Source organism: Bubalus kerabau, chromosome 2 (genome assembly GCF_029407905.1).
Source record: "Bubalus kerabau isolate K-KA32 ecotype Philippines breed swamp buffalo chromosome 2, PCC_UOA_SB_1v2, whole genome shotgun sequence".
Classification (NCBI taxonomy): Eukaryota; Metazoa; Chordata; class Mammalia; order Artiodactyla; family Bovidae; genus Bubalus; species Bubalus kerabau.
Window position 1 is genome coordinate 27,947,612 of NC_073625.1, and position 72,089 is coordinate 28,019,700.

General features: G+C 40.6%; 2 protein-coding genes and 1 long non-coding RNA gene across 5 annotated transcripts in view; 2 read left to right on the forward strand and 1 right to left on the reverse strand.

The window, feature by feature from the left end:
* TRIML1 (tripartite motif family like 1) overlaps positions 1–2,824 on the reverse strand; it is a 10,026-nt gene extending 7,202 nt beyond the window's left edge. Inside the window, exons 1-2 of one of the 2 annotated variants that reach the window (XM_055570164.1) lie at positions 2,489–2,824; positions 524–591 (exon numbers count right to left, since the gene is read on the reverse strand). In XM_055570164.1, the coding sequence (XP_055426139.1) occupies positions 524–587 (64 nt within the window). In that variant the 5' untranslated portion in view covers positions 588–591; positions 2,489–2,824. The remainder of the gene's footprint in view (positions 1–523; positions 592–2,488) is intronic. The other variant, XM_055570165.1, reaches the window with a different exon arrangement.
* A 16,786-nt stretch (positions 2,825–19,610) lies between these two features.
* Positions 19,611–31,049, forward strand: TRIML2 (tripartite motif family like 2). Of its 2 annotated transcripts, XM_055567322.1 has the most exons (9): positions 19,611–19,686; positions 20,201–20,440; positions 20,686–20,759; positions 21,311–21,406; positions 23,074–23,265; positions 24,887–25,027; positions 26,363–26,385; positions 26,546–26,646; positions 29,849–31,049. In XM_055567322.1, the coding sequence occupies exons 2-9, from the start codon at positions 20,278–20,280 to the stop codon at positions 30,418–30,420; spliced, it is 1,362 nt and encodes a 453-aa protein (XP_055423297.1). In that variant the 5' UTR covers positions 19,611–19,686; positions 20,201–20,277; the 3' UTR covers positions 30,421–31,049. The 2 variants fall into 2 exon arrangements, with proteins under 2 accessions (XP_055423297.1, XP_055423296.1); XM_055567321.1 differs by lacking the exon at positions 19,611–19,686 and having other exon boundaries at positions 20,366–20,440; positions 20,686–21,057; positions 24,803–25,027.
* Positions 31,050–35,561: 4,512 nt separating this feature from the next.
* LOC129643148 (uncharacterized) lies at positions 35,562–39,380 on the forward strand. Its single transcript, XR_008710110.1, has 2 exons — positions 35,562–36,642; positions 39,033–39,380. It is a non-coding gene; the product is annotated as an uncharacterized LOC129643148 (long non-coding RNA).
* Positions 39,381–72,089: the final 32,709 nt, after the last annotated feature.

The following is a 72,089-nucleotide window of genomic DNA, read 5'->3' on the forward strand; positions in this document are numbered from 1 at the left end:
TGACTTAATTTGGAACTCCTGTATGCTGGGTTCATCATCAACCCCAAACTTTTAAGGAATCTCATCAGGCAAGCCACATGCTGGAGTCTAAGGATACTTGCTGCTAAGAGTTGTCATTTCAAGAGTTGATTACTGTGTATAAATAGTACCACCAAACCACTGAGACACATTGGTTTTAGGCTAGAGGGTTGGGTAACTTGGTATAAACCAGTACAGAGATTTAAATTATAATGATCTCTGATAATATCGGAATTGGAGTCTCAGCCAAATCTTTCCACTAATGGAATCTAGTTGAGATACTGAAGGAAGAAAACTATAGTATACATTCCTTCTCTCATTAGGGCCTTTTCTTTCTTTGAGCAAGGCCTACAAGCTTTTCGCTCCTTTATCAGGTACTGTGTCCTTTAATTTTATTCATTCCCCCAAATGAGATTAATGCCACTGAAGCATTCCCTGACTTTTGATGTACAATGGATTACTAGAGTTACATGTATTGCTCTGCCCTACAGACCATGATACTCACCTCTCTGCCACCACAGAAAGCACCAAGAACATCTTTGTTGTTGGAAGTTGCCACGGGGAGCCATGACACTGTGGAATGGATAGAAAGAAATTGTATTTCAGGATAAACATAATTTTGCCCATTTCTTTTCACCCTTGGAAAAATTTTAAACTAGACCTTCTTAAACCTCATCACTTCTTACTGGACAGAAATTAAGTATGTAGATGTTATTTTTATACTGATGAAAAAACTAAATGTTCGATTTGCAGACTGTGTACAACCACCTCTGAAATTAGTGCTGAATCCTATACATTTATCATATGTTCAGGAGTCGGGTCTTGTCATGGCATGTCCTCCACTCCCTGGATACCAGGAAGTGGAATCTTAAAAGCTCTTCCTCAGAGTCTAACCAGCTCTATACCCCCATCATGTTCATCATACTTTATTTCTATTTTTCTCTTCTCACTCTCCAACTTGGCAACCTTTCATGGTTCTCCGTACTCATGTTATCCTAATAATTTCTTTCTGACATTCATGCTCCCAACTGATTCTTCTTTCCCAATCATCTCCAACAAGATGTTGAATGTTTCCTTATCCTGAACTTTTGTCAAAAGACATTTTCAAGCCTGAAATGATTCTGCTCGGCCTTTCATCCTCCTAGTCAAAACTCATTTTTCTAAAGTCATTAATGTTTTAATCATATGTCATATGGGAATGACTGGAGTGAGAATTTATACTAGAAAAAAGAAGCACCAGAGCAAAGAGTTATACCAAAGTTTGGGGGCATGAAATCTCTAGTGTTCAGATTTCTTATAGGCTAGAAATTAGGGGCACAGCTTCAAAATATTGTTAGAAATTAGTCTTGAGTAAGGGTCTTGCAAACACACACATACATGAAATAAAAACTACACTGTCATGAATTGCCATCTCTGGGAAAAGGATTTATGTTACCACGTACAGTCGATGTGTTAATTTCCCACACAAACTCAGGAGTCTTTCACACTGATCAGAATTATTAGAATAAGGCCTTCATCACAGAGCCCGTATTCCAGTTTGGAATGAGGGGACTCTCGTGTTCTGAGTCGACTCACACTGATCTGTTTCATCCCACTTCCCTCTTCCAAATAAACCCCTTCCGTAACTCAACACAATAACCATATCTTATTCATCACTGACTAAAAGAATCTTTTGCTCATAGCAAGGACTCAGTTTCCCTGTAAATAAGTTTCAGATGAATAGGTAGGGGAACATATTGTTGTAGAATCACAATCTTCTGTCTAACTGGAAGCCAAGAAGTCATACAGTCCAACCACCTTCTAAAGATGATGAAGAAACAGAGACTAATAAATTGTGTTAGTTCCCTGAATACTTAGTGTAGGAGTCAAGCCTGGGCTAGGAAGCTGGGTCTCCCTCCTGCCTGTCATTCTCTTCTGTCTACACTATGCTGCAACTTGCTATTGTCTTCTTTTAAAAAATAATTTCTATTTATTTTGGCCATGCCTTGTAGCACATAGAATCTTAGTTCCCAGTCCAGTGATTGAACCCAAGCTACCTGCATTGGCAATGCTGGGTCTTAACCACTGGACTGCTAGGGAAGTCCCACTTACTGTCTTGTGAGTGGGTAAAAATTTCCAGCTATGTCAGTGAAATGAGTATGGCTCAAGTGGCTTTCAGAAGGAAATTAGAGAGCTCTCATTATAGTGTGATCCTGTGATAAGCATCTGCAATCAATGGCTACATACTCACTATTGGGAAAGCAGACTTCTTTACCTTCTGTCTGAACACCTTGATTAGACTTAATTCAAGATGAAGTTTATAGAGTGGGCCAGCCTTCCCAATACCCATTATACCAACCCTCTGGGCCCTGTGCAGCCAGACAGGATTTCTGAGATTAACAACTCAAACAGCTGCTTCTCTGGCCTGTCTCCTCCTATAGAGGTAACCAAGAGGTGACTCAAGAGGTCCGCAGTCACAACTCTTACCGACCTGCAGCCATGTGTGAAACACACAGAGAAGAGGAACCTCAAAGACACAGGGAGGGCTAAGAGTTCCCAGGTGGTCCAGTGGTTAGGACTCCACGCTTTCAATGCCAACGTTGAAGATTCAGTCCCTGATCCCGAAGACCTTGTAAGGCATGTAGAAGAGCCTTAAAAAAAAAAAAGAGTGGTAGAATTTAAATTTCTTTACTGCTTTGGCATTTTTGTAGAAGAAATATTTCCTTCTTGATGGAAAACCAGGGAAAACTTCATTTGACCTGGACCTTTACACTAACGGCTTAGGCACATTTCAAATAAAGGAATAAGCTACTATTTAGAAGTGAGAAAGCTGTGGGGATATTTGAAGAATAAAATACAGGATCTGACAGTGGGTCAAGGTATTAGCATAGCAAAAAGTCTAGATTGTAACATTCTCTTTATCTAAGACATATTAAAAGACCCCGTTCGGCTTGTAAATATTCGCCTTTGTTATTCTTTCTAGGTAGCCTGTTGTTTCTACCCACTACACCTGGAGGGCAGATCAGAGGGGAGGGAGCTAGTGCTAAAAATTCATACTCCGTTCAAAGTTGTAACCCAGCAGCTCCTGCTGAGTTACCAAGGTCGGAGGCTGAGAGTTGCCTTCCAGAGCTCTGACAATTTATATGTCTTATGTGAGAATTTAGGCTGAGGTGTTTTGTTTGTTTTTCTGGAGAATAAACCCTTTATTTGTTCATCCCTTTACGTTAAGAAAAGTCAACTGTTGAAAATGTACTTGTTCCGGGCTTCGTGCTGAATGCTTTATGTACTTTATCTTCTAAAGAGATAAAAAGGGAAGCCAAGGAAAAGAAGAAAAACATCTGAGTTAGGAAGCCTGAGCAGGGAAATTTTAAAAACGCAGTTCGAACAAATAGTGAAAAATAAGGATAAAAAGACAGTCTAAATTTAGGATGGACTATTAAGAAAAAGGAGTTATAGTTTAACTTCTCTCTCCATTTTATTTTTTTTTTTCGGTTCCAATCTTTTTTTAAATTATTTTTTAAAATTCATTTTTCATTGGAGGATAATTGCTTTACAATGATATGTCTGTTTCTGCTGTATAACAACATGAATCAGCCATAAGTACACATATATATCCCCTCTCTTCCCCCTTTTTTAATGGGGAGGATGGGATTTGAGATTATTACAGATAAATAATTTTGAGTACCATGCAAACAGGATTTAATATTGGTAAAGGATAATGCTAGATTGAAAAAAAAGAATGCAAAAGTAACTAGTTTTTTTTAATTTATTTATTTTTAATTGAATGATAATTGCTTTACAGTATTGAGTTGGTTTCTGCCAAACAGCAACATGAATCAGCCATAGGTTATACATATGTCCGCTCCCTCCTGAACGTCCCTTCCACCTCCCTCCCCAAGGTCTCTAGTTTTGTGTCTTGCTTTTATCATGTGACACTCTTTAGGAGATGCCTATCACTTAATCCTCCAGGAATTATTAAACATCTTTATGTTCCAGGTGTACTATACCCAGTAAATTAGAAAAACAATTATCTCACATAGACATGTATTTTATAGGTAAGGAAACAGATGCTTTTGTGTGTATATGTTGCTTCCTCATCTTTTTGGCTTTTCTCAAGGAATTATTAACATTTATTCCTAAAATTCTCACACCAAAAAACAGTTATCTTTAGGGGAAAAAAGCATGAGAGTAGCTAGTATAAAATGAGAACTCTGGCTCTTTGCCAAACACCATTCTCTCTCTATCCATTTTTGTTGTTGTTGTTTGTGGCCACATGTACAGCTTGAAGGATTGTAGTTCCCAAACCAGGGATGAAACTCCACTCCTTCACAATGGGGCTTCCCTGGTGGCTTAGACAGTAAAAACATCTGCCTGTAATGCGGTAGATTGAGGTTAGCTTCCTGGGTCGGGAAGATTCCCTGGAGAAGGAAATGGCAACCCACTCCAGTATTCTTGCCTGGGAAATCCCATGGACAGAGGAGCCTGGTGGGCTACAGTCCATGGGGTTGCAAAGAGTCAGATACAGCTGAGCAACTGAGAACATACAGCACTCACAGATGAAACCGTTTACCTCAGTTTGGAACTCAAACCCAGCCAAAACCCAGTTTTGGACTTAACACCACATGGCTGGGACTCAAGCCCAGCCAAAACCCTGTTTGAGACTTGTACCCACGTGGCTGGGACTTGAACCCAGCCAAAACCCACAGTACCTGGTTTCAGGACCTAATGAAGCTCAGGTTGTTGATGTCTCATCACAGAAAGAATTCAGTGAGAGACAAAGAAATAGGTAAGAAGTGGATTTATTCAGATACAGAGAGAAACACATTCCACAGACAGAGTGTGGGCCATTGCAGAGGGTGAATGCACTGTGAAATTTGGTGTGATTGTTTTTATAGGGGGAGGATTATTCCAACTATTTTGGAGATTTCCAGGATTTGGGCCACCGCCCACTCCTTGGTCTTTTAACAGTACCTGGAACTGTCATGGGATCTCTGGGTGTGTCATTTCGCTTGTTGATTGAGGATTAAGGTCTAGTTTTGTCTGCCATCTTGGTCCCATTTGATTCTAATCAGTTTTATTGTGTCCTTGGGCTATGTCATTCTTTCAAAAGTTGTGGTGCTGGTGGTGATTTAGTTGCTAAGTTGTGTCTTGCGACCCCATGGGCTGTAGCCCGCCAGGCTCCTCTATCCATGGGATTTCCCAGGCGAGAATACTAGATTGTGTTGCCATTTCCTTCTCCAGGGGATCTTCCCAACCCAGGGATGGAACCCAGGTCTCTTGCATTGCAGGCAGATTCTCTACCAATTGAAGCCCTGTCCCTTTCCCTCCTGTTACACAATTGAGCAACTAATACTTCACAGTGGGAACAGAGAGTCTTAATCCCTGGACCACCAGGGATTCCTTCTCAACGCTTTTATATTTTTACTTAATGCTCCCAGCGGCCCTCAGTTCAGTTCAGTTCAGTTCAGTCACTCAGTCGTGTCCGATTCTTTGCGACCCCATGAATTGCAGCACGCCATGCCTCCCTGTCCATCACCAACTCCCGGAGTTCACTCAGACTCATGTCCATCGAGTCAGTGATGCCATTCAGCCATCTCATCCTCTGTCGTCCCCTTCTCCTCCTTGCCCCCAGTCCCTCCCAGCATCAGAGTCTTTTCCAATGAGTCAACTCTTCGCATGAGGTAGCCAAAGTACTGGAGTTTCAGCTTTAGCATCATTCCTTCCAAAGAAATCCCAGGGCTGATCTCCTTCAGAATGGACTGGTTGGATCTCCTTGCAGTCCAAGGGACTCTCAAGAGTCTTCTCCAACACCACAGTTCAAAGGCATCAATTCTTCGGCGCTCAGCCTTCTTCACAGTCCAACTCTCACATCCATACATGACCACAGGAAAAACCATAGCCTTGACTAGACGAACCTTTGTTGGCAAAGTAATGTCTCTGCTTTTGAACATGCTATCTAGGTTGGTCATAACTTTCCTTCCAAGGAGTAAGCGTCTTTTAATTTCATGGCTGCAGTCACCATCTGTAGTGATTTTGGAGCCCCCAAAAATAAAGTGTGACACTGTTTCCACTGTTTCCCCATCTATTTCCCATGAAGTGATGGGAGGAGGTATATATTAGTTCTAGTCCCACTTACAAATGAGAAAACAAACCTTGCTTGTGAACCTTGCCCTAGATACTCAAGGTGGCCTAACTCCAGTTGTTGCTGTTTAGTTGAGAAGTTGTGTCTGACTCCTTTGCAACCCCATGGACTATAGTCCACCAGGCTCCTCTGTCCATGGGATTTCCCAGGCAAGAATACTGGAGTGGGTTGCCATTTCCTTCTCCAGGGGATCTTCTCAACCCAGGGATCAAACCCAAGGTATATTCCTTACCACTGCACCACCAGGGCATCCCTGTTGCCTTACTCCAGAGTCTTCATGCTACTACCCACAGAGCTGTACTTGCATTTCCACAGGATTGAATGACCCACAAACTTTAAACTCAAGGAGTATACAACTGTGACCAAAAGCAGGTTTGTTGGTTGTGCAAAGATCCAGTCAAATCAAGCGCTGAAGGTCATTGGGGTGTCTCCCCCTCCAACTATCCAATGGTAATTGGCGCTAGATACTGCCAGGTGGCGCTCAGCCCATGTTTATTGTTCACAGCCACAGAGGTTAAGTTCCTAAGAGGTTAAGTTTGTGACATAGCTTAAGAGAGCAAGTGAAATCTCTTGAGAAAAACACTTGAGAAAAATGACACTTTTGCTTACCACCCTTGCCCTTTCTTGGATATTGAGGTGCAAAGATCTAAGAAAATACCTGTTGGGCTAGGGCATGAATTATAGTTGGGAGAATCCTAGAGTTGGAGGTCTTAGGCATAGCTGGAAATTCATGTTATGTTATGTTAAGTCGCTTCAGTCGTGTCCGACTCTGTGTGACCCCACAGATGGCAGCCCACCAGGCTCCACTGTCCCTGGGATTCTCCAGGAAAGAATACTGGAGTGGGTTGCCATTTCTTTCTCCAATGCATGAAAGAGAAAAGTGAAAGTGAAGTCGCTCAGTCGTGTCCTACTCTTAGCGACCCCATGGACTGCAGCCCACCATGCTCCTCTGTCCATGGATTTTCCAGGCAAGGGTACTGTAGTGGGGTGCCATTGCTTTCTCCATGGACATTCATGAATTGTAGCAATTAATGACAATAATCAGGTACTGTGTTTAAGTGTGCTTGACGAAAATTGCTGCAAGTATAAGAACTAAGTGCTAAGCACCCTTAAGGAGCTGTTAAAGGGAAGGTTAAAAAACAAACAAACAAAAAGAGACTTATAGAAATGCTTGGAGAGGAGCATCCCCAAAAGATTGAATCTTTCCTGGCAAAGCAGCTGGGGACACAAAGCATGGTTCATGGTCACAGGTTAGGCTAGGTCACTGAAGTTTCATATATGCCACCATATGGATGCTCCAAAATGTTTCTTTTTAAATCCTTTCAGTATCTTATTAGAGTTGTCATTCTCAAACTTAATTGTATATATTCACCTGGTGAGTTACACAAAACCTGTAGCCTATGGATTACCTCCAGAGGTTCTGATTGACTTGGTTTAGTCATAAAATTAAAAGATGTTTGCTCCTTGGAAGGAAAGTTATGACAAACCTAGACAGTGTATTAAAATCAGAGACATCACTTTACTGACAAAAGTCCGTTCAGTCAACCTATAGTTTTTCCTGCAGCCATGCACGGATGTGAGAGTTGAACCATAAAGAAGGCTGAGCAATGAAGAACTGGTGCTTTCCAATTATGGTGCTGGAGAAGACTCTTGAGAGTCCCTTGGACTGCAAAGAGATCCAACCAGTCAGTCCTAAAGGAAACCAACCCTGATTATTCATTGGAAGGACTGATACTTGACGTTGAAGCTCCAATACTTTGGCCACCTGATGCAAAGAGCCAACTCATTGAGAAAGACCCTGATGCTGGGAAAAATTGAAGGCAAAAAGAGAAGAGGGTCACAAAGAGTCAGACATGAGTTAGGACCTGAACAACAACGATACTGTCCTAACTGGTACAGTACTTCTCAACTTCATGTTGAACTTGTTGATAATATAAATTCTTGAGCACCACCCCGGACGTACTGAATCAAAACCTCTGGGGTGGAGCCCAGCAATCCCTGTTTTAACAAGATCTCCTCTTGACTTGGATGAACACTATGAAGTTTGGAAGCCGCAGCTTTAGGCATCACAATTGTTAGAGCTCTCCAGAAGATTCTAATAAACAGTGAAACTTGAGAAGCAGGACTTAGTGAAAAAACTACTCCCTAGGACTGGGTTCCACCTCAATGCAGACTGGTTCCTTGGTCATGTTTTCACCCTGCCTTTTACCAAAATCATACATCTACCTCCTTGTCTTAGAAACAAGAATTTCCAGCAGGAATGTGAATGGAGAACATTCTGAGAAGAACATTCTGGGTAGAGGAATTGAAGTCCCACACAACTTAATGGGGTAAGAATGGCAATTAAAGCCAATATTTTATAATAACTATAAATAGAGTATAACCTTTAAAAATCATGAATCCTTATATTGTACACCTGTAACTTATATTGTGGGGCTTCCCTAATAGCTCAGTTGGTAAAGAATCTGCCTACAAAGCAGGAGACCCAGATTCGACCCCTGGGTCAGAAAGACCCCTTGGAGAAGGAAATGGCAACCTACTCCAGTATTCTTGCCTGGAGAATTCCATGGACAGAGGAGCCTAGTGGGCTACAGTCCATGGGGTCGCAAAGAGTTGGACATGATTGGGTGACTAGCTTTCACTTTCACTTCAACTTATATTGTACGTCAGTATTCTTCAATTTTAAAATGTGAAAAAAAAAGTGGGGACAAAAGACAGCGTTAAGTGAGAAGATAAGAACGTGATTGTGAGCCGACTTAGAGACAAATCTCTGATCTTGCAAAATACCAGGTTAAAGTGAGATTTCTTTCTTCTTAACCCCTCTCTGGCTTCCTAAAAAGGACACTGGCTGCCTTGGCTCTACCAGGTCTCCTGGAAGAGGTGACTTGTTCTATCTGCTCACACAATTTGAAGAAACCACTTGCAGTTGAATGTGGACACAAGTCTTGTTGTGATCACCTCCTATGAAATTGGAAAGGAATCTAATTACAGCACCCGCTTTAAGTATAAAGAAATTTGCAAGGGAAGGGACTGCCCTGGAGGTCCAGTGGTTAAGACTCTGCTCTTCCATTGTAGAGACACGGATTTGATCCCTGGTCAGGGAACTAAGATCCTGCATACTGCATGGCATGTTCAAAAATTTTTTTGAATAAAAAATAAAATAAATGTACAAGATAAGTGATCCAAGGTGTAACCTGCAGCTGAGGATGATGGCTGAGACAGCAAAATCCTCACATGATGGATTTAAAGGCTAGCATATGTGAGATCTACCAAGAAAAACTGAAGAGGTTCTGTGTGAGAGATCAGATGCTCTTTTGTGAGATCTGTTTTATGTCTCAGGAACACAAGCCTCATGGTGCTTACCACTGAGAAGACGAAAGATTTCAAGGTAAAATTGTCTTTCAAAATTTCAGGGATTCATTCTTATCATTCTTTCCTCTTTAAATACCGTGGTTTTCAAAATCATACAGATTGAAATCATTTTGCTATCCCTGATCTGTCAAATATGGAGATTTAGGAGCCCCAAAGACCTCATTTTTGTTTTACAGTAAAACTTCTATTTCAAGCATGCATACTTACTTTTAAAAAATGCAAGTAACAACAGTTGTTATCATTGTGGGGAGGAATGAACAGTGACTAGGTGAGGCTGAGGGTGGCATCTGAGGAGCTGATGATGTTCTATAATAATATTGTTTGGGGGTATGGTCATATGGATATTCATTTTTTGATAGATCACTGAGCTATAATTCTTAAGTATAATTTTTTTTAATAATTCTTAAGTATATGTATAGCACTTCACAATAATAAAAGTTTTTTAAAGAAAAAAAAAAGACCCCATTTTGACAAGGAGTAATTAATTTTCACTTTAGAACTCATTCCTGAGTTTGTGCTATAACTTCTATTATATAGATCTAGCATAGCAACCTCCAAGAGGAGTTAAAAGCAAGCTCTCCTTTTCTGAATGAGATCCAGGAAATCCCAGATTTTCTGTATAAGACATTAGAGGCTCACAAGAGAGCCCCTTCCTCAGAAGAGATAACTCTATTGAGTCAAGGAAGAAAATCATGTAAAAACCTATAATTATGTGTATATGTTGCTGAGAGGGGAGGCAAACTGTATTCAGTTTTAGGAATAGGAAGCTATAGGGCTGCTAACACAGTCAATAAAGTTCAAAGCCCTACCAGGGTCTCTGAAAAGATCCGAATCATCATTCTGGCAGATGTATCTGGTCATTATGTCACTCTGTGAAGGGTGAAAAGGAACTGCAAAATAATCACTTGGGAAGGGATTGATTAGAATGAAGGTAAGATGTCAGTTTGCTTGATAAATACCCTGGATACCTGCAGCCCCAGAACTCAAACCCAGTGGAAGTTTCCAGCAAAATATAAACTCACTTAACTAAGAAGCAAATTATCTCCTAGTTGGTTAACCATTTAACCAATCATAACCACACTCTTAACGTTTACATCTACTAAACACGTAAACATGTGTTACTTATTAAACATGTGTTACTTATTAAACATGTAAACATCTACTTAGTGTCATTCCTAAGGAAGTGTCATTCCTTTAGGAATACATAGCTTATGGTAATAGCCACATAACTGTAATCTAAAATGTACAATTGAGACACTGATTTCAGATTTGTGAATTTAAGTAGAGGCCCAAATATACTGGGCTTCCCATGTGGTGCTAGTGGTAAAGAACCACCTGCCAAGGCAGGAGACTCAAGAGATGCAGGTTTGATCCTTGGGTTGGGAAGATCCCTTGCAGAAGGGCACAGCAACCCACTCCAGTATTCTTGCCTGGAAAATCCCTTGGACAAAAGAGCCCAGTGGGCTACAGTCCATAGGGTTGCAAAGAGTCAGACATGACTGAAGCAACATAGCAGGCACCAAATATATACAATGCACTGTAATATATAAAAATTCCAGGTTTACTGTATGGATTTATGTATACATATGGGTTTATGTATGGATGTGAGAGTTGGACTAGAAAAAAAACTGAGCGCTGAATTGATTCTTTTGAACTGGGGTGTTGGAGAAGACTCTTGAGAGTCCCCTGGACTGCAAGGAGATCAAACCAGTCAATCCCAAAGGAAATCAGTACTGAATATTCATTGGAAGGACTAATGCTGAAGCTGAAGCTCCAACACTTTGGCCACCTCATGCAAAGAGCTGACGCATTGGAAAAGACCCTGATACTAGGAAAGGTTGAAGGCAGGTGGAGAAGGGGACGACAGAGGATGAGATGTTTGGATGGCATCACCGACTCAATGGACATGAGTTTGAACAAGCTCTGGGAGTTGGGGACGGACAGGGAAGACTGGTGTGCGGCAGTTCACAGGGTCGCAAAGAGTCAGACATGACTGAGTGACTGAACTGAACCCAGGTTTACTATTTTTATAAGCTTAATTTATCATAAGAATTTAATGCTTAGGGGAGATTTTTATTAAAAAAAATAATTTTATTTATTTATTTTTGGCTGTGCTGGATCTTGGTTGCTGTACCGGCTCTTCTCTAGTTTTGGTGAGTGGGGGCTACTCTCCAATTGCAGTGCAAGGGCTTCTCGTTGTGGTGGCTTCTGCCATTGCTGAGCATGGGTTCTAGGTCACGTGGGTTTCAGTAGTTGTGGTTCCTGGGCTCCAGAGCACTGGCTCAGTAGTTGTGGCACATGGGCTTAGTTGCTCTGCAGCATGTGGCATCCTCCCAGACCAGGGGTCGGACCAGAGTGTCCTGCATTGGCAGGTGGATTCTTTACCACTCTTAGGAAGGTGGAGGGAGGGTGGGTTGGGGTTGGGGCCGTGGATTTTTAAGTGAAATGATTGAAATACTTAAAGATATTGACTATACTATCGGGGGCCTATGAAAGTACTTTGTGATAAATTTTAATTTAACTTTGAGGTACTTTCTTTTATAAGTTGGCAAAAATTTTTAGTTACAAGAAGTAAGGAAGTATTGTAAAGCTTGGTTGTGATTCAAATCCGATATCTGTAATTTTCTGTACCGAGTGCTCTGGGTCACTTACTCAACCTCAAAATCATTAGCTTTATCAACCATAAAATGTATTGATAAAATGTTTCTCACAAGATTGTGGGAAATGGTGGTGGTGGTGGTTTAGTCTCTAAGCTGTGTTTGACTCTTCGTGACCCCAGGCTCCTCTATCTATGTGATTTCCCAGGCAAGAATACTGGAGTGGAGTGCCATTTCCTTCTGCAGGGGATCTTCCTGACCCAGGGATTGAACCAGATCTCCTACACTCCAGGCCAGTTCTTTACTGATCAGCTTTATCAGCTATAAAACATATTGATAAAGTGTTTCTCACAGGATCATGGGAAATACATAGATATAAAAAGAGCTTAACATATTGTGTTGCATAACACTTTCTAGAATTATCTTAGTTTAAATATGTCGTCTTCCAGAATAATTTACTATTTACTTAGAGTCATAGACTTCTCTGGTGGCTCAGATGGTAAAGCATCTGCTTAAAACGCAGGAGACCCGGGTTCGATCCCTGGGTCGGGAAGATCCCCTGGAGAATGAAATGGCAACCCACTCCCAGTATTCTTGCCTGGAAAATCCCATGGACAGGGGTGCCTGGTAGCCAACACTCCATGGGGTCGCAAAGAGTTGGACACGACTGAGTGACTTCACTTTCTTTCTTAGAGTCTAAGATAGACCTTATATGTCTCCACGACATGAGAATTTTGCTTGATGTTTTACCTTTTAATTCAAAGGTTATGTTTTCCTGTCTCAGAATGAAATCATATAAATTATAAAAGCTCAGGACAATAAGAATAAATGACCAAATAATTGATAAAATCATCACATAATTTGGCTGCATCAAATGTTAAAAGAAAAATGAGGACTGAGTAGAAAAAGGAAAGAGATGGAGGCTGAGGAGGGAGGGATACATAGAAAAGAATGCGATTGATCTGAAGGAGAAGAGGGTTTGGGTGGGGACTGTCATTTGAGATAAAGAGAAAGGATGTATACTTAAGATTCCATAGGGTGGAACTAGGTTTTGGAAGATCAGATAGCAAGCAGAAGAATTTTTTCATTGTCCTGTCTGGTAGTTTTAAAACCACCACCACAAAAAAAAAAACAGGCACTGTGTATTTGATCAGTGGCACACTGATTGATGTAAAATGTTTAAATTAAATTTTAAAAACAAACTTTTCAGAGACAGAATTATAAAAATTGTGGAGTTGTGCAGATTGTCCTTCTGCTGAGGTCATGATAAGTCACTTCAAGTCTGTCTGGCTCTTTGAGAGCTTAGCAGGCAACTAGTACATGGGTCTCACAGTCTGACAAGATTGAGCGGCTTAGGATGCTCGAACAGACGCACGGACTGTAGACCGCCAGGCTCCTCTATCCAGGGTTATTCTCTAAGCAAGAATACTCTAGTGGGTTGCCATTTCCTTCTCCAGGGGATCTTCCCAACCTAGGGATTGAACCAGAGTCTCTTATGTTTCCTGCATTGGCAGGCGGGTTCTAGCTCCATCTGGGAAGCCCTCCAGTGAGGTCAACTAAGAGCTATCTGAGATTACCCCTGACCTCCCATTCTAGAGCACATTCCTTAGTCAGGCAGCTGTTTCTCTCTTTCCTCCCTACAAATAAAGCAATGATCACTTCTTTCAGCAAACAATGAACTCGGGCATTGTTCTCTAATAAAAACTATTCAATGGTTTAAGATAAAATGGGATGGCTAAGGAAAGAACCGAATGAGAGTCTCAGGTAATGCTTGTGAAGAATTTCTTCCCTGTGAAAATTGTCACTATATACATGACGTTCATGAAGAACAAAAATAAACCACCAACAAAAACATTTATGTAGTGCCTACCAGATAGTAACCCCTTAATTAGACCTTGATGGTGGTGTAGTCGCTAAGTGCTGTCTGACTCTTTCGATCCCATGGACTGTAGCCCACCAGGCTACATGGGATTCTCTAGGCTCGAGTGGGTTGCCATTTCCTTCTCCAGTGGATCTTCCCAACCCACGGATTGAATTCCGGTCTCCTGCATTGCAGGCAGATTCTTTACCAGCTGAGCCACAAGGGAAGACATTGGAGGTACAGGAAAGAATGAAATATTCACCCGGCCACAGAGACTGAAATGCCTGAAGAAGGTCCCTGACTACTGGGCATTTTCTAAGAACTCATTAAAATGCAAATTAGGGCTCCACCTCAGATCTACCCCAAGAAGACTGTTAGGGCGGGGCCCAGAAATCTGTTTGAATAAGCTGAGATGATCCTAGTGTTCACTGAACTTTGATAACCACTGGCCTAGATTTATTGTATGGATAGGATGTGAAATGTGACCAGTTCCATACCTGATGATGAGAGGGAGGGACTGAGGGAGTAGCTGAATAGATCAAAGCTCCTAGGTTTCCATTTTTCTCACTCTTTCCCCGAAAGGAAATACTCAGGATTACAAAGAAAGGGAAGCTTTTCTCTGAAGAAAATCATGTGTGTGCTCAGTCGCTCAGTTGTGTCAGACTCTCTTCGACCCCATGGACTGTAGCCTGCCAGGCTCCTTTGTCCATGGAATTCTCCAGGCAAGAATACTGGAGTGGGTTGCCAATCCCTTCTCCAGGGGATCTTCCCCACCCAGGGATTGAACCGAGGCTTCCCACATTGCAGACGGATTCCTCACCCTTTGAGTCACTAGGGAAGCTTCCTTAATCATGGTTTTCTTTAAATACCTAAGCTTGATTTTAGTATTCAGGGAAGCTTTAGAAACATATATACAATGCAATGGTATAAAAGGGTAGATGAAAAAAGCCAGGGCAAAAAATAAATAAAATTATAAAAAAACAAGAATAGGTATGAATTTGGTGCATAGATAACGTACTCATGATCTCCTACTTTGTTTTCACCTGGGTCCTGTAAAAATATTTAATCTCTATTCTCTGTCCTTCACTGATTTCTCTTTGTGCTGGTTTGATTTAAAATATTTACTCAGTGTTAGATAAAATAGATACAGAGGAAATGATTATAAATGGAGGGAAGGTATTTCAAGTTGGGTAGTTAGAGAAAGGAATCTCAGAGGAAGTGATATTTGAGCTGAGAACTGTAGGGAGGAAAGAGGGCTGAAAGAAAAAGCGAACGTGTTTTGCTCAGTGACCCCAGGACTGTAGCCCGACTCTTTGTGACCCCAACGACTGTAGCCCACCAGTCTTCTTTATCCATCAGATTCTCTGGGCAGGAGGCCAGATCATCTAGAACTGTGTTAGCCTTTGAATTTTATCCTAAGTGCCATGGGAAGTTATTAGAAATGATTAGAGGGAATTCCCTCCAATGGTAGGACCCTGAGATTTCACTGCTGAGGATGCCAGTTCAATCCCTGGTGGGGGAACTACAATCCTGCAAGCCACACAGCCAAATTAAAAAAAAAGAAAGAAAGAAACTCGATTAAGGTTTTAATATAGTATTCTGGTTGTTGAATTCACAGACTGAGGGAACAAACTTATGGTTGCCAGGGTGCAAGGATCGGGTGAGGGATAGTTGGGGAATTTGGGATGGACTTGTCTACGTTGATATATTAAAAATGGATAACCCACAGGGGCTTACTATACAGCATGTAGAACTCTGCTCATTGTTATGTGGCAACCTGGATGGGAGTCTGGGGGAGAATGGATACGTGTATATGTGTGGCTGAGTCCCTTGCTCTCCACCTGAAACTGTCACAACATTGTTAATCGGCTATATTTCAATATAAAATAAAAAGTTGTTTTTTTTTTTTTTTGAAAAAAAGCTCTTACCCCCCAAAAGATAGTATTCTGGCTGTTGTGCTGATGATTTAGAGATAGAAGTGGGGCAGGATTGAGTATGAACTAATAAAGGTGAGGAATTGATGGTGGCTTACATGGTGCTTCCAAATGAAATTTTAAAGTGAGTTTGGGGTCTGACTCAAGAATACTGGAATGGGTTGCCATTTCCTCCTCCAGGGGATCTTCCTGACCCAGGGATCAAACAGGCATCTGTGCATTTGCTGGCAAATTCTTTATCATCTGAGCCACCAGGGAGTTGGGGGAGGGAAGGCATTATTGATTAAAATCCAAAAGTGTTATAGGTATGTTAATGTGGGGTGCTTATTAGACATTGAATTGCAGATGAGTTGGGAGTGCCGGGTCTAGGTGGATGATTAAATAAACGTTTGGAAGTAAATGTGGATTACCTAGGGAGATATTAGAACTAGAAGGGAAGGAACCAACACTGACCCTTGAAGCCTGTGAAAATTTAGAGGTTCAATAGGATTCAAAGCCAAGAAAAAAAAAAAAAGAATTTTGAGAAACAGGCAAATTAAGTAGAAGGGATGTCATTTACAAGATCCTGATTGCAAAGAGAGGAAACTGTTCCTGGCCAACTATGTTGACTGCTGAGAGCTCAAGATAAAGCCAGGAGTTACCACTGACTTTCTAAAAGCCTTCATTTTTGTAATGGATCAGTGTTCTGCTTTGGTTTTTCAGTCTACATTATGTTCAGGGAGGCAAGACAAGCTACGAGGATTTGAAAGGACCCAGTAAAAAACAACTGGAGTAAATTCAAATCCAGATGATAAGTAGAGGGTAAATATCTGCAATTTGTATAATAAGGGGATGGTCTATTCAAAAACCTGTCAGGTAAAAAACAGCTGAAAGGCTTAAACATGGTTCACAGAAATGTTAAAAATAAACATTTTTATGAAGAACCTTTTCTAAACAGTTCCTCAAGACAAGAGGCATGATTTTAAAAATTTGCATATCTCTTTAATTTTTGATTTATATCTATTCTAGCATTCTATCCATTGCAATGTTATTTTAGTTGGAGTCCATGAAGAAGATCTGTCCTCACACTAGGACATAGTTGGGAAAGGGGAGATCATTCTATACCTTTTCAGATAATTGTTTGTTTTTAAATCATATTAATGAATGTTGTGTCCTCGGTAACACGAAAGTTCACTGATTTTATACTTTGAATCCACTTTACCCTTTCATAATCTTGTAACATCATGCATTGAGCTTTTAGAAAATAACTTGTTCAGTCACTCAGTTGTGTGACTCTTTGTGACCCCATGGACTGCACCATACCAGGTTTCTCTGTCCTTCACCATCTCTGGGAGCTTTCTCAAACTCATGTCCATTGAGTCGGTGATGGCATTCATCTATTTCATCCTCTGTTGTCCCCTTCTCCCACCTTCTAACTTTCCCAGCATCAGGGTCTTTTCCATCAGACATTTCTTCGTATCAGGTGGCCAAAGTATTGGAGATTCAGCTTCAGCATCAGTCCTTCCAATGAATATTCAAGTCTGATTTCCCTTAGGATGGACTGGTTGATCTCCTTGCAGTCCAAGGGACTCTCAGTCCTTTTCTCCAATACCACAGTTCAAAAGCATCAATTCTTTGGCACTCAACCATCTTTATACTCACCTCTCACATCCATACAAGACTGCTGGAAAAATCATTGCTTTGACCATATAGACCTTTGTTGGCAAAGTAATGTCTCTGTTTTTTAATACATTGTCTAGGTTTGTCATAGCTTTTCTTCCAAGGAGCAAGCATCTTTTAATTGGTTCACTGAATTTGCAGGTTTTCCAAATGTTGACAGATTTCATTTTACAATAGCAAAAACAATCAGTTGTTAATATCTCTACTAATTTCATCAGAAAAGACCAAGTATTGGGAAGCTGTCAAGCTTAGAATAGTAGATACAAGTTTTCTAAAACTCTCATTTTTGCTTAAAAGCTCAGATTTTATCATTAGGAACTAATGCACTTAGTTTCCTTGAGATGACAGTGTTTGAAAAAATGTCTTTCCAAATCACTACATGCGAATGACCACAGTCATTCTACTAAAAATGACCTATGAAAAAAATAGCACTAGTATTAAGCTTGCAACTTAATCAGAAAAAATGCATTTTTGTGAGACAACCATTGTTTTTCCATATGCAACATAAATGTTTTACACATTTCTATCTTGTCACCTGGTATGCTAAATCCTATACTTTTTTTGGGGGGGTGGGGGGGCAGCATGGCTTAGCATGTGAGATCATAGATCCCTGACCAGGGATTGAACTTGTATTCCCTGAATTTGAAGTGCAGAGTTTTAACCACAGGATTGTTAGGGAAGTCCCTAAATTCTGTCCTCAATGGTTGAGATTTAATATTTTACCACAGCATCAAGAAATATGAATGTTTTTAATTAAAACAGATTTAAAAAAAAAAAAAAAACTGGAAGTCTACAAATAGGTAGAGATTTTAAAAATACAGTAAATGACTGTGGTCCTGTTTGCTGCTACTTGCTTGACACCAGCAGTTTCATCTACTGTCAGTGCAAATGTCGACATAGTGAAAAGGCAAATCAAGTCTGCTGCTTTAGCATGTGCCCTAGCAAAAGAACAATGTCTTCATACATTGAATATATAAGAATAACAGCTTCAGAATTTTTATTGTTTCATGTATCTTAAAAATTAAAAAAGAGTGAAAGGCCTAGATGATGTCATGGTCCATGCATGGGCTGGAAAAGAATTTTCAGACATCAGGCAGAATGAGAAGAGAATAAAGTTTATTAGAGAGAGAGAGAGACAGAACAGTATTAGAATAGTGGGTTGGTTCAAGGGCGAGCCGAACACTTCGGCAGGCTTGCAGCCAATATTCACAGCCTCAAGAAAGAAAATTCCTACTGGAATGGTGTCATTAGGTGTCAGGAAACTGGCCGGTTTAGGTCTGGAGGCTCATGGCAACCGTTGCTATGGGGCTTGGTCAGTTCCAGAGATTTTTATCCTGGGATTTTGGTACAGGGCTTCACACCTGTGACCTTGGTATAGGGCTCCACAGTAGATGGTCAAGTTTGGGCGGAATTGCAAGTATGAGAGGCAAAAAGAAGCCAATGAATCCAGAAATAGAAGTTTCGGAGTTCTGCTTTCTTTCAAGTTAATTCTTTGCAAGAGATGTTGTTAAAAATAGCTGGCTAATGAGACCGAATGGGCAAATGTAAATTAGAGAATTTTGAGAAATTAATATCTGGTGTTACAGTGTCATCGACAATGGCTACAGATGGGGTTAGACAAGGAAACTAAGGCGATTCCTCATTGGGAAAGACTTCCAAATTCAGTAGGTAATACATTTTAAGAATATAATTAAAATATATCTAGTGAAAAGGTAGAATTGTTGCTCAAACGTTATCAGAATTGTCTGGAAATGGGGATGCACGGATTATAGATCACTTGTTCTGTTTTCTTAAAATATATTTGTATATATGCACATATGTACATATGTATATATGTATTACCTACATGTATTTATGCACATACTTTGTTGTTTAGTAGCTCAGTCCCGTCCCTCTGGCAAGTTCCTCTGTCCAGGGACTTTCCCAGACAAGAATACTGGAGCTGATTGCCATTTCCTTCTCCAGGGGCGGGCGTCGGGGGTGGGGTGGGGGTGGGGGTGGGGGTGGGGTGGGGGTGGGGGTGGGGGTGGGGGGCGGCGGTCTTCCTCACCTAGTGATGGAACCTGTGTCTCCTACATCGCAGGCAGATTGTTTACCGCTTAGCCACCCAGGAAGCGCATATATGTACATTTGTGCTGTGTTGCGCTAAGCCACTTCAGTCGTGTCTGACTCTGCGACCCCATGGACTGTAGCCCGCCAGGCTGCTCTGTCCACGGGATTCTCCAGGCAAGAATAACTGGAGTGGGTTGCCATGCCCTTCTCCAGGGAATCTTCCTGACCCCGGGATCTAACCGATGTCTCTTACATCTCCTGCATCGGCAGGCAGGTTCTTTACCACTAGCGCCACGGCCAGATCCCATATGTACATATAAATATGTGCAATTTCCCTTCAGTATTTTTGAAAAGGTTTATTTACTTGGGGTTTGTGGCTTCCCTCATGCCTGCAACGCAGGCGACCTGGGTTCGATCCCTGGGTTGGGAAGATCCCCAGGAAATGACAACCCACTCCAGTATTCTTGTTTGGAGAATCCCATGGACAGAGGAGTCTGGTAGGTTATAGTCCATGGGGTCGCAAAGAGTCAGAGACGACAGAGCGACTTAACTTTCTTTTTTTTCTTTCATTTATTTATTTTTTTAGCAAACATCCTTCAACGGCCAAGTCTGGTGTGACACGCCTTACCCTTCAGGCACAAAAATGGCGCCTCAGTCAGGCGCATGCGCACTTGTGGAGCCCCCGAGAGCGCCTCTCAGGCAGAGAAGCTTGCGCGCCTCGAAGCCAGACCTGAAAAGGAGCGCCTCCTTGGAACGCGGCGACACACCACTTCCCCTCCGTCTGGTTTAAGGAGCCCTCACTTTGTGGATCTCTGCAAGCAACTGGGTGAGTGAGGGATTCCTTCGGCTTGCGACTGGAGTGCCTGAGGCTAGGTTCCGTCTGCTTTTAGTTCCATTAGTTCCTTTCCTGCTCTTTGCCACAGTGTGCTTTCCTTTGAGCGTGATTTTTCTTTTCTTTAATGACTTACTGGGAAGCACTTTGCTATTTTGTCACTTGTTAATTATTTTCAATAACTTGAAATTCTCGGAGAACTTGACCATTGGTGAAATTCATCGTGTCTCATTCCTCAGGCTCGTGGCTGCAGAAGGTTTGCTGGAATCCAAAGAGTCCAGGACCCTTGACTGCGGAGGACGGAGGCTGCCGAGTGCGTCTGCCCTAGAACCCCGCACTCCTTTCCCGTTCGGCGTGTGGGGAGGTGTATACCGCCTTAGAAATAGCCTGATCATCTCCACCGAGGGCCACCTGCCGGGATGTCCAAAAGGCTCTGCTCCCAGTTAGAGCAAGACACCCCAGGAGGTGTCCATTGTGAGACACGCCCGCTGCCATCGCAGCTGTTCCGCAGTGGTGACCAGATGGCGGTTTGTGGCCGCAGCTTCCCGCCCCAGGAGCGTGGGAGTCCCGTGGTGGTGAATGAAGTGCCAGAGGCGGCCGAGAAGTACAGGGTAAGCTTCGTACAGATCCCAGACCACCCTGCCATTCTGGCTGCCTCCTCTTTTCATTAATTACCTTATTTGTTTGGGGAACAGGTATTCTGATCCTTCAAGGCCATTCCCTTAGTTGATGTTGATCAACGGAATACTAGATAAGTACCATATGCAGACCTTCCACGTGTAGTCAGGGCTATTGGCCTTTCAGTTGTCTAAGGTTAGGAATCTAGCTGTTGTAAAGCAATTACTGTGATATATTTCTCTGCAGAAATTATTCCAGGAGATGTTGGACACATTGAAGGAGAAACTTGAAGCAGCTAAAATCATACTGGCTGATGAACAAGAAAGAATGGTGATGATGCAGGTCAGTGCTTATCTTGATTCTTGGGCGGAAATTACCTATAATGTTGGCTAGCAAATAACATAAACAGCATCATAAGACCAATGGCACAGCAGGAAAAGCTACTTAAAAACCCATAGGTAGGAAAAGTATTAATTTCTTCATGTATAAAGAGCTCTTAATAAGCAGGGGACTTCCCTGGAGCTCCAGTGGTTAAGACTGGACACAGTTCCACTTCAAGGGACATGGGTTCAATTCCTGTTCAGGGAACTAAGATACTGCAACAAAAACAAAATGTCAGTAGCAGAAGACTAGACACTCAATAGAGAAATGATCAAAGACATGAGAGCTCGCAGAAAAGCAAATGCAGATAATCTTTTGAGTAGACTGAATTGGTTCATACGCTCGTGTTAAGAGAAATACAAATTAACTATATTAAATTTGTTAGAGAGATGGCATTTTTATACCTTATTTATAAATATAAAAAAGACTGATAGTGCAGTTAACAATGCCATAGGAGATTGAGCATCGTTTGTACTTTGGATGTGGCAGTGTAAATCCTGAAGGCATTTAAAGGTCAATGTAAGAATTTCTATTCGGGGCGTGTCAATTAGGAGTTTGGCATTGACATGCACTGCAGGAGGATTGCAGGCCGATTCTTTACTGCTGAGCCACCCAGGAAGCCCTAACATATTCACAATACTATATATAAAATAGAAAATTAACAAGGATGTACTCTAAAGCACAGGGAACTATAGTCAATATCTTGTGAAAGTCTGTTAAGGGAACAGAAGCTGAAAAATAATATATAGACTGTAAGAGTGTGAGATCACAGGCAGGGAGTACTTGAAGGGGACTGTTGGCAATAATCAGGGGCAGGTGATGGTGAACTGTGGCGGGAGGGGTAGTGGAAGTGGTGAGAATAGTCAGTGTCTTGATAAATGTTCACTCAGCAGTGTCATGAGGTTAAATATGGTCATTTTGTTGTGGTTGTTTTGGCTGCACTGTGCTGCATGTGGAATCGTAGTGCCCTGACCAGGGATCGAACCAGTGCCCCTTCAGTGGAAATGCAGAGTCCTAACCACTGGACCTCCAGGGAAGTCCCTGAATACAGTGGTTAAGCCAACTACTCCCAATATATGTCTGTAGCTCAGACTTTCCAAGGAGTGGGCTTTCATGTCCAACTTTCTTCCTGGTATCTCTCCTTGGATGGCTGACTTATCAAAATCAACATATCCTAAACGGAGTTGCTGATACACTCCCCATGTCTAGAATCTGTCCCATCCATAGTTTGCATTTTATGTTTTGGCAGCTCTGTTCCTAAAAACCTTGGGGTTACCCACTGATTGCTCTTCTCCTCTCATCCACTGTCCAAAGCATCAGCAAAAGCCATTGGTCCTACCTTCCAGTTTTCCTGATCTCCTGCTCTTTGGTCCTGAAGTTGTGTAGATTCCTCAGTTTCCTGTCAATGAACATTTCTCTATCTGCATTTCATGTTCTAAAATTGTGTTGATATCTTGGCTGATGTTGACCCAGAAATTCCCTTTGTCCTTTGTATCTATGCCTATTATTCCCTTCCCAGTACGTTATATTTCCTTGGATTTATATTAGAATTATAGATGGAAAGGGACCATAAATAATTGTCTGTAGTATTTAACCTGAAATCTGTCATTTCTGTGTCTTTGATGAAGAAAGAGGAACAGAATTTTAAAGAAATGATTGAGTCTGAATATAGCGTAAGGATCCGGCTGATGACTGAAGAAAATGAGATGAACTTGCGAAGCCTGCAAGGTGGATTCAACCTGAAATTGAGACAAACCAGTCAGAACCAGCTGATGGAGTTTGCCATGAACCTAAAGGAGAAGTTCCAGGAAACACTACAGGTGAGATATGCAACGTGGCATCCTTACAATATTTGGGAAATGAAAGCAAGAAGAGCTAAAACTATGCTTTTATTAAAATAATGTATATATATATATATATAGTCACCCCACAGTTCTATTCCTGATAATTTGTTTTGCAGATATATTTGCATGCATATGCTGTTAAGTCGCTTCAGTTGTGTCCAGTTCTGTGTGACCCCATAGACGGCAGCCCACCAGGCTCCCCCGTCCCTGGGATTCTCCAGGCAAGAACACTGGAGTGGGTTGCCATTTCCTTCTCCAATGCATGAAAGTGAAAAGTGAAAGTGAAGTCGCTCAGTCGTGTCCGACTCTTAGCGACCCCATGGACTGCAGCCTACCAGGCTCCTCCATCCATGGGATTTTCCAAGCGAGAGTACTGGAGTGGGGTGTCATTGCCTTCTCCGTGCATGCATATAAAAAGACACATTCATAAGGGATGTTGTAAAATGATGTCAGTATAGAGCCATGGCTTAGAGATAGTCTTTGAAGCCAAACTGATGGGATTCCTAACTGAGTTCTATAATTTAGAAGTCTAGTTGGCCACTTTCCCTGGTGGCTCAGTGGTAAAGAATTCGCCTTCAGTGCAGGAGACACAGGTTCGGTACCTGGTGTGGGAAGATCCCCTGGAGGAGCAAATGGCAATGCACTCCAGTATTCCTACCTAGGAAATCCCACGGACAGAGGAGTCTGGTGGGTTACAGCCCATGGGGGTCACAAAATGTTAGACACAAATGAGCAACCGAATGACAATAGGTGGCTTTAGACATTCTGCTTAAGCTTTGGCTTACTTTCCTTAGATGTAAAATGATAATGGCCCTGAGTTCATAATATTGTGTGATAATCTACATGAAGCTCTTTAAATAGTATTTGTACATGTGTTCATTATTGTGTAATGTAAATGTAAGTTTAAGTGTTGTTATTACTTTAACATTTGTTGATAGCAGGAGAGTGGATTCAACCTGTATCCATCAATATTGGACTCATGAAATGCATTGTATAGGACATACAATGGAATGCTCTTTAGCGTTTAGAAAAGATAACATGGCTTTAATATGTATGGATAAGGAATGCTCTCCAAGAGCATATTATCTATTAAAAAAAGCAAGTTGCCAGATCAGCAGTGGAATATGACATCACTTGTGTTAAGAAAAAAATAGCATGAACATTCTCATACGTGCCTAGATGGAGCATCTTTGCAAGAGTAGGAAGGAACCTGGTATCAGTGGTTTGATTATGTTTTTTATTATTGGTTGAATTTAATTTTTAATTAACTTATAGTAAGTCTTAGTTTTAATGAAGGAAATAAGAAACTTCCTGAACAAAACTGAACAGCCAAAAGAAAAAAAAAGTGACCTGTTTTAAGTCCAAGTTGTGAACTGATTAAGTAGATAGAAGGATACTGTCCACATCAGAATAGATACAGTATGTCAGAGAATCAAGGGTCTGTTGAGGTATCTTGCTTGACACAGAGGAATATCCTGGCCTTATCCAGTTACTTCTGTTTCTGGGTTGGCAGGCAATAGAGTGGGTTTTTAACGAGATGGTTGAATTAGCCAGTAAGAGAAACTGCCAGTTGTTGAATAAAGAGATGCTTCTGCAGAGACTGAACTTTCTGGGGAGAGAGAACATGAAGAAACTGAAGGAGAGTGAAGTCAGGCTTTCTGAACAGATCTGCAGCCTCCAGCAGATCACCGCGGAGCTCGAGAGGAAGTGTAGGCAGCCCGCCTCAGTGTTGCTCCAGGTAAGAGTCTGGAAATAACCTTCACTACAGTATTTGAGAAATGAGATGTGGATAGTCCTCATTAGGAGTCAGTGCTAGAATACAGTACCCAGTGATCTTCAGGCCTACTTGAAGACTGTCAGAAGCATTATGACTCATCCTAAAATCATAGTATGTACAGAGCTGCTTCACTGATCAATAGTTAAGTTTGAATTGACATGCCCTTTAGTAGGGTAAGTGGGCTTCCCCAATGACTCATCGGTAAAGAATCTGCCTGCAGTGCAGATTTCCAGCCCTGGGTTGGGAAGATCCCCTGGAGGAAGAAATGGCAACCCTCTTCAGTGTTCTTGCTTGGGAAATCCCATAGACAGGGGAGCCTAGTGGGTACACTCCATAGGGTCACAAAGAGTTTGTCACGACTCACTGCGTGCGTGCATGCGCATGCGCACACACAGACACACACATACACACACACTGGGAGTGAGAATGCAGAGTCCAGAGCATTCAGACTCAGCACACACATACACACACACACACACACACACACACACACACACACACGCAGAGTCCAGTGAGTGCCAGGGCATTCCCAGTATTGTATACTTTAAATTTTGTTCAGGAGCATGCTTTGGGACTTCCTTGGTGGTTTGGATGGTAAAGAATCTGCCTACAATGCAGGAGATCTGGGTTCGATCCCTGGGTTGGGAAGATCCCCTGGAGGAGGGCATGGCAACCCACTCTAGTATTCTTGCCTGGAGAATCCCATGGACAGAGGAGCCTGGCGGACTACAGTCTGTGGGGTTGCAAAGAGTCAGACACGATTGAGCAACTAAGCACAGCACAACATGGTTACCATTTTCAATAAGTACATTTTTATATTTTAAAGACTATCCAAAAAACAAAACAAAACAAAAAACTATCCAGATGCACCTGGACATAAACAGTTAGGTTCTGTCGTAGAGCCAAGCCTCATTCCAGACAGCACAGACAGGTGTGACCCAGTTACGTTCAGTTCCTGACCTGGTTCCAGCCACCGACCCCAGCGTAGCAGGCTAAGTTTCTGCCGCCCCCAGTATAGAAATCAGGTAGATGGGCAGAATTTGAATGAGGAGCATCCTCTATGTGAAGTAGAGAGGATTATTTCCCTTGGGAATATAACAGTGATTTCAAGCATTTTTTTGACTTCCTGTTCAGTGTTGAAATTTGATATCTGAGAATTAGCATCATGAGGCTGAAGAAATTACTTGGAAATCGAGTTTTGTTATTATGAGAGAAAATATTTTCATGAGCACAAGTCACAAAAGTCTTGGCTCAAATACCCCCTAGTAATTTTTTTCCTCTTTTTTCATCCTATAGAATGCAAAATATGCTTTGGAAAGGTAAGTTAATCATTTTGGAAACATTTGGGTCAGATTCACAGTCTGATATGTGAGCACACAAGGGTGGAGGTGTTGGGATGCGGGTAGCAATGAGAACCACCTACTGGATGGAGGAGCCTGAGGTCTGCATGGATAACTGAGATTATCATTTCTGTAACAGGAGTGAGTCACTACTATATCAGTTTCTACAGCCCGCCCAAATCACAGACCTGAGTTTGTGCCAAGTAACAGGAATGAGCAAAATGCTCAAAGTGCTGCAAAGTAAGTTGACACATGTCCATGATCACAGGACATTTTATATTTGTATAAATTCCAGACAGCTGAAAGATTTAAAGAGACTCTGTATTTGCAGATATTTCTCCCATGGTTTGTATTTTCATTTACCTAGTAGTATCTTTTGAAGAGCAGAAGTTTTAGATTTTGAAGTTCAGTTTATCATTTTCTTTCCTATGGTTTGTTCTTTCTGTGACCTAAGAAATTTACTGCAACAAAGATTTCCTTCTAGAAGTTTTACAGTTTTCGTTTTTGCTCTTAGGTCTTATTCATTTGAAGTTACTATTTACATACTATTCAAGATATGGTACAACTCTCCTCCTTTTTTGTATATATGTGTATTCAGTTGTTCTAACATCATTTGTTGAAAATCACTTGAAAATGAATAGACCTGTTTTGAGTCTAATAGATTCATTGATCGTTATTTATCCTTTTGGTAATATCATACTGGCTTGATCGATTATTCTATAGAAAGTCTTAAAATTGGGCACTGTGAGTTCTCCAGATTTTTTCTTTAAAAATAATTTTGGCCACTCTAGATCTTTCTCCACATAAATTTCAAAGTGAGCTTGTTGACTTCTACAAAAAGCCTGCTGGGGTTTTGCTTGGTGTTACACTGAGTCTGTAGAACAACATGGGGATAAGGTGATATATCTCCACTTATTTAGGTCATCTTTGATTTCTCTCAACTGTGTTCTATAGTTTTCAGCTAATATTGTACGTATTTAATTAGGCAGATACCTAAGTGTTTTTTAGTTCTATTAGTGAAATTAAATATCAGTTTATTTCTTCCTTTCTAGTCTGTAAGCCTTTTCTGTATTTTTCTTACCTATTGCACTTACTAGGACCTTCAATGTAATGGTGAATAGGAGTGGTAAGAATCTTTTTCTTGGTCTTAGGGAGAAAAGATTGTCTTTGACCATTATTAATGTTAGCTGTAGGTTTTTCCACAGCTGCCTTTTGTCGTGTTGAGGACGTTCCCCATCTATTCCTGATTCAGTAAGATTTCGTATCATGAACAGATGTTGAACTTAAGAGATGTTTTTGTCTGTATCTACCAAAATATCCATTTTTTCTTCGTTAATGTGAATTATGTTTGCTTCGTATGTTGAGCCAACTTTGCATTCCCAGGATAATGTTTTATCCATTTTATATATTGCCAAAGTGTATGTACTAATGTTTTTAAAAGAATTTTTGCATTTATGTTAATGCATATTTTCTGTAGCTTTCTTTCCTTGTAATCATCCATTGGCATTTTAATACTTTATTTTAATATTTTATTTCTAGATAATCTTATTTAGTTGTCAAACCCACTTAGTCTTGCTTTTTTTAGTTTCCTGTATTCTATAGGACTAGAAGTTTTTCTTTTTTCTTTAAACATAGAAGGAAAATTTATTGTAGAGTTTATGCCTGGCAATTCCAGTAAGTAAAGTTCTTCAGATTTTTTTCTGCTAGTCTCACTTTGAGTGTGTGGTTAATGATATTTTTTAAATAGTGAGCTTTCCTTTTTTCCTTAGATATTATTTTTAGAAGTTCTTTTCAGATAGGAATAAAAGGTGTACATTCTTCCAGAGACAATTTGCATTTATTTCCTCCAGTCTTCTGAAAATCCTAGGATCTTGGGACAAGCCGAAATTTAAAGTTCAAGGCTTGTGGTTTTTAAGACCGCTTTAATACTGATATGAATTAGGTCCAGAGATGCATCTTCACTTGCCCATAAAAGTTTCTAGTGGATTAGATGGTAAAGAAAGAAATCAATGACTGCTACAGTTTTATGGCTTGACCAACTATAAAGTGATATGTTCCACTAAAAAGTAGAAACTGGGAAGGGATAGGTTTGGAGTTCCATTTTGGATGGAGAATGTTTGAAATTGCTGTGTTTTGTCCAACTGGTATTTGTCATCTTTTAAAAGGAGTAAGTCATGAACATATCAGTTCAGTTTAGTCCCTCAGTCGTGTCTGACTCTTGGCGACCCCATGGACTGCAGCATGCCAGGCCTCCCTGTCCATCACCAACTCCTGGAGCTTGCTCAAACTCATGTCCATCGAGTCACTGATGCCATCCAACCATCTCATGAACATATAGAAGATATTTAAAACTGAGGCTAAATGAAGTCACTTAGGGTAAAAGAATATGCAGGGAGTAAAAAGGAAGATCCTGGGCCGATCTCTGAGAAGTCACAATATTTAGAGGCTGAACAGAAGGAGATGAGAAGGACCAGTTAGAGATATGAAGACATCTACCACTTTCAGTCAAGTATGAGAAATCACAGTGAGCCTTCTTGACTTCAGCTTGATTTTTCTGGAGGATTCTCACAGGTTTTCAGGCCTCTAATGTATTCACTTTTGATTTACTCAGTGTTAGGGTCCTGCAGGCAGCAGTTCCCAGATGTCTCTGCTGCACCCCGGTGATATTTAAGATAAGGAGGGAAGTTCAGTCACAGGTCAGAGTCATGAATCAACTGCTCTATAGGAGACTCCAGTGCTCCTGTTGGTTCCAGGCTTGGGGAAGATCTTTAGGGAGTTAGATTTGGGTCTCAGGTGATACTGGGCCAGGACTGGGTGTCAGGTCATTCTTATGGCCTGGCAGAATTCCTTTCTGGTTTGAGAGGTGCTTTTCAGCTCTCCGTAGTCCATTATTCATTGTTTTGTTCTTCTTCCTCAGATTGATTGCATCTCCTTCCATTATCTTACTGACTTTGTTTCTCTGTGATGTCCATTTGTTTAAAAATTTTATTTATTTGAGTATTTATTTTTGACCGCGCTGGCTCTTTGTTGCTGCACACAGACTTTCCCTAGTTGTGGGAAATGGACTTCTCCTTGTAGTGGCGTCTCTTGTGGCGGGACCCCGCTGTAGACACATGGGTTTCAGTAGTTGCAACACACGGGCTCAGTAGTTATGGCTCACAGGCTGAGTTGCTCTGCAGCATGGGGAATCTTCCCGGACCAGGGATCGCACCCATGTCTCCTGCATTGGCAGGTGGATTCTTAATCACTGGACCACCAGAGAAGTCCCACCATTACTTGAAACAGAGCTCAGAGGTCCCTTCATCTGGACTCTCCTAGATTGCCTCTCCAGTATTTGTGGCTGAGACTGGTGCCATCTCATTAGGAAGCCCCTGAAGTTTGAAGTCATCAGTCACTGGCATTGACGAACCCCTCGGGTAACTAAATTTCTTTCTCCCTGCAGGACCTATAACTTTGGACCCTAAAACAGCTCATCCCTATCTGGTCTTGTCCGAGGATCTAAGAAGTGTGAGACTTAGAAACGTGCAGCGGGGTGTACCCGGTCACCCTGAGAGATTTGATTTCAGCGCCACCGTGCTGGGTGCGCAGAGCTTCACCTCAGGGCAGCACTACTGGGAGGTGGACGTGGGCAAGGCGACGCAGTGGCAGCTGGGCGTGTACAGGAGCTCCGCCGTCAGAAACAGCTCCGGAAATAAGGTCTTGCTCACAGGATCTCTCATGGGAACTGATCACACCTTCTGGGCTTTTCCCCCTTTCAAAAGGGTCTGCTTGAGAGAGCAAGTGCACAGAGTTGGAGTTTTCCTGGACTATGAGTATGAGCAGATATCGTTCTATGATGCTGTAAAGAGCTCCCTCATCTATAATTTCTCTTATCTCGCCTTCCAGGGAGCTCTCAGGCCTATATTTTCTCTCAGTATCTCCAGTGGAGGCGTGAATTCAGACTCTTTGAGTATCTGCCTCCCTCACGTTTCTCCTTGTAATGATACTGTTAGCTCTCAGCCCTCTTCGGTGTGAAATCTAATAACCACGAGAGCCCAGAATGTTACAAGCATGACTTTGTATAAATAATTTTACAAAATAAGCCAGTAGAAGATTTTTAGCACTTGAGTTGGAGCCCAGTTGAGCACCCCAGAGCTTTTGCATTCATGCAGCCCATAGCCTCTCATAGAGTCGGACATGACTAAAGCAGCTTAGTGTGAGGGCACAGCAGGGCTTTCGATACCCTTTTCACGGAAGTGGTTGGATTTAAGCTGAATCGTGAATGATAATAACTAAAGGACCCCATGCTAATTAGAATAGCAAGTGCCTATGTAGTATAAGATTGGGAAATTAGAGAAGAAAATAGTCTGGGATCCTTAAGACTGGGTTAAGGACTCTTGAGATTTCAGAAAACAGAATTGGGTATAATCAAGACTTTAGATTTGAGAATGTCATCAAAGTGACATGTGGAATGGAGACATCCTATTCCTGATGTTGCCAAGAGTTCTATCATCATTCCATATGGAGGACAACTTAATTTCCCCGGATACCTTATCTTGGTGGGGAGGATGTGTTTCAGAAAATGTGAGTATTTCCAAGTTGTTTCAAGTATTCTATTTCTTTCTTATAAGAAAATTAAATTTCTTAGAAGAAATTAGACAGTTTGATGCTTTGTAACGGTGTCTTATGTTTGCCTTCATCTTTCTCTATTTGATCACCCACGGAAAATTTTTTTCTGCAGCCTTTCTTGGGGGTTCATACAATGCTAAGAAGACAATGAAATATTTATTAGAGGGACTTTTAATGAAAGGTTTATCATGCTGGATCTCCATGTTTTTAACAGCCTATAAGTGTGTATTAATCCTTATTATTTGAATGTAGAAACTGAGGCTCAAAGGTGATCTTGGCTGAAGTGTTGCTCTGCAAAGCAGCTATACTTGATATAATAAGGGCAAATCCTGGAACATCACTGCACCGGTTACAGCTTCTTATATACAAACAACAGTTGCAATTTTTAAAAATTCTGTTTACTTTTTCATTTTTAGTTTCTGGCTATGCTGGGTCTTTATTGTTGAGTGCAGGCTTTCTCTATTGCAGCGAGTGGAGGCTATTCTTTGCTGTCGCTGCAGCGAGTGGGGGCTGCTCTTTATTGTAGTTGCAGTCAGCAGGGGCTCCTCTAGTTGTGGTGCTCAGGCTTCTCATTGCATTGGCCTCTCTTGTTGCAGAGCGTGGGTTCTGGAGTGTGGACTCAGTAGTAGTGATGCACAGGCTTGGTTGCCCCTTGGCTTGTGGAATCTTCCTGGACCAAGGCTTGAACCCCCATTGCCTGCATTGGTTGGTGGATTCTTAACCACTGGACCATCAGGAAAGTTTTTTTTTTTTTTTTTAATGTTTTGGCCACATTGCAGTGTGTGAAACTTCTCTCGCCAGGGATCGAACCCATGTCCCCTGCTGCAGTAGAAACACGGAATCTTAACCACTGAACCCACCAGGGAAGTCTGCAACTTTAAATTTATTTGGACAGTTCTTTGATTGCCTTTCCATGAGATTTAAGTACCATGCCTATTTCTGTTCATTCTTTTGTTCTGTTCATTCTTTAACAGTCCTTAGACCATGAATTCTCAAATATGTATTGTAAGTGAGGAAGAAAGCATTAAGTAGTGCTGTATATTATGGCGCTGGGTGAGTGACACTTAGAAGTTAAAAGTCCTGGAAGAGAGCTGCACTCGTGTCAGAACCAAAAGGTCGATAAACAGATTCAGGCGAACTGGTGGTTGAGTTTGTTACAGCAGCCACCGTGAAGTACCACAGACTGAGTGGCTTACACCTCAAAAGTGCCTTTACTCGTAGTTCTGAAGGCTAGCAATGACAGGTTGGCAGGTTCGGTTCCTTCTGAAGATGGCCGCATGCCTCTCTCCTGGCTTCTCGTGGTTGGCTGGAAATCTTTGTTCCCTTACCGGTGTACCACTCCCTTTTCTGCCTCTGTCTTCAGTTGATGTTCTCCCTGTGTCTGGTCTTTGGCCTTTAAAAAAAATAAATAAGGGCATTAATCACATTGGATTAGGGGTTCACCCTACTGTATGGGCTCATTTTAACTTAATAGTGACCCTGTTTCCAAACAAAGTACAGGGAGTTAGGAATTTTTTCTTGGAGGTGGGTGGTATAGCAGTTGAAGCTTATGTGTGCTAAGTCACTTCAGTTGTGTCCAGCTCTGTGTGACCCTGTGGACTCCAGGCTGCCAAGCTCCTCTGTCCAAACAAGAATACTGGAGTGGGTTGCTGTGCCCTTTTTCAGGGGATCTTTCTGACCCACATCTCTTAATGTCTACCTGCATTGGCAGGTGGGTTCTTTACCACTAGTGCCACCTGGGAAGCCCATGGTGGGGGATGACAGTTCAACCCACAGCATAAGGGTTAATGTAAAAATAGTCTTTCATGTACAACAGCGAGTTTGTAAATTCTGTGTATCATATAAGCACCTGAGGTTTTTTTTTTAATCCCAGTATTCATCACCTCTTACGTCCCCCCACTACACATACATTAATTACATCAAGATCTCTGAGATTAGGGACTTCCCTGGCAGTTGCTGATGGCTCAGACGGTAAAGAATCCATCTGCAATGCAGGAGACCTGGGTTCTATCCCTGTGTCAGGAAGATCCCCTGGAGAAGGAAATGGCAACCCACTCCAGTATTCTTGCCTGGAGAGTCCCATGGACAGAGGAGCCTAGCAGGCTATAGTCCATGGGACTGTGAAAGAGTCAGACATGACTGAGTGACTAATATTTTTTCCGGCAGTCCAGTGGTTAAGACTTGGCATTCTAATGCGAGAATGCAGGGGTTGCAAGTTCAATCCCTGGTCAGGGAGCTAAGATCACACATCCCTTGTGGCCAAAAAACCAAAACGAAAAAAACAAAAAAGATTTCTGGAATTGGAATCTAGGCATCACTTTTCCAAAGCTCTGTGGGTGATTTGCAACATGCAGCCAAGATTAAGAAATAAGTTTAGTAAAGGCAAACAGAGAACAGCTGATTTGGTCAGTGACTATACCGCCTTTCGTGTGGCTTGTAATTTTAATCTGTCAGAGGTGCTGGATGTGTGGTGCTAGTGCTGGGGGGTCAGGCTGTTAGATCAGAGATCAAGGTGAGCCTGGACGCCTTCCTTAGTAACAAGCATGTGTAGTTCACATGACTGGGACTGCCAGTCAGCCTGCTGTCTTAGGAAGATTGTTGACTGGCTCAGGGGCATTTGGAAGGTACTCTAAGAAACTATATGTCTTGGAAAACTGGACTCAGTAAGAGCTAGGCACTCTCAGGCCATTGGAAGAAGCTTCCAGTGGTTTAGAATAGGGGTCCCCAGTCCCCAGAATCAGGCCACACAGCAGGAGGTGAGCAGCAGGGGAGGGATATATGCATAACTATTATCTGAATATATATATACACGTATGTCTGTATTTTAAAGAGAATGAGGGAGACCAAGGCTTCCCACTGATTCTGCATTATGATGAGTTGTGTAATTATTTCATTATATATCATGGTGTAATCAGAATAGAAATAAAATGCACAAAAATGCAATGCATTTGAATCATCCCCAAACCATCCCCCTTCCCCCACCTGAGTCCGTGGAAAAACTGTCTTCCATGAAACCGTCTCTGATGCCAAAAGGGCTGGGGACCACTGCTTTAGAACACCTCGGGTTATCCCTCGACACCGGGGACGTATCTACGCTTAGAACATTTCAAGTATGATAAGTGTACGTTGGGCAAAAAACTTAAGTAAAAAAATGCAGTTCCATTCTGTAGTTATAACTTGAAATGACTTCTCTGTCCCTATATAGATCACTTAAGTTGTGAGACTGTTTATAGCTGAACTGCTGACACATTTCTGGGACGAGCCCAGGAAGGCTCACAGCCCATACTGGTCTAGACCTACTACCCTCCTCTGGGAGTCAGGGCAGTCTGCTTGAAATAATCTGGGGCTAAAAGAAGAAAAGGTAAGTGACCTCACTGCAGTAATTGTCTTAATCTTGGATAAAGAAAAGGAATTGGGATAGAGGAGATAATAAATTCATGGAGAATGGGCAAGTGGTTTGAAACTTTGATTTCTTGGAGTGCCTGATTAGAATGTGATAAATGCCATCACTGGTACACTGAAGTTGAAAAGCACATGGATGGGAAATGAAGAAAGTTGGAGAAGGTTGCATTTTATCTGTCCTGACAGATGGGAAAGTATACAATGGAGTGGGACATTTGCCCTGAAGAGAACCAAATGTGAGATGAGAAACTCACCGCAAGTGAGAGGAATTATGTGCAATAGATAAATGTGGTACAGTAACAAAAAGATTGAATTTAAGTATTACATGTTAAAATTTAAGTTGGTATATCTACTGTCTGCAAGGTAAGGTTCCAAATGCTTTATATGCATTACCTCATCTGAGTCTTCTGACTCTGAGATAGATGTTTTTGTTTTATTGAGTCAAAAATATGCTAAAAACCTAGAGATAGTGTTACAAACTCTTGAAAAACCAGGCTATTCATTTCTTTCCACCCAGATTGTATCTCCTTAAAGGTATTCAGTGAGATCTGAGATTGACTGGAGGGGAAGGTGTGGGAAGTTGAGTAAAGATATGAAAGTGAAATCATGTTTCTCGAAAGAAGCAGTTGAGGACTTACTTCCCTGTTGGTCTGGGTCAGGGAACTAGATCCCGTATGTTGCCGCTGAGGGAAAAAAAAGATCCTGCATGCCTCAATTAAGACCCATAAGACCCAGCCCAACCAAATGAGTAAATAATTTTTTTTTTTTTAAAGAAGCAGTCGATGGAGATTTAATGTAAAATTGTTTTCCTGGAAAGTATTTATGTATTTGTATAATATTTTGAAATGTTATGTAAGCTTTTTTTCCCCCTAAATGAGTACTTAGTTTTGTGTTCATCCTAATGAATATTCTAACCTGCTAAAGATTACCCTGTATTTGTGGGTGTTGTTTCAGATAGTAGTACTGTGGTGATTCCAGATGCTGGTGGGTTTTCTCTTTGAAAAAGGGAGTGGTCTAAGCATTGTTGTTCAGTTGCTAAGCTGTGTCCATCTCTTTGTGACCCCATGAACTGCAGCACACCAGGCTGCCTTGTCCTTTACTATCTCCCGGAGTTTGCTCAGACTTGTGTCCATTGAGTTGGTGATGCCATCCAACCATCTCATCCTGTGTCATCCCCTTCTCCTCCTGGCCCCAGTCTTTCCCGGCATCAGGATCTTTTCCAGTGAGTTGGCTCTTCACATCAGGGGGCCAAAGTATTGGCATCAGTCCTTTCAGTGAATTTGGTGGCAATCTCCTTATCTCTGTGGTCTGTGACATTTCTGAAGCTAAAAGCTATTTCTGTGTTTGATGTTGAGATTCAGAACTTCAAACGTGAATTTATTTCAGGGACTATAAATGTGAACTTCCTCTGAGAATATGCTTTCTTTATTTTCATTATGGAATTTCATGGCTTGTGTAGGTGGAGGTGAGGATACTAGTTTCCTGGATGATTTGGGGAACTAGAGGAGGTATATGACATACCAGCCCTCTTTTCAAACACTTACGAAAAGTACATGTGAATATCCAACAGATGTCTTGCCTTTCCTAGTCAGAGCCAGCTATATTCCCAAATGTGCCAACCTCATGTTTTATGTGAACTTCACAGGTTCACTTTGTCTCAATTTTTACTTTGAAAATCACTGGCCCCTTTAGTTGGCTCCCATTCTGTGTTCAGTCCGTCAGCAATACCTTCAATATATATCCCAGGTCAAACTCTTAACCAGGTTCCCCCTTGCCATACGAGTCTAAGCTCTTCTTTCTTACCTAGACTAACATGGCAGCCTTCTAAGTATGGCTTTCATTCTTGCCTTCCTCCATCTATCTTTCACAAAGAAAGCCCTCTCCTGAATATTCTATCTCGTCCTGTCTCATTTTCTTACCTCTTACTCTCCATTATTTCCTTTATAGCATCAGTCATTACCTGAAGTAATATTATTTAATTTATCTTTCTTCCCTCCGTGGCATGTAAACTATATCATGGCAAGGACTTTGTAAGAATGGTGAATAAGATAACCAACAAATATTTATTAGGTGATTTCTGTATGCTGGGTATCTGACATGAGAAGACAACTCAGATATCTGACATCATTAGTGGATGAAAGCCCGACCTTAGAGCTTTGGAGTACAGTTTTGTCTAAGGGACTCTTAAGAGTTGCTTTCTGTTAGTTTGCTTATTGGGCTTCCCAGGTGGCTCTTGTGATAAAAAATCCACCTGCCAATGCAGGAGACATGAGATGCGAGTTCGATCCCTGGGTTGGAAAGATCCCGTAGAGAAGGGCATGGCAACTCACTCTAGTATTCTTGCCTAGAGGATCCTGTGGACAAAGGAGCCTGCTGGACTACAGTCCATAGGGTTGCAAAGAGTCAAACATGACTGAAGCAACTTAGCACACACATAATTGCTTATTTTTATTTTTTGTAAAGATGGCAGCTCCTAATGAAATAAACTCCTCCAGTGTCATTTCGCCATCCAGTTTTACTGAGTATATCTCTCAATACATGATTTTAAAAATCTGAACTCGGTATTTTCTGTTTGTTGCTGTTGTTTGCACAGCATTTTATTCTTGCATGGATGGAATATAGTAATCCTGGCCTTAGGGGCAAAGGTCACATAAAGTTTCTGCTAACCAGAGGCTATAGCTACTAGATTAAAAAATAGACCGTTACAGGTTGAAATTGTGTATAAATTAGAAATTCTAAGAGCCATTTCCAAAATTCTCAATGGCTTGCCCATGAGTGTCAAAATCCAAATTCTCTTCAGCCCAGTTTTAGTTAATGGTTTCTCAGCTTTGAAGCACTTGCAGTTTTTCTCATTGGGTACATTTCTCTAAATGAGAGTTCTTATGCAAGGATCAGAACTCTTCTGTCATTTTAAAAACTAGGTCCAAGAGAAGAAGCTACCTAATATCATTGAGTGTCCAAAAATATATATTGGCTGGTTGAGAACACAATGGGTTCCCCCCCTACCGCAGTGGGGGGTTAGTGGCTTTTCTTTTTGTTTGACAATGCAGTCATACTTTCATAGAAGATACTTAAAGAATGTATTTTTCCTTTAGAAAAGATGTCTTTGTTTACCAGTGTTTCTCTGGTGATTTAAGAAATACTTGTAAAGTGAACGACAGACCAACAGTAAGAAGTAGAATTTAAAGGAAAACTTCAGAACTCATTAAATTATCCTCGGAGAGATGAAAAGATTCTAGAAATAGTGTGTTTCTATTAAAAATAATTTTTTTAAAGAACTTAACCATATGAAAAAACTATAGTAACGAAATTCAGATAAAGAGTTTGAAGGAAAAAACCTCCCACAGGAGAGAACAAGAAGATGAAAAATAGCTGAAAAAGCAAAGGTAAATCAATCTATTTATATCTATCTAATCCAGGAACTTTGCCGCCTGACCAGTGGGAGTTCCAAAGAGAGAACAGAAAGTAAGGGAAGGACAGGGCAATTTCAAACAAATTTTAAATGTATGGGTTTTACATTAAAGGGGCCTCTTAGAAGCCAGGATGCTGAGTGAAGACATACACACCAAGGCAAAACATCAGGGATAAAGAGAAGACCCTAACAACGTCCAAAAGGAGAGGAAATAGGGTGCAGATGTAATTTTCAGAATGGCTTTGTACTCATCAATGTTGATAGTAGAAAATGGAGGTCAAAAGGCTATAAGTAGGGTCTCAAATAGGGAAGTTAGTGAAGACTCTTAACATGGTTTTAGGGCCCGAGTCAGATAATTTTCAAGGTGTGTTTTGCAAGGCGGAGGACTGATGGAAGTTGAGCCACAGTTATGACATCAGAGCATGGGATGTTCCTCCCAGAAGGCGAGGTACCTAATGAGGTACCTAATGAGTGTGATGCTGCTGTTCCTGCTTATCAGGCTGTGTTAGGTGATTCATAGGCTTGTCTTTCAGGAGTAAATTGCCTAAAACCAGTTGTTAAATTACCTTTGTTTGGTCTTAAGTATTAACAAAAGTGTGGGCTGTTAGGTTGTTTTTAGTTCCCATTTTTCGTTTTTGGCTTCTGGGCCTGTGGGATTTTAGTTCCCTGACCAGAGTTTGAACCCGCATCCCCCGTCTTGGAAGCACAGCATCCTAACCACTGAGCTGCCAGCAAAGTCCATCAGTTCTCAATTCTTAGATAAGAAAAATTTTCCTAGTCGTTTCCAAGGGACTTCCCCTTACCATAACCAGTATATTTCTGTACATTTCATATGCAGAGATAGAGCAACATGGTGTGAATACTTCTCTGTATCTGTGGGTAGGTGGTGAGATACAGGGTCATAACAAAAATGGGATCATTTTAAAGATGCTACTTTTTTTCCTTTGTATGATCCAAATAATTAGTTCCATTTTTCTGAGAGCCATTATTCAGCCTCCTGTTTTCTTACATTAAATCAGTGTGTGTGTATGCATGCTCAGTCGTGTGTGACTCTTTTCAACCCTGTAGACTGTAGCGCACCAGGCTCCGCTGTCCATGAGGCTCTCCAGGCAAGAATAGTGGAGTGGGCTGCCACTTCCTCTTCCAGAGGATCTTCCCCACCCAGGTACTGAACCCACTTCTCCTGCGGCTCCTGCCTTGGCAGGTGGATTCTTTACCACTGTGCCACCTGGGGAGCCCTCACGTCAGTGTGCGTCTCCTTTCGTCTAAATCTCTGGAGATTCTTTTGTGTTAGTTCCCCTGACTTATTGCTCTACTGGAGCCTGCAAGCAATTATTACATTTTCAGGAATAGTGACAGTCAGCTGACATCATGTTCATACCTTGAGATCCGTCATGCTGGATGTATTCACACCACAGAAGTCAATGAGTGCTCCCCTTAGGGCTCCACACTCCCAGCTGGCTGCCAAACACTGACTCGCACACCGCTGCCCGTGTATCCCACTCTTAAAGTATTTCGTTTTATAAGTAATTTTTCAGGAAAAAAAAAAGAATTGTTGAACTTACCTGTTCATTTGCTATAAGAAATGCCATTTCTTATAAGCCCTCTAAGGTTATGAAACCAAAAAATGTTATGAAAAACATCGAGTTTTAAGTTTCCATGTGTTTGGAAACTGTGCTCAATTAGATTTTGATATTTTTCGACTCTTGTACTTTAACTCACCTGGCTGCTACTTGTGCCTTTTTTTCTTTAGCTCTATGTTTTTAACTTTGTATTTTATCCTGGAGGATAGCTGATTAACAATGTTGTGATAGTTTCATGTGAACAACAAAGGGACTAGGCCGCACACGCACATGTGTCCACTCTTTCCCAAACGCCTCCCATCCAGGCTGCCACGTAACACTGGGTAAAGTTCCCTGTGCCGTACAGTAGGGCCTGGTTGCTTATCCATTCCTTAGTTATATCTTTGTCTTCAAGATCTCACGAGCTTTTGAGTAAGCTGACTGGCTGGTGCAAAAAAGCTGATGAACTCCCGCTGGAGATCTTCTTGCCCATCTGAGTAGTAAAAGCTTCATTTGCAGTCAGCTCATTTAAATGAGAATTCAGATGATAACACTCTTATCCTCTGAGCTCATTCTGTGTTGTACTTCTGCTTATGCTTTTTCCAAAATCACCTTTCTACCTGTCCTCCAGTTTGGCTTTCAGAACATCTGACAAACACCTGAAAAAGTGCCTGGTAGCTGGTAGGTGCTTAGTATTGGTGACTTGTTATGCAATTAGACAACTGCCAAATTATATATGAGGCAATTTCTTAGTTCCCTAGGACTACATGCTGTGATAGATTATTACACACTGACGGACTTAACAGATTTATTCGCTCACAGTTCTGGAGACCAGAAGTCTGTGTTTTGGTAGGATGTGTTCCTTCTCAAGGCTGTAGGGAAAATCTGTCCCAGCCTTTTCCAGCCTCTGATATCCAGGCAGTGCTTTCTTTTCTTTCTCTCTTTTTTTTTAAGGTGGTCCTTTCTTACAGCTGCATTGCTCCACCCCTGCCCCATCTTCAAATGGCCTCCTTCCCCTCCTCCGTGTCTCAGATAAGGACACTTGGCATTGGATCTACTACCCATGGAGTTGCCTAGATCTGCAAGGACCACATGGTCACAGTCACAGGTCCTGGGAATGAAAGCATGTACATACCCTGTTTTTTTTCTGGTTGCACTGGGTCTTTGTTGCTGTGAGTGGTTTTTCTCTAGTCATGTCAAGCGGTGTTGCGTATCTGTGTTGTGGTGCATGGGCTTCTCACTTTGGTGGCTTCTCTTGTTTGCAACCTCGGACTCTAAAGTGTGATGGTTTCAGTAATTGCAGCTGGTGGGCTGTAGAGCACAGGCTCAGTAGTTGTGGCACATGGGCTTAGTTGCTCCATGGCATGTAGGGTCTTCCCGGACTAGGGATAGAACCCATAACCCTGCATTGGCAAGTGGATTCTTATCAACTGCACCACCAGGTCTACATGTCTTTCTGAGGGCCACCACTCAACCCAGTTATAGGTTCTAGTGCTAGAAAAATGAACAAAACACTGAGCTCACAAGAAGTTTACAGTATAGACAAACACATAACCGGAGAGCTACAATCTTGTAGAGTCATACCAAGTATTAGCAGAACCCAGAGGAGGGGTACTTCAACTCATTATAGTATATACTGAGTGAAGAATCTTAGAGGGGGCCAAGCGGCTTCTAAGCAGAAGTTTAAAAGATAAATTTGAGTTATCTAGGACAGCAGCCCCCAACCCTTTTGGCACCAGGGATTGGTTTCATGGAAGAAACCTTCATGGAAGGAAACCTTTTTCCTTGGATGAGGGATTGGGAAGGGGACGTGCTTTCGGGATGATTCAAGTGCTCTACATTTATTGTGCACTTTATTCCTGTTACATCTGCTCCATCTCAGATCCTCAGGCATGAGATCCCAGAGGCTGGGCACCCCTGATCTAGGACAGTGTGGGTGACTTGGAGAAGGTCATCTTGGCAAAAAGAACAGCTGCATGAAGTCAAAGAGAAGTAGGTGTTTTGAGTAGGAAAATTCCAAGGAGTTCAGGATTGCTGGAATGGAAAATTGCTCCTGGGTAGTGGTGAGTAAAGCTACGACAGGAAGTGGTGAGGGCCTCTCTGATTTGATGTGCTGGGAGATCATCTGGGGCCCTTGTTCTAGTGCAGACTCTGGTGCGGCAGACAGGAAATGTGCCTGCAATTCTGCATCTCTGAATGCAGATGCTGACGCTGTGTATCTCCAGACCTTACAGAGCCACACAGATTTAGACCAGTAGGCCGAAATCCTGCAGGTGTAGGAGGAAATGAATGAAGCAGGGCAGAGTTAACTGGAGTGATCCAGAGAGCCTTTCCACTGCAAGAAAATGTTGCTTGATGGAAACATCTGTTTCTGCCAGATCTTCCCATTATTTTCCAAGAGAAATAGGAATCAGTGTGTTTTTATCTGAAATTGTTCTAACAACTGAAAAAAAAAGTTGATCAGCTAGTTCTAACTGTTGACCTGTGTCAGGACCTTTGAGATGCTTTCAAGAAGAGTGTCCCTGTGGCAGAGTGCAACGAAAGAATAGTCAAGAAATAACCTGGGATTTCCCTGGTGGTCCAGTGGCTAAAACTCAGCCCTCTCAATGCAGGGGGCCTGGGTTCAATCCCTGGTCAGGGGACTAGATCCCACATGCCACAACTAAAGATCCCCGGTGCCGCAAGACCTGGAACAGCCAAATAAATACATATAAATGAATAAATAAAAGAAATAACCTTACTGGGCTTCCCCACTGGCTCAGTGGTAAAGAGTCCAGCTGCCAAGGCAGGAGGACGCAGGTTCAATTCCTGGTCAGGGAAGATCCCTTGGAGGAGGAAGTGGCAACCCACTCCAGTTTGCTTGCCTGGGAAGCCCCATGGATAGAGGAGCCAGGTGGGCTACAGTCCATGGAATCTCAAAGAGTCAAATATGACTTGAGTATAGAACACAGCTTTACTGGAGACAGCTGGGATAAGGATGGCCTGAGACATGAGACCTTCTACTTACTCTTGGAACACCTGCGATTGTCCCACCAAAAAGGCAGAAATAGCAAGTGTCATGAAGCAAATTCTAGTTGATGGAAATGATGGCTCATTCTGAAGAGATGGACTGACCTCTGGACATTATTTAGTATTAAAAAAACAAGAAAAACTTCCTGATTTTCTCTTGTGACTATAGAAAAACGAATCTGGAGTTTTAGTATGGCCAGTGTTTGGTAAAAGATGGTTTTTTCAAGGTTTCCTCAAGGCATAATTTGGTAGGGAAGCACCATGGAAGGGCTTGAATGTAAACCTTTTAAAATCAGGCTCTAATTTTTATTTGGCAAAATCAAGTAACTTTGTGTCATCCTTGAAGGGATGTCATCCTTGAAGAGGTGGCAAGAATACACAGAACTATACAAAAAAGATCTTCATGACCCAGATAATCACGAGGGTGTGATCATTCACCTAGAGCCAGACATCTTGGAATTCGAAGTCAAGTAGTCCTTAGGAAGCATCACTATGAACAAAGCTAGTGGAGGTGATGGAATTCCAGTTGAGCTATTTCAAATCCTAGAAGATGATACTGTGAAAGTGCTGCACTCAATATGCCAGCAAATTTGGAATACTCAGCAGTGGCCATAGGACTGGAAAAGGTCAGTTTTCATTCCAATCCCAAAGAAAGGCAATGGCAAAGAATGTTCAAACTACTGCACAATTGCACTCATCTCACATGCTAATAAAGTAATGTTCAAAATTCTCCAAGCCAGGCTTCAACAATATGTGAACTGTGAACTTTCAGATGTTCAAGAAAAGGCAGAGGAGCCAGAGATCAAATTGCCAACATCCGCTGGATCTTGGAAAAAGCAAGAGAGTTCCAGGAAAACATCTGTTTCTGCTGTATTGACTATGCCAAAGCCTTTGACTGTGTGGATCACAATAAACTGTGGAAAATTCTTCAAGAGATGGGAATACCAGACTACCTGACCTGCCTCCTGAGAAATCTGTATGCAGGTCAAGAAGCAGCAGTTAGAACCGGACATGGAACAACACACTGGTTCCAAACTGGGAAACGAGTATATCAAGGCTGTATATTGTCACCCGGCTTACTTATATGCAGAGTACATCATGTGAAAGGTCGGGCTGGATGAAACACAAGCTAGAATCAAGATTGCTGGGAGAAATATCAATAACATCAGATATTCAGATGACACCACACTTACGGCAGAAGGCAAAGAAGAACTAAAAATCCTCTTGATAAAGGTGAAAGAGGAGAGTGAAAAAGTTGGCTTAAAGCTCAACATTCAGAAAACTAAGATCATGGCATCTGGTCCCATCACTTCATGGCAAATAGATGGGGAAACAGTGACAGACTTTATTTTTGGGGGTTCCTAAATCACTGTAGATGGTGACTGCAGCCATGAAATTAAAAGACGTTTGTTTACTCCTTGGAAGGAAAGTTATGACCAACCTAGACAGCATATTAAAAAGCAGAGGCATTACTTTGCCAGCAAAGGTCCATCTAGTCAAAGCTATGGTTTTTCCAGTAGTCATGTATGGATGTGAGAGTTGAACTATAAAGAAAGCTGAGCACCAAAGAATTGATGCTTCTGAACTGTGGTGTTGGAGAAGATTCTTGTGGACTGCAAGGAGATCAAATCAGTCCATCCTAGAGGAAATCAGTCCTGAATATTCATTGGAAGGACTGATGCTGAAGTCGAAACTCCAATACTTTGGCCACCTAATGAGAAGAGCTGACTCATTTGAAAAGACCCTGATGCTGGGAAAGATGGAGGGCAGGAGGAGAATGGGATGACAGAGGATGAGATGGTTGGATGGCATCACTGATTCACTGGACATGAGTTTGAGTAAACTCCAGGAGTTGGCTATGGACAGGGAGGCCTGGTGTGCTGCAGTCCATGGGGTCACAAAGGGTCAGACGCAACTGAGCGACTGAACTGAACTGAAGGGCCGCATTGATGGTATTCTCAGGAAGTGGGGTTGCGATGTAGTCTAGGTCATCCTGTTGACTGAAAGAGTGGTTCTAACACCTCCTCCCCCCAAGGAAGAAGGCAAGTCACTGGAGATGTTTGCATCCATCCTGTTTTCCCATAGAGGGTTGGGGACAGAATTGCATGGTTCAAGTAAGCTGGTTTGTTGATTTAAGTAATATGCTATGATTCAACTAATATGCTATGAACTAGGCGTTTGTTGAACATCCTACGAGACTGACCGAATGTTTTCCTTACACTTCAGAAAGGAACTAATGTATTATCTTCCTTCAAATTTTGTCATTAACAAGGCCTTTTGACAGCTCATGGAAAACACTGGAAGTTTGTGTTGTTAAGTGTCTGAGCTGTCATGAGCGACTACCTCCAGCTCCATCACACAAATACAACTAATTAATTTGATGTGGAGAATTTCTTGCAGTTCCCCCTTCCACTATTAAGGTTTTAATTTGGGTAACCGGAATCATACTATGTATAATTATAAAATGCACTCTGTTTGCTTTGATGACTAAATTATAAGACAACTTGTTTTTAAAATGTGTTTTTTGAATAGATAATACACTTTTCTACATCTACTCACCATCCAACCAAGTATTTCTCTCTGGAGAGTCTGTAAATATACAAGCGTATATAGTTCTTTTTAACAAACTAATTACAGTACTTTTCCACATTTTTTTCTTCACAAAATAATACATCATGGAATTATCTGTTTTCAAAATTTTACTGAAATAGATGATGTTATAACAGACAGCCTTGTATAACATGATTTCATGTAATACATGTTCAATTATATTTTAGAGGGAAATTCCTAGTAGAGTCAAAAAGCATATGCCTTATGATTTTTATATATGTCATTATTCTCCACAGAAATACCAACATACATTTTAACTTAAAATTGTTTCTTTCCCTTTGACTCAGTATGATCCTTCTTATAAGCATTCTTAATGCATTTAATCATTTTTTAGAAATATGCATGTATAATATATGTGTATATATAAGCACATATATATGTGTATATATATATATATAAGCATAAGTTTGTGTGTATATATATTTTACAAGTTGATAATCTTTATTATAATAGATTCTACAGCCTTGTGTCCTTTTAAACACGTAAATGGTAACTGAATTTTCAGATGTGCTTCACAAATGGAGTACTTTACTGCTGAGCTCAGAAACTGAAGGACCCTCAGAAGAGGCTGGGGCCCGGCTGGAGGCCACGGATGGTGTGTGTTGAGTAGATGCCATCACTAGCAGAGGATACCGTCACAGTTGCCAATTGTGGGTCTGTGGGTCTTGTTTCATGCACACACATACATATAAATATATGAGTGTGTATGTGTATATATACACCTACACATATCTACATAGGGAGAAGGACTAAAGAATAATTAAACATCTGTGAACCCATCACCTAATTTGAAGAAAGAATATGTGTGTGTGTGTGTGTCTATGTATATTACTAGTGATCATAGAAAAAGCAAGAGAGTTCCAGAAAAACATCTATTTCTGCTTTATTGACTATGCCAAAGCCTTTGACTGTGTGGATCACAATAAACTGTGGAAAATTCTTCAAGAGATGGGAATACCAGACCACCTGATCTGCCTCTTGAGAAATCTGTATGCAGGTCAGGAAGCAACAGTTAGAACTGGACATGGAACAACAGAATGGTTCCGAATAGGAAAAGGAGTTTGTCAAGGCTGTATATTGTCACCCTGTTTATTTAACTTCTATGCAGAGTACCTCATGAGAAACGCTGGACTGGAAGAAACACAAACTGGAATCAAGATTGCCGGGAGAAATATCAATAACCTCAGAGACGCAGATGACACCACCCTTATGGCAGAAAGTGAAGAGGAACTCAAAAGCCTCTTGAGGAAAGTGAAAGTGGAGAGTGAAAAAGTTGGCTTAAAGCTCAACATTCAGAAAACGAAGATCATGGCATCCGGTCCCACCACTTCATGGGAAATAGACGGGGAAACACTGGAAACAGTGTCAGACTTTATTTTTGGGGGCTCCAAAATCACTTCAGATGGTGACTGCATCCATGAAATTAAAAGACGCTTACTCCTTGGAAGGAAAGTTATGACCAACCTAGATAGCATATTCAAAAGCAGAGACATTACTTTGCCAACAAAGGTCCGTCTAGTCAAGGCTATGGTTTTTCCTGTGGTCATGCATGGATGTGAGAGTTGGACTGTGAAGAAGGCTGAGCGCGGAAGAATTGATGCTTTTGAACTGTGGTATTGGAGAAGACTCTTGAGAGTCCCTTGGACTGCAAGGAGATCCAACCAATCCATTCTGAAGGAGATCAGCTCTGGGATTTCTTTGGAAGGAATGATGCTAAAGCTGAAACTCCAGTACTTTGGCCACCTCATGCAAAGAGTTGACTTATTGGAAAAGACTGATGCTGGGAGGGATTGAGGGCAGGAGGAGGAGGGGACGACAGAGGATGAGATGGTTGGATGGCATCACTGACTTGATGGACGTGAGTCTGAGTGAACTCCGGGAGTTGGTGATGGACAGGGAGGCCTGGCGTGCTGCGATTCATGGGGTTGCAAAGAGTCGGACACGACTGAGCGACTGATCTGATCTGATGTGATCTGAGTGTCTTAGATGCTTTTTATGGACTCTTCACTGATAGTTTCTCTCTTCCTCCTTTCTCAAAATAATTAATATTTAAAATTTTTCATTTATATCTTTTACATGTTTTTGTTGTCTTGTTTCTTTGTTTTCGATTTTGGCCGTGCCCCCGTGGCATGTGGAATTCTTGTTCTTTAACCAGGGATCAAACCTATGCCCCCCTGCATTGGAAGGGAAGAGTCTTAACCACAGGACCACCTGTTGTCTGTGTTTTTTTTTTTTTTTTTAATTTATAAAAGTTGTCTATGTATTAAGGAAGTTACTCTTTTCTAATATTAGTTGTAGACTTCTCCCAGTTATGTTTGTTTTATGTTGCTTTGTATAGTTTTTGCAGTTTCTCAGTTTTGTGCTATGTTTAGAAAAACCCTCCCCAATGTGACATTAGTTTTTTAATCCCCTTTTATGATTAGTTTTCTTTTACTCTTCTCGGCTGGTATCTTTGCATATGCTCCTTTTTGAATTTTAGAATCAGTATTCAGTCCTTCCTTAGAATGTCACTCCCATCATAGATGTTTCTTGATATTATTTCCGGCCATCTGTGAAATCTTACATTTACCCTTTTTCAGAATCTTCATCAATAGAGGCCGTTTGTTGAATAATTAACAATCTAACCTTGGAATTTTCAGTTTACCTGATGCTGTAGCTGTGGAGTTTGCAGAAAACAGTTCCTAATGCAGAATGCAAAGAATATCTAGCCTGGAAGAATCTTACTGGATTTGAATGTGCTGTTTTCATTCTTAAAGAGTGTTAATACAGAAAATTTGGGTTGACTACATCAATTTCTACCACCTGGAGGTAAACCAGTGTTGTTAATATTTTAATGTATTTCCTTTCAATTTATTCCTTTATGAATGTATACATATTTTTAATCTTAAAAATAAATTAGAAAGAAAAAAAATCAATTAGGATTAAGATATTTAGTATTTTATGTCCTGCTGATTTCATATTATAACGTCTAAATATCTTCCTGTGTCAATACAACTCTCAATCATTTTAATGACTGTATAGCTCCATTCTCTCAGTTTACCATAAATGAATTACCCTATGTTTTGGTTAGATTCAGTTAAGTTACTTATAATTTTGTTTATCTGTACATATGACAGGCAGTATGGCCTGGTTTCAGTCACACATAGTTCTGTGTTTGGGATGGAAGTTCCTGCAAAGTGTTTTTCAAGTGGAAGTAATAAGGAAGTAGAGATTGGAAACTTCTGGTATACCTGTAGGACAGAGTCAGACCTTGTAAAAATAATGTAGCGTTTATGGTCAGTGGTGAGAAAAGATCTTACATTTTAAAAAGTGTTTCTGTTCAGTTACTTGATTCATGTTAAAAGAACAAATCATGCTTGGAGAAGTCCATGATGCAAAATGGTTTGTTTGGGTTTCATGAGGAGGAGCCAGTGGCAGCATATGGATTCAGAGCCTACACAGGCCCTCATTCAGTGATGTGTAAATTTAGACCCATCCATCAAGAGACAGAGCTTAGAGCTGTGCGTCTTGAACTGCCCTGTTCAACACTAGCCACTAGCCACATGTGGCTATTTAAATTTAGATTCATTAAAATGAAAGTGAAATAAAAAATTCAGTTCTTCAGCCAAACTGGCCACATTTCAAGTACCCAATTCTTGTGACCAGTGGTCCCCACATTGGACAGCAGTGTAGCTACAGAATAGTTCTATCATGGCAGAAAGCACTGTTTAAAAAATTAAATAGAGCATTTTACAAAATACACAGGGGTCAGAGAATGGGTAGGAAGGATCCTATCGGACAGGTTTAAAAAAAAAATACATTTTTATTGCTTTTGGCTACAGAGTGTGGCCATCTTACTTCCTCAAGCAGGGATTGAACTTGTGCTGTTTGCAGTGGGAACACAGATTTTTAACCACTGGACTGCCAGGGAATCCTGGACAGCTATTTTTGTAGTCCATTCAAAGATAGCGTTAATAAGAAGGAAAAAAAAGAAGATTGATGTGAGGTGATGTTCAGTTATTCAGTCAGTTCAGTTCAGTTCAGTTGCTCAAAGAACACCCAGGACTGATCTCCTTTAGAATGGACTGGTTGGATCTCCTTGCAGTCCAAGGGACTCTAAAGAGTCTTCTCTAACACCACAGTTCAAAAGCATCAATTCTTTGGTGCTCAGCTTTCTTCACAGTCCAACTCTCACATCCATACATGACCACTGGAAAAACCATAGCCTTGACTAGATGGACCTTTGTTGGCAAAGTAATGTCTCTGCTTTTGAATATGCTATCTAGGTTGGTCATAACTTTCCTTCCAAGGAGTAAGTGTCTTTTAATTTCATGGCTGCAGTCACCATCTGCAGTGATTTTGGAGCCCCCAAAAATAAAGTCAGCCACTGTTTCCACTCTTTCCCCATCTATTTGCCATGAAGTGATGGGACCAGATGCCATGATCTTCGTTTTCTGTATGTTGAGCTTTAAGCCAACTTTTTCACTCTCCTCTTTTACCTTCATCAAGAGGCTTTTGAGTTCCTCTTCACTTTCTGCCATAAGGGTGGTGTCATCTGCATCTCTGAGGTTATTGATATTTCTCCCGGCAATCTTGATTCCAGCCAGGGTTTCTCATGATGTACTCTGCATATAGGTTAAATAAGCAGGGTGACCTACAGGCTTGACGAACTCCTTTTCCTACTTGGAACCAGTCTGTTGTTCCATGTCCAGTTCTAACTGTTGCTTCCTAACCTGCATATAGGTTTCTCAAGAGGAAGGTCAGTTGTTAAGGGGTATTAAACATGGTGCTCTATTTTTTAACTTGGGGAACTGGGAGATAGAGATATCATGGAGAGAAATACAGGACACGTAAGGGACAGCAGGTGGAGGAGGCGAGATGCTCTGGGATTACGCCCCCTGGATACTGGGGACTGTCCAGAAAAGGCAGATCAAAGCAGGGGTGCATAGAATGAGCGTTAGAAGCATGAGTAGATCTTTGGGACAATTAGTTTGTCTTTTTTGTCTGTTTTTATTTATTTGGTTATTTATTTGAGGGACTTGTTTGTTTTTCATTTTGAGTTTTATTTCTGACTGAGTATACTCAAGCCTATTAGGGAGCTATTTAAAAAAAAATTAGTTAAAATTTATTTTGAGTAACCCATACTTAAGTGTACAGCTCCATTAACTTTTACACATTTATGTACCAGTGACTCTACCACTTAAGGTTTTGATTCAGGTTTCTGACATTCTCCAAGGTCATCTAGTGCAGCTTCTTAGATAATACTGAACCTCCCCCACAGTAACCACCGTGCTGACTTCTACTGGTCATTAGTTTTGCCTGTTCCTAAATCTCATGTGAATGCACTGATAAAATACTGGTCTTGAGATATTCCATGCTATTTCTTGTATTGGTAGTTGTTTTATTATTGTTGGCATCCTGTGTAGTACCTCATGGTAAAAACAAATGATAGTTTTTATCTCTTCTCCCATTTGCAGACATTTGGATTATTTCCAGTTTTTAGCTTTTGTGAAAAAAACGGCTATAAGTGTTCTTGTGTACATTTTTTTCATAGACACAGGCATTGATGCCACTTGGGTAGATGTTTAGAAGTGGAGTTGCTGGGCCATAGAGTTCTGCTGCTGCTGCTAAGTCACTTCAGTCGTGTTCGACTGTGCGACTCCATAGACGGCAGCCCACCAGGCTCTGCTGTCCCTGGGATTTTCTAGGCAAGAACACTTGAATTTTTGAATACAAAAATTCCTAGCATTTTGTAAATGTAACATTAGCAACAACTAAGTAAAATAATGAAAGGGCAAAAAAAGTTTTTCATTCGTTGAAAGAAAAAAACCCTCAAAGTTACTTGTGGGAACATTAATAATAAAGTTTACTTAACGACCTTAAAAATGGGAAGACATCCTGTGCTTCTTGATGGGACACTTTATGTCATACAGATGCCAATTCTCAACTAATTTCTAAAGTGATTCAAAATATAATCCCTTTAGGATATTCTTGGGACATACCAAATGGTTCTAAAGTGTATATGCAATAATTAATGTGTGAAAAAGAGGCAATAAAAAGTATCCAAAAGAAAAACAGTGAGATGGGGACTCCCAACCAGGTATAGACAGTAAATTATTCAATAAACAGTTTGGGACAGTTGACTCTCCCTTTAAGAATAAAGTATATACCCTTGTCTCAAACTCAATAATACATTTCAGATGGATTAAGGGTAAATGCAAACAAATTAATCCAACACTGTGAAAGAGACTACAGAAAAAAGTAGCCTTATAGTTTTGAACTAGGAAAGGCTTTTCTAAGCAAGACATAAATCCTAGATACCATAAAATAAAGGTTGAACTATTTAAAATGACATAAAGTTAAAGACAAATGGCAAACTAGGGAAACTGTTCTGCAACATATATGACAAAGTATTAATACTCTTAAGAGCTCCAACAAATCAATACAGAAAAGACAAGAGTCCAATAGAAAAATAAGAACACAAAAAAGTATTTCACAATGGCAGACATCAAATAGTAAATATGCTTTTTCCTTCACTAATAATGCATGAAATACAAATTCAGGCATTAAGAAGAGAATGATTTTTTTTTTACATGTGCAGATATATATAGCATCTTTGTGCCAAGGTTATGGGGAAACAGATACTCTCATAATTGCTTGGAGATGGTGTATGTGAGTACAACTTTATAGGGCACCCTGGAAAAATCTTTTTATATATTTTGGTTTTGATCCAGCAAGTTCACTTCTAGGACTTAACCCATGGAAACTGTTGAACGGGTATACAAATACGGATGACAAGGCATTTGTTTTAACATTGTTAAAAGAAGGGAAAAATGTCAATAGGGGAATTCCTAAATAAATTATGAAACGTTGTGTGATTGTTAAATAGGGGATGGTTTCATGGATAGATTTTTTTTGGCGGGGGGGCGGGGGGTGGGCACACTGTTTGCCTTGTAAGACCTTTGTTCCCCAACCAGGGATCAGACCCATGCTCCTGCAATAGAAGTGTAGAGTCTTAACCATTGGACCATTAGGGAAGTTTCTAGGATGGATAGATGGATGGAAGTATGGAAAAGATTACTGAAATATATATTTGAGCAAAATGATGAAAGAAGCTTCCATAAAAACTTGTTTGTATTGAAAACTCTGGGCTAAAAAATTTACATGGATCCTCTTATTGAATCTTTAGAATACTGATTTCAAAACATTTATTACAAATATATCTTAATAAGAACTTGCCTTAAATGTACAGTACAGTAATAACCAAACTTTGTGAAATAAGTCTATCTTGAGATAGCAGTTTTTAACCTGTGAGGTTGGCAAAAATCCAAAGTTTTGACAGCCTACTGTGTTAGGACTGTGGAAATAGGCACTGTCTTATTGTTGTAAGACCATGAAGTTCTTTATACCAACCACATGGGCCTTCTTTCATGTCTTTCCTCAGGAACTTCCACTTGAAACTTCCTTTGTGCAGAGCCCAGCGGCTGCTATTCATTTATCAGAGCAAAGTTTAACCTCACCTCCTGAAGGAAGTCTTCACCTCCCACCCCTCAGACTCCTGCCTTAAGCATTCATATTACACTTTCTTAGCACCTCTCTTGTTCCTGTTGTTCAGTCACTAAGTTGTGTCAGGCTCTTTGCAACCCCATGGGCTGTGCACCAAGCTTGCCTGTCCTTCACTATCTCCCGGAGTTTGCTCAAACTCATGCCCATTGAGTCAGTGATGCCATCCAACCATCTCATCCTCTGTCGTCCCTTCTCCTCCTGCCTTCAGTCTTTCCCAGCATCAGTCTTTTTCCAGTGAGTCAGCTTTTCACATCAGGTGTGCAAAGTATTGGAGCTTCAGCTTCAGCATCAGCCCTTCCAATGAATATTCAGGACTGATTTCCTTTAGGATGGACTGGTTGGATCTCCTTGCAGTCCAAAGGACTCTCAGAGTCTTCTCCAGTACCACAATTTGAAAGCATTAATTGTTCAGCGCTCAGCCTTCTTTATGGTCCAACTCTTACATCTGTACATGACTACTGGAAATATCATAGCTTTAACTATAGGGACCTTTACCTGAAAAATGATGTCTCTGCTTTTTAACACCTCTCTTAAATGGTATTTATTCATCTATTATTTATTTTTCCCAATCAAATTGAAAATTTGTGAGGTCAGTAGCCTTAACTATCATTTCTTCTAATACTTGGCACTTAGTAGGTACAGAAAAGGAAAGGAAAGTTAGTTGCACGGACGTGTCTGACTCTTTGTGATCCCATGAACTGTAGCCCACCGGGTCCTCTGTCCATGGAATTCTCCAGGCAAGAGTACTGGAGAGGATAGCCATTCCCTTCTCCAGGGGATCTTCCTGACCCAGGGATCGAACCCCGTTCTCCTGCATTGCAGGCAGATTCTTACCAACTGAGCTACTAGGGAAGTCCCAATTATATTCCAATTAAAAACTACTTTTAGTTGTGGGTGCCGTTTAATTAAAATCTCTCAGCCTAAATTTCCTTAAGAAAATACACATCTCTTGGGATGTTTCACCTCTTAGATGGGTACCATGAAGTATTACGTAACATAGTGTGTGATACAGAGAAAACCCTCAAAAAAGGGGAAGCTATTCTAATATTTGGGAGAAGGCAATGGCACCCCACTCCAGTACTCTTGCCTGGCAAATCCCATGGACGGAGGAGCCTGGTGGGCTACAGTCCATGGGGTCCCTAAGAGTCGGACATGACTGAGCAACTTCACTTTCACTTTTCACTTTTCATTTATTGGAGAAGGAAATGGCAACCCACTCCAGTGTTCTTGCCTGGAGATTCCCAGGGACGGGGGAGCCCGGTGGGCTGCCATCTATGGGGTTGCATAGAGTCGGACACGACTGAAGCGACTTAGCAACAGCAGCATTCTAATGTTTAATTACAGTTACCATTACCAATGCAGTGGGTACATCGTTGGCTCATGACAGATCAACAATTATGAAAGGAAAGTCATCCTTATCTGCTTCACTGTTATCGCAATAGCTATGCTCTGTGTAAACCCTTATTTCCTTAATATTTTTCTTTACAATGACTGACTTCTTAAATGTCTACCATAATCTCATGCTAACTTAATATCCACAAAATTATTAGTTTTTGTAACATTTTCTGCAATAAATCATTATCTAATAAAAAATGTTGCTAGTAATCACAGATAATTGTCATGAGAAGGTGCTGCTTGACTCAATCTTTGGAAAATGCTGAGAAAATCACTTGATGTTTATCATTTCTCTTCTTTGCATGTCTCAATTGCACCTATTAAAATTATTTATCTCCATGTTTATCTTCATCATTAACTGGGATCTCTAAGGGCAAGAATTGTGACTGTAAATTCTATTGCCAGTGATTACCAAGATACTTTCTCAGAACAGCAGCTCAATAAATGTTTGCTAAATGAATTAAACAGCTTTTGAGTACCTACACTGATTAAGGAATGTGCTCAGCATGTTGGCAGAATTCAAAGAATAATCAGACACAGATTCCCAATGAAAAAGATAACAAACTAAAGGGGAAATACTTTTTTTAATAAAAATGCATATGTTACATACATTTTATATGTATATTATGCACATACAGTTAATTTTCATGAATGTTAATAATAGTAAAGATAAATTACTTTCAACTCAAAATTACTCAAGCTGTATCTTAAAAGTTAAAGATGTGAATTATTAATATGTGTATCAATGCCAATTTAAGATTTTAAGGAAATAGTAGAAAAAGTCATGTCAGAAAGAGAATTGCATGTGCAAAGCCACTGAGATGGGAAAATGAGGAAGATGTAATTAGGTACTGAAATTACAGTAGAGAATAGTATAAATGAGTTGATAAAGTTGATAATATGTAGAGTTCTTGGCAGTTCATAGAAATGAAAACACAAATGTCTTTAAAATGTGATAATGATTAACAAAATGTTTAATTTCATTTATATTTAAAAAAGAATATAAAGGTTACAATGGGATATCATTTTTTGTGTTGGCTAGCATGAAGGAGAATGGTGCCCTTATCCACTGTTAATGGAAGTATAAATTGGTATAATGACTTCAGAAGGAAATGTGCCAATATCGTTAAAATTTTAAATACATTTACTCTTTGATCCAGTGGTCTCACTCCTAAGATTTTATTCTCCATATGAGCAATTGCACATATGAGCAATGCTACCCATACAAGAACATTTATTGCAGCAGTGTTTAAAATCACAAAATCCTAGTACCCTAAATACACTGTCAATGGAGGTCATAATTATTCAAGAAATACCTATGCCATGTTTATGAAGAAGAGAGTTTTACAAAAATTAATGTGAAATGACCCCCAAAATATCATAGATGCAAAAGATACAGAAATGTGTGTAAGTTGTTCCCACTTGAAGGGAGAAAAAAATGATAATTTGGTGTGTGTGTGTGTGCACGCACATATCTGCCTATCCCATAAATGCACACATGCTTAGGGGCACTTATAATAATGCTAGAAAAATAGAAAAGAAATTGCTCAAGTGGTAATTGCCTCTCTGGATAGAAACTGGATATCCGGAGAGATAGGAGAGAACATTCCTTTCCCTTTATACTAGCTGTTGAATTTTATAATCCTTGAGCCAGATGGGATTTTTCAGGCAATAGTACCAGAGTGAGTTGCCATTTCCTTCTCCAGGGGATCTTCCTGACTCAGGGATCTCCTGGGTCTCCTGCAATGGCAGGCAGATCCTTTAATACTGAGCCACCTGGGAAGCTCAGAAAATACTTAGTACTTACTAAGCCCCAGGTCCTTTCATAATTGCTGGAGATAAAGCATCTACTCTCATGGTATTTACATTGCATATGTACATGTTATAAACATTTTGAAATCTCATAGGACAAATATGATTAATGTAATATAGCTAAAATAAATATGAATTTTAAAAAATTTCATCCCAATATAAAATTTTTTTCAATTTCATCCCTGTACATAAATGCTGAAATAATTTTTTTAGCTCTTGCTAATCTAAAACTAGTTTTTAGAATAAAACAAAATCATTAAAATGTATTATTTTTACAATAAGTACAAGTAAAACTATCTATTTAAACTTACTTTTCAATTAGCAGTTCAGTTCAGTCGCTCAGTCGTGTCCGACTCTTTGCGACCCCATGAATTGCAGCACGCCAGGCCTCCCTGTCCATCACCAACTCCCGGAGTTCACCAAGACTCAATGTCCATCAAGTCAGTGATGCCATCCAGCCATCTCATCCTCCGTTGTCCCCTTCTCCTCCTGCCCCCAATCCCTCCCAGCATCAGAGTCTTTTCCAATGAGTCAACTCTTCGCATGAGGTGGCCAAAGTACTGGAGTTTCAACTTTAGCATCATTCCTTCCAAAGAAATCCCAGGGCTGATCGCCTTCAGAATGGACTGGTTGGATCTCCTTGCAGTCCAAGAGACTCTCAAGAGTCTTCTCCAACACCACAGTTCAAAAGCATCAATTCTTCAGCGCTCAGCCTTCTTCACAGTCCAACTTTCACATCCATACATGACCACTGGAAAAACCATAGCCTTGACTAGATGAACCTTTGTTGGCAAAGTGATGTCTCTGCTTTTGAATATGCTATCTATAGGGTTGGTCATAACTTTCCTTCCAAGGAGTAAGCGTCTTTTAATTTCATGGCTGCAGTCACCATCTGCAGTGATTTTGGAGCCCCCAAAAATAATGTCTGACACTGTTTCCACTGTTTCCCCATCGATTTCCCATGAAGTGATGGGACCGGATGCCATGATCTTCGTTTTCTGAATGCTGAGCTTTTAGCCAACTTTTTCACTCCTCTTTCACCTTCATCAAGAGGCTTTTGAGTTCCTCTTCACTTTCTGCCATAAGGGTGGTGTCATCTGCATATCTGAGGTTGATATTTCTCCTGGCAATCTTGATTCCAGCTTGTGCTTCTTCCAGTCCAGCGTTTTTCATGATGTACTCTGCATGTAAGTTAAATAAGCAGGGTGATAATATACAGCCTTGACGTCCTCCTTTTCCTATTTGGAACCAGTCTGTTGTTCCATGTCCAGTTCTAACTGTTGCTTCCTGACCTGCATACAGATTTCTCAAGAGGCAGATCAGGTGGTCTGGTATTCCCATCTCTTGAAGAATTTTCCACAGTTTATTGTGATCCACACAGTCAAAGGCTTTGGCATAGTCAATAAAGCAGAAATAGATGTTTTTCTGGAACTCTCTTGCTTTTTCCATGATCCAGCGGATGTTGGCAATTTGATCTCTGGTTCCTCTGCCTTTTTTAAAACCAGCTTGAACATCAGGAAGTTCACGGTTCACATAACGCTAAAGCCTGGCTTGGAGAATTTTGAGCATTACTTTACTAGCGTGTGAGATGAGTGAAATTGTGCAATTTAGCAGTTAGAAAGCCAAATCTTAAAAGGTTGGGGATCAGATAAAGGCTGCTAGAACTTGGATACTAGATTTACAACTTTAAGAATGAAAAACTCAAATTTGGTGGATTAAGTCAAAGTATTACAGTAGTTTTTTCAAACAAGTTTTATGAACCTGCATGAACAAAAGGGACAGCATAGGTGAGGCAAGAGCAGCAAAAAGAGGGAGCCCAAACAGAATGGTTCAAACTTCAGGTTTGGAGGTTTAAAGGACAAGGTCTCCCTGGTGATCCTGAAGATGTGTCTTTGATACAGGATGTGCTAGAATAGGAGGGAGAATAAAATGTTGAGCTCAGTAATTTTGGAAGTGTTCTGACACTAGAAGACTTTTGTTTTTTTATCAGAAATTAAATGTAAGCTACAAGAGAAAACAAAAAGTAGAACTGTATGGCTTCCGTAAACTATATAGATTATGGCTTAGCGGTAAAGAATCCACCTGCAGGAGACTCCGGTTTGATTCCTGGGTTGGGGAGATGCCCTGGAGGAGGAAATGCCAACATACTCCAGTATTCTTGCCTGGGAAATCCCATGGAGAGAAGCCTGGCAGGCTACAGTCCACGGGGTTGCAAAAGAGTCAGACACAACTTAGTGACTCAGCAACAGCAACAACAATAGATTATTATGAGGTCAAAATAGAAATGATCAACGCTGTTTATTTCACGCATCTCTTTCAGATCAGCTAATTAAGGTCATTAAAATACGTTAACGTGAATATGGTTTGTGGTGTATCAGGAGGCTTGCAATTGCTGAGATAGTATTCCATACACGATACACTAGCATTGTATTTACCATGATTATTCTTGTTTGGTTGATTGAATTAAATTCCTTTTTATTTTATTGAACTGTCTAATTGCTCCATTATAATTTCTATGTATTTCCCCAAAGACTAGCTTCTTTATGATAGAAGACAATGAAGTAGCCCACAGAGATAAGCAAAAGTATAGGCATATTATCCTCCTTTTAGTTGAAGAAGAAATGTATTTATTTTTATTATAATTTAGATTGGATGGGGAGGTAAATTCTATTAAATTAAACCACAGAGAAGTCACATAAATATGGATGGAGAGGATGTTTGTTAGGAGACTTTCCAACTGTGTGCTGAAATCTGAGAGGAGAGATGAATAGAAAAACTGGAGAAGTGCTGTGAGGTGGCCTGAATCATTAATGTCCTTAAACATTACAGTCTTTGAAAAGCTTGCGGGCACTGGGTGCCCATGCAGTTGAGCTCATGTAACATAAAAGATAGGTACACTTTTTTTCTGTTGCTAACTCTAAGAATTACATTGTCGACGGAAAAAAAAAAAATTGCACAGCCTAAAAGTTGAGAATTGTATTTTATTTTTGGTTGACTTACTGAGGATGTAAGTCCAGGATACAGCCTTTTAAAGAAGACTGAGGAACTGTTCCAAAGAGGTGAGGGAGGAACCAAGATATATAGGGGGCTTTCCTGGTGGCTCAGATGGTAAAAAATCCACTGCAATGCAAGAGACCCAGGTTCCATCCCTGGGTTGGGAAGATCCCCTGGAGAAGGGAATGGCTAACCGTCCCTGTATTCTTGCCTGGAGAATCCCTCAGACAGAGGAGCCTGGTGGGCTGTGGTCCATGGTCCATAAGGTCACAAAGAGTTGGACAGGACTGAAGTGACTTTGCATGCATGCACGACTAATGAAATCTTTACATCTCACTTCCACATTACAGGAACTACAGATGATAAGGAAAATGATATCATGAGGAATAGGACAAATCTAGAAGGTGGAACATTATAGTGACTCAGTCTCTTCAATGTCAATATAGTTTTAAAACAAAGAGGGGCTATTCTTCTGGATTAAAATATACCTTAGAGGCATAACTAAATGAGAAAGTTTGTCATTTATTGTTTTTTGATTTAAATAAACATCTTCTTGTGCCAGAAAATAAAGACATGACTAGAAACCAATAGGGACATGTCACAAGGACATAGAAGTCAACTTGAAAGCACTCCTGCTTGTGAAATTTGGAGCAATTTGAATATCCTAAATGAACAATGATAAAGAAGTATTAGAAAAAGGGGATGAGATACATTCATGAGTCCACACTGGCAGGAAAAAATGAAAGAGGAAAACGGAAAGTTATTTCTTTAAGAAAACCTCCAACGAATAATTTTTTTAAATCACTATATTATAACCATTCCTGTAATTGATTCTGACAAGGATCATCAATGAACTAAAACTGTTGCTTGAAAGATTCTTGGGGAGCATGATCTTCACACAATATCAAATTATCAGCCAAATGATAGCTTATTAATTACAAAGATAAAAAGTATTTTTTAAAGGTGAGGGCTGGAAGACACCATTTTAACATCCTCAGTAGTCAAATTTTACATCCTCAGTAATGGGAAAAGCTGACATAAATTTTTTGATGTGACATACACACCACCTGTGTTGTTTTCCTGCCAGAAATGTTTTATCATAAATGAATCTGTTTGTGAAGAAACCATGTAAAAATGCAAATTGAGAAACATTCTGTAAAACAACTGCTATTTAAAAAGATTAATATCAAGACTTTCCTGGCAGTCCATTGGTTAAGACTCTGCAATTCCACTGCAGGGGGCTTGGGTTCCATCCATGGTAGGGTAACCAAGATCTGGCATGCTGCACAGTGTGGCTAAAAAATAAAAACAGTAAAAATAAAAAGATTAATGTCATAAAAGACTTAAGAAACCCATGTGTCAGCCCAGTCTGGTAAAAGAAAATTACTCATACCAACAAGGCTCCTACACCCCTTCCTCAAAATAAAAACATCCTGGAAGCTGAAGCACAGATTCGGAAAGCAAAAAAAAAAAACAACAAAAAAGTACCTTTTGCAAAAAGCTATTTCTTTTTTAACCTATTAAATCTAGTGTCTCACTGACAAAGAATATTCTTAATGTGACCCAGGTCACCATCGTGTTACTGCTAATTGTTAAACCATAGTCTTCACATTTTAAAAATATTTCTACTTTGGGTTTTCTCTTATTATCATTTAGCTATGAAATAAATGAATATAATTGCATTCACCTTTCATTTCTAATTCTTCATGATATTTTTCAGTCCTAAAGCTTTTTTCACCTTGGGTCCTGATTTGTCAGGTTTTATAATCTCTGAGTATTGTCAGTGTTGCCTGTGTGTGGATTCAAAAACCTCTAGGGAAAATCTAGGTCTGCAGACAGAGGCACTGGTGATTCAGGAAGTGCTGTTCATTCCTCCAAGTGAGTATTGAACCAATGCCCCAGCACAAGAGGTGCTATCTTTTTGAAAATGACATAAAACAGAGGTCTTAACTTTAGTATGAGGCTCTTTCGTAAAAACACCCAGAAACTGCCTCAGCTTCAGATTTCATGAGCAATCTTAAGGTTTTTCTAAAACATATGTACAGAACTTTTAATATTTCAGAAGAGGAGAGGAACTTTACTGAGTTGCAAAGCTATCTTTAAACCTGATCACTTTTTCAAAAGGAAAATTCTGGTTTTGTTTTTTTCCTGAGTATAAAGTTAGATATTTTTTGTATAAAAAAAATCCAGAAATAAAAGTATAAATGAAGTGAAAATTTCATACACAAATCCCATCCTTCAGTAGCAACAATTATTAGTATTTATCCAATGTATTACTCTAAAGCCTAATAAATAAAGAAAAAAAAAATCTTGCCTTTGTGTTGTGTGGAGTATGTCTCAGGATAACCAAGAAATTACTTCTTGACACAAATATTAACGAGATGTTTTTATTGTTATTTAATTCTAAATTTTTCAAAATGATTCTCATTTTGCTCAGAAGCTTTTTTTGGTTTGTTTTTTAATTAATTTAGTTTTTAATTGGAGGATAATTGCTTTACAGAATTTTGTTGTTTTCCATTGTTAACTTTCCAGACACTGTGGTAAATCAATCACCTACCAATGACTTTTAATTAATTGCATAATCAGCATATCATAATCTATATGATACTAAATATATTGAGGCTTTCTTACAAATTTGGTGTAACATTCTGTGTATGCTTGAAAAAAATCAGTGTTTTTTCCAGAGTATAAAATTCTTTTTATATCTAGTATTTGAAACATTTTTAAGGTGTTTCCCCCCCCAAATATAGGTTGACCTTGAAAATCATACCTATTTATTCCCAAAACCTAACAAATATTTTGGTTATATATTTTAATAAAAGTAGATTCAGAGAGGTTTTATGAGAGAAACAACCAGCCTTTAATGTCTATTTATTGATCTAGTCACCACCCAGCAGAGGGTCAGCATACATAGCTGTTGCTAACACATCTCTCGGATGTACCTTCTCTGTCCTAGTTCATTGGTTTCCAGGGTTGGTCAGATCTCCAATTTATCACTTTCCCTAGATACATCATGAATTCCAGTCAGTTTTACTGAGGTTGGGAGAAAAATCCCTCTCCCTTTCAAATAAATTTTATTTTAGCTAAAAAACTCACACCAAACAGACACACAAGAGGATGGGAATCATTAAATAACTAGCTCTCTGAAACAAAGTGAAGTTTTTAATCCTATCACCCTTTGCTGTTGTTCAGTCACTAAGTCATGTCTGATTTTTTGTGACCCCACGGACTGCAACGTGCCAGGCTGCCCTGTCCTTAGCTATATCCCAGTATTTGCTCAAAGTCATGTTTATTGAGTCAGTGATGCCATTTAGCCATCTCATCCTCTGTTGCCCCCTTCTCCTCCTGTCCTCAATCTTTTCCAGTAAGTTGGCTCTTCACATCAGGTGGCCAAAGTATTAGAACTTAAGTTTCAGTCCTTCCAATGAATGAATATTCAGGGTTGATTTCCTTTAGGATGGACTGGTTTGTTCTCCTTGCTGTCCAAGGGACTCTCAAGAGTCTTCTTCAACACCACAGCTTGAAAGCCTCAGTTCTTTGGCACTGTCTTCTTTATGGTCCAACTCTCACAGCGGTACATGACTACTGGAAAAACCATAGGCTTTTCAATATGCTGTCTAGGTTTGTTCTAGGTTTTCTTTCAAGGAGCAAGCTTCTTTTAATTTCATGGCTATCACTCTATTGCTCCATTTAGTTTTACGGACTGATAATAGCATTTATTTGTGATTAGTTGTTGGGTGATTTTGTATTTGTCACGGTGGGGCCAGAGGTGAGAGGATTCATAAGAAATTATTCTCAGAGGTAGAACTGTTACTGATCCTCCAGTGGGTCCCCAGCAAGAGTTCTTATGCCTGATGTCATTCAAGCCCGTAGAGTGAGACAGAATTCAGTTAATAAAGAAGCAAAGGAAAGCTCTGTTCTCTGATCAAAGAACGGAAAACCACCAGTTGCTCTAGGGTGCACGTTCTCCCCAAGACGCCATGGCAGGCCGCCTTAAATAGCTCTCAGCAGCGGGGAAAGGGATGGAGTTCTCGCGAGACGCGTGGGGCTCTGCGCTCGTGTTATGGATCTCGACCCGGGCGCATTCTCTGTGCACACGGCCCGACGCCGCTGCCGCCGTCTTGAGTGGAGGCGTCGTGACTTTGTTTCTCTTCCCAGCCGCTGGGCTCAGGCAGAGTCGGTTTTCACCAGAAACTCTCATCTGAACTTCCCGCTGGGAGGCCTCTGCATTTAGCGCCCTAGGAGAGAGTGAAACTGGACTGAGCACAAAGGACAAAAAGCAGGTTAGATTTTATTTTATTCTCAGGTTCTTGTTTTCTGTTTTGGAATTGAAGTATAGGTGATTTACAATGTTGTGTTAATTACAGGTTAGTTTCATACCCAGGGTAGTCAGCCAGTTTCATACCCAGAGTCTGGTTTTATTTCCCAGAAATTACTAGTGGGCTTTGCCGGTGACAAACGCCTGCTCTGCCTTCTGCCCTGCTCCTCATTTTTGAGGGGTGCAGAGGGGCTAAGGTGCGGCTCCTGTAATTGCCTGAGGGTGTCATCCTGACCACCGGAGGAGGAGACGGACTTCCCCAGGCACCTTCAGACATGTTTGCTTGTTACCAGGCCTCAGGCCTAACTCTTTGTAGCTTAAGCAACCCCATTTTTCTAACGTTTTGGAGATGGGACCTCAATTTAGGATGTGTGGGCCATGTATCAGCAAGAGAATAGTGGTCGCATATAAGATTTTTCCTAAAAACAAAAGTGTCTTGGTCTTTGGTCTGTAGGCAAGTGTGCCGTGATGTGGGGCCTGAATCTTCCTACTCACACTGTTGTTTTTTGGAAGAAAAACTTAAGGTCTGAGAGAGGTGCCCACAAGTAATCATGGGAATTGTTGCCCCAACTTGTCTCTAGAGTTTGAGGCTGTCTTTCCGGGTTTGGGGGTACAACTTGTTTCTTGGTTGGAAAGGGTGCAGGGCCAAGAGCAATGGGTGCGGGCAGCACCAGTTACCGTATTCCGTGAGAGCTTTCACAGTTTCTTCTACCTGGAGGGCACATTTGAGTTGTTTCGTTTCTTTTTTTCTTTTTTTTTTGGCTGAGTTGCTTGCTTTGTAGGATCTTAATTCCTCAACCAGGGCTTGCACCTGGCCATGGCAGCCGATGCACTGAGTGCTCACCCCTGAACCACCTGGGAATTCTCGTGTTGTTTCATTGAGGGAGCTTCATTGTTTCATTGAAGGGGCTAAGGTGAACCTTCTCTTGGGTTTGGGGAACGTGTCTAGGGTGTTTGTCTCATGTGTGCTTAGTCTCTCAGTCATGCTGACTCTTTGAGACCCCATGGACTGTAGCCCACCAGGCTCCTCTGTCTCTGAGGATTCTCCAGGCAAGAATACTAGAGTGGGTTGCCATGCCCTCCTCCAGGGGATCTTCCCAACCCAGGGATCGAATCCAGGTCTCCCACTTTGCAGGCATATTCTTTACCGTCTGAGCCACCAGGGAAGCCCTAGTAGGTGAGTTCAAACGCACTTGACTTTAACTTAGCTCTTCAGGTAATGGGAAGAAACTTAGTCCACTTTTCTTGAGTTTCCTAATATAGCTTGACTAAGGCCCAGCTCAAGGTCTGATTGGATCTCTCTTCCTTACCCCAACAGTTGGGGTCTCCAGGCTGAGTGCAAGGTCTGTTACGCCCAGGGTACTTGTTTCTCCCTTCACCACTTAGATCATTACGGTTTTGTAGGGATCCTGGGAGCACAGACAAGGGGGTTATTTCTTTTAGTAATGCCTTACACACTTTAGCTGCTTTTTCAATTATATTGGGGGATACTTCTGTCCACCCAAAACACCCATTCACTGGCACTGAAAGATGCTTGAAATTTCAGCATGACTGTGAAATCAGCCTGCTAGTCTTCCACAGGATATGTTACTCTGGTCTGAATGGGCCATATCTGGGGGTGGGGTGGTCTCTGGGGGCGTCAGGTGTTGTGGTTGTTCATTACATAGATGGGGCATGTCACAACTATCCAACTAACTATACTTTTCATGCCTGGAGTTACCAGGACTCACTTAACTAATCATATAGGGATTCCTTCCAATAATGAGTTCCTTAATGAGCCTCCCCGATGGCTTGACAAGCTGCAGTTTGGGGAAAGCAGTATTGCTCACATTTGTTAACTAGGCACCCATGGTCTCCTAGATCTCTATTGAAACATCATTTTCAGGCTTTGTCTAATTCGTCCTTTGTGTAGATTAGGGAATAACTGGATGGATGCCCCAGTGTGATCCTCTCTCTCAAGGGGGTGAAATTCAGATGACTCTGAAGACTACGCTGTGAACACACCACACCTGGTTATTGGGTAGAATTGCTGTGAATTCAGCCAACAGCTGCCTCCTCCTACCCATCAGTGTCCTCAAAGATCAGAGCTGGTCATCCTCACATCAGCCTCCCAAAGCCTATGCTGCTGGAGCCTGCATGAGCCTGAAGCCTAGTGGATGCGCACAGGCAAACAGGCCACAGTTCATCTCTTTGTGGCTGCCAAAATGTTGTTACTGACCTTCCTAAATCAGTCCCCCAAAAGGGTCCTTCTGCCCTTCAACTGATTTCCATTTAGAAGCAAAGGAAAGCTTCATTATCTGATCAAAAAATAGAGAGGTGTGAGCTATTTTTATTTTATTTTTATTTTCTGGGAAGTGTTAATGGGCTTTGCTGGTGACAGAACTATTTCCCTTAAGGTTTGTTCAGGGCAACACCTATTAATATGACCCGGAACATACTTTGAGTAATGTACTGATAAATAGTGTAGTTGACAGGAAGACTGTCATAATCTCCGGTAACTAATTATTATTTCCATCCTTTTGTGCGGAAGGGGACAAAAAGTCTGTCTCTTTCCTCTGCTACTGATGTTTATAGAAGTGACTATTTCATTGCATTTTGAGTGCACTTCCCGTGATGAGGTCTGCCTATAACATAAGACAACTTCCTAATGAAGCTTCTCATGAAGAGCTCAGCAACATCCGAAGCAGTGGCAGCCATGATGGAAGCATAAGGCACATTTTTGGGAGCCTTTGAAGCCTCTTTGGGTGTATGGGTTCTCATCCGTTGTGTTCGTAGATTCTTCATCATGTCACGCGGCACCATAGCTGCCATTTTTAGTGGGGCTTGTATCCTCAAAGAAAGTGAAAGTGAAGTTGCTCAGTCGTGTCCAACTCTTTGGACCCCATGGACTGTAGCCTACCAGGCTCCTCCCTCCATGGGATTCTCCAGGCAAGAATACTGTATCCTCAATTTACCCTCAATTTAGAGGAGTCAGCATTGGTCCCTTTTTGCCTGTATTCCCAATGGGGGAACCCATGATGTTTGCTGAGTCATCCAATGAAAATTTTATCTTCTGGATCCATATTATTTTTCAGGCTAGATATTAGCCAGTGTATTCTTTCCTCTCATTGGAAAGATCTTTATTTTGTAGAATAAGGCAGCTCTACTGTTCAGAGAAAAATCCCAGCATTTTCTTGTTATAATGATAGTGACCAACCATGATGCTTTCAAGGTCAGAGTCATTTGTCCTCTAGATTGGGGTCAGCAAAAATATATTTTTATCTCTGGGGAAAAAGCAACCAGATACATTTTTCCCATTGAAAAGGGGTTTTTTAGAGTGTGAAAGCACTCCCTACCCATATCATGCACATACACAATTGTTCAGCGATGGGAAAATAGGTAACATGGGGTAATCAGCAGACTGTGAAAATCACTAGTCTGAGTTCTGTAGGAGACCAAATGGCCAGAGAAGAGGCTTCTGGGGACAGGTTAGTGGCATTTTGGGAATACTGTTCTCATTTTAAACGTAAGTAGATACTGTAGTCTAACTTCTTTCTTAACATAAACACACACACACAGAGTTACTGAACTGTGGGGTTGTATCTCTGTATTGACTATGGACAGTCAACAGTAGGGGCTTATGCATTGTTATAAAGGGGTAAAACCCAGGTTCTCATATGCCGATTTTTTTGTACTCTAACTCCTATTCCAGAAACATGTTCTTTTACTATTACTTGCTTTTTTCTTTTTTTTAATTAAAAAGTATTTTATTTTTATTTTAGATAATTGCTTTACTCTTTCCACTAATGTGTTTTATTTATTTTTTATTGTTCTGGCTGTACCGAGCGGGATGTGGGACCATAGTTCCTTGACCAGGGATCAAACACTTGCTCCCTGCATTGGGAGCATGGAACTTAACCCCTAAACTGCCAGGAAAGTCCCATGTTACCTGCTTTTTAACCTATTTAGCCACTTGAAGGAAAATGGCTTATGGCACAATTTGTATCACATCTTTTCCAAGTTGTGTATTTGTTTTCAGATTTTAAAAATTACAATAAAAAAGTAAAGCAAAAACATAGTATTATCTAAAACCACAGTGATATCACCAAACACCTGTTAGAATGGCTGTTATCAAAAAGACAAGGGATAACAAGTTTTCGCAAGTATGCAGCAAAAAGGAAACTGTTGTTGTGAATGTAAGTTGATACAGCCACTATGGAAAGCAAGGGTACCTCAATTCTCCCCTGGTCTCACCCTGTAGTAGGAAAACCTGAATTAGTTCACATGCCAGACGGATTTCAGGAGTAAGAAAGCAAATCCCAAACACACAGTTCTTTTAAAGCCTCTGCATCATGTTTGCAAATTTCTTTTCAGCAAAAGGCAAGTCTCAAGAGGGCAAGCCCAGATTCAAGGATAAAAAGCAATGGCCTTCACCTTTTGCTGGGAGAAGATTCAGAACACATTGCAAAGAGGTGTCTCTGAAGAAGGGGAAAAAATATATAACCATTCTTGATGACTTAGCTTGAATGCTCACAAAAACCTTGAAAAAATAAGAAAAGTAAAAGCACAGGAAATTATAGCCATTCATCTAAAATCAGACAGCAATACCTGAGGGTGGCATTGGTGTCAAACAGTTCATGTCAGTCACTGGAGACTGTGTCTCTTTTTTGTTTTGTTTTGCACATGCCTCCAAAGCACAGAGTTAGACTAGTAAGAGGGACCTGTTCAGTTCCCATCCACTACTATTTAAAGAGTATCTGTACGTATGCATATGCAGTTGACATTTTTGCATATATAAAGATCTACACAAATACAATATAAATTACCTAGTATCCCCTTCCTTCAGAGATGTTTGCTGACCCTGAACCCCTCCTGTATAGAAATCTTGTTGGCTTTTCTGTATATACGTAACTTCAGGCCATCACCAATCATGAGATTTCGCAATTGTCTCTTAGATCATAGGCTCCATTATGAATATTCAGTGTGTCATGTGTTTATCAAGTGCCTAATAGAGGAGGTTGTGTAAAGATGTTCAATGAATATTGGTTGAATGAATGAACAGTTAACTGTTAGCATTTACTTTGTTCATCTACGGGTATAACAAATATCTCAGTTTAGATGTAGCATGACCCAATTACCTCCCAAAGGCCCCCATCTCCTAATAGCATCACACTGGGAACTAGTGCTTCAATATATGAGCTTAAGGAGGACACAAACATTCACAGTATCCATGTCGATGTTCAGTTGTGACAAATGTATTGAAATAATGTACGATCTTAGCAATAGAGAAAAGTGAATGCAGGGTGTGTGAGATCTTTATGTTTCTGTAAATCTAAAACTATTTTAAAGGTAAAAATTTACTTATAGATATCTCAGTTCACAAAAAGAGAATATATTCACTTTAAGTTCTAAACAGTTCACTTTCTGAAGATGTGAAAGTAATGATTAAAAGAAGCCCCTTGAGCTTTTCTTTAAAGTGAGATATAGCCTATCTTAAATTAATAAAAGTCATAGAAACATTCAAGAATATGACCTATTTAAGAAAACAGATCATAGTTGAAAATGCTGCCACATTTTCAAGTTATGATTTTTCCAGGAGGTTAAACAACAATTAAGAATTTTAAGTTGATCTCTACCAAATTGCTTGACCCGGTGGGAGAATGGGTGGCTGGGGGATTATTATAAGAAAGAGACTGACTTTTCATTAAGTCATTTTGTGTCTTTCGAATTTTGTATCATATGTACACATGTATTACCTACTCTTAAAAGATTAACAGTTGGCTCTATTGGGAGATGATAAATATAGCTAAAACCCTGTATGTGGGGAAAAAAGCAGCGTCTCAGCCAAAAATGACAAGATTGAGGCCGATAAGCTATACAGTTGGTGGTCAGGTAAATTAAGCCAAAGAGCAAAATGCCTTTTTGTGCCTGGAAGAATTTCAGAATTGACACTACCTCAACATTAGACTCATGCCAAATAATACAGCCAGGGTTTGGAAAAAAAGCAAAAAAAATTCCAAAGTCTGGAAATTTTCTACAGATGAAAATTAAGTATTAGTAGAATAAAAAGGTAATTTGGTGGTATTAGCATAGACCTTTAGCAATTAAGTGAAACTCTTAAAATGTAGTTTTATATTGGCAAGACAGAACCTTTCCAAAAATATCACACTAATAAGGGTGGTCTTTGAATGGAAGATTAATATATATTCAGACTTCATATGTTTTATAATCATAGAATTTGGCAATTTTCATTAGATTTTAAGTTATAAAGAAAAGTTATGAACTGGAAGATTTTCCAAATTATACTAGATGTGATCCTATTTACACAAAGGTGTTGTAAGACCCAGAAGAAAATTGACTAATGTATAGAGTTCAGTTCTATTCTTGAGTAGTAATTAATGCTTTGACTCGGTGTCTCCATAAGTTATCAAGTTCTTTTGATGATGATAATAAATTGGCCCATGGACAAACTAAGAATCTTGTGGAAATCTGACAGCTTCCCCACAAAAAAACCTAGGTTTTCAAGGATTCATAGGATTTTAGGATGTCAATAGATTTTAGGGATCAGTTTACTCAAATCTCTTTATTTCACAGATTTAAAAAAAATCTAAGAGTCTTGGAAGGTAGCTAACCAATTCATGATCACTAAGCAAATACTTTGTGAACAGAACTAAAATCCAAAATTCTTCCCAGGTTTCACTGCAAGGAATGTATATATTCCTCTTGTTAAATACACGTGTCATTCACCAAATTCCCAGTATATCTCTTGTTATAAAATTACTGAGATAGAGAAGAGCTATGCAAGAGGCAAACTAAGTCAGTACAAATGAAGTTGTGGGAGAAATTTTGAGTCCTAAAAAAAGGAATTAAACAAGGGAGAAAGAAGATGACAATCTAATATTTCACAAAACAGGCTTCTACTCTTTAATTCCATGACAAATTCTTTGCTGCTGCTGCTGCTAAGTCGCTTCAGTCGTGTCTGACTCTGTGGGACCCCATTGGCGGCAGCCCACCAGGCTCCCCCATCCTTGGGATTCTCCAGGCAAGAGCACTGGAGTGGGTTGCCATTTCCTTATCCAATGTATGAAAGTGAAAAGTGAAAGTGAAGTTGCTCAATTGTGTCTGACTCTAGCGACCCCATGGACTGCAACACACCAGGCTCCTCTGTCCATGGGATTTTCCAGGCAAGAGTACTGGAGTGGGGTGCCACTGCCTTCTCCGTCTCTTCTGCTAGTACATTCTAAATATGCGTCTTAGTTCCCAATGAATTACCTCAATCTGAACATTCACCATGGACGATACTGTTTGTTTATTTTTTAAAGATTTATGTATTTATTTTGACTGTAGTAGGTCTTCATTGCTGTGATGGGTTTTCTCTATTTGCAGGGATCGGGGGCTACTCTCCCTTGTGGTGCCGGGGCTTCTCATTACAGTGGCTTCTCCTGTTGCAGAGCACACGCTCTAGGGCCTTGGACTTCAGTGGTTGCAGCACATGGGCTCAGTAGTTGTGGTTCGCAGGCTCTAGAGTGCTGGCTCAGTAGTTGTGACACACGGGTCTAGTTGGTCAGCGGCTTGTGGGATCCTCCTGGACCAGGGTTTGAACCGGTATCCCTGAATTGTAAGGTGGATTCTTAACCACTGGAATACCAGGGAAACCTGATACTGTTTTGGAGACACTTCTTGATTCAAGCTAATTTTATCCATGCTTCTATTTGTATCCATGCCTCCTATTTGTAGGAAGTCAAGTTTGGAAATAAGGGAAAGGGGCCTAATGCTGGAGCTGAGAGTATCAGTAGCCAATTCTAAGGACAATGGTGGGCTTCCCAGGTGGTACAGTGGTACAGAATCTGCCTGCCAATGCAGGAGACACATGAGACGTGGATTTGATCTCTGGGTCGGGAAGATCCCCAGGAGTAGAAAATGGCAACCTACTCCAGTATTCTTGTCTGGAAAATTCCATGGAATGACGAGCCTGGTAGGCTACAGTCCATGGGGTTGCTAAGCGACTGAGTGCATGCATGCGTGCACATACACACATCCACACACACAGAGGCATAATGGCAGTAAGGATGATTGGTGATAAGGAAAGCTCTATGTTAGTAAGAATGCAGGCAATAGCAAATGATATACTCAGGATTAGAATTATTCTTAAGAATATCTGTTCACCAATTCCCAGTTTTCCTGGTGCACTGCCATACCTGGAATCATGTTTTTGTTTATAAGCTTTAGCTAAAACAATTCTTTACTATCTGTAATTATAAGTAATATTTGTAAGCCACTTCTCTCCAATGTAGTCTTGCTGCTACAATCATCCGTAATTGTATGGCTTCTATTTTGATCCATTTTGCAGAATTATCCTTGGACTTTGTATTCAAAAAATGCAAATTATGCATCCTACTGATTCTACTAATTAGACATACATGTCAGTAGTGGTTTCTGAATAAAAAGATGATTACAGAGGACCCCTGTCATATTTATTTAGGAATTCCTTTATTTTTTTTTAAGGGGAAAGAACTGTCTAGATATTTTTGTTGCCCTTGCTCTTCAACAAGAGTAGAAGAAATGCAACCCACAATCTCTCAGTAATTCTCTAATCTAGTAACTTGCAGTGGACACTTGACATTCTGATGTCGGGGTTTTGATGTTGCTGTTTTTATATTTTCATTTTGACTCAGACTGAAAAACAAACATTAAACTTTTCTTTCAAGTGGAAAAACTTTATTTTTTCCCACTTATAAAGATAAACAGAAATCTTGCTATTAAAAATAGAGACTTGACTTTATCTTTTAAAATTTTGTACATGTCCTGAAATGCTACTAAAGCTCCTCTCTCCATGGGATTTCCCAGGCAAGAATACTGGAGTGGGTTGCCATTTCCTTCTCCAGGGAATCTTCTCATCCCAGGGATTGATCCCCTGTCTTTTGAGTCTTCTGCAATGGCAGCCAGTTTCTTTACCACCGAGCCACCTGGGAAGCCTGACAAAAATGGAGACTTGATTTTATGTTTTTAAGTTTTATATCTGTCCTGAAATGAAACT

What these genes read in the sequence shown, in the direction of transcription:
- TRIML2 (XM_055567321.1), top strand. Translation starts at nt 20,866, where the DNA reads ATGTCCAAAAGGCTCTGCTCCCAGTTAGAGCAAGACACCCCAGGAGGT. An exon ending in AGGCGGCCGAGAAGTACAGG is followed by an intron (nt 21,058 to 21,310) that starts GTAAGCTTCGTA and finishes ATTTCTCTGCAG; the next exon opens with AAATTATTCCAGGAGATGTT. An exon ending in CCGCCTCAGTGTTGCTCCAG is followed by an intron (nt 25,028 to 26,362) that starts GTAAGAGTCTGG and finishes TTCATCCTATAG; the next exon opens with AATGCAAAATATGCTTTGGA.